The 69,284-nt window shown below is 33.5% G+C and overlaps 10 protein-coding genes across 12 annotated transcripts in view; 4 read left to right on the top strand and 6 right to left on the bottom strand.

The window, feature by feature from the left end:
- The window catches only part of PBS1 (Protein kinase superfamily protein), a 3,903-nt gene extending 2,596 nt beyond the window's left edge, over positions 1-1,307 (bottom strand). The window contains exons 1-3 of one of the 2 annotated variants that reach the window (XM_088113561.1): positions 1,178-1,307; positions 761-1,010; positions 416-633 (exon numbers count right to left, since the gene is read on the bottom strand). In XM_088113561.1, the coding sequence (XP_087969687.1) occupies positions 416-633; positions 761-911 (369 nt within the window). In that variant the 5' untranslated portion in view covers positions 912-1,010; positions 1,178-1,307. Of the gene's footprint in view, positions 1-415; positions 634-760 lie in introns of both variants that reach the window. The other variant, XM_088113560.1, reaches the window with a different exon arrangement.
- A 2,017-nt stretch (positions 1,308-3,324) lies between these two features.
- LOC124838962 (protein SMALL AUXIN UP-REGULATED RNA 51) lies at positions 3,325-4,269 on the top strand. Its single transcript, XM_047314695.2, has one exon. The coding sequence runs from the start codon at positions 3,575-3,577 to the stop codon at positions 4,073-4,075; it is 501 nt and encodes a 166-aa protein (XP_047170651.1). The 5' UTR covers positions 3,325-3,574; the 3' UTR covers positions 4,076-4,269.
- A 5,821-nt stretch (positions 4,270-10,090) lies between these two features.
- LOC124838971 (Pollen Ole e 1 allergen and extensin family protein) lies at positions 10,091-11,234 on the bottom strand. The gene is made up of 2 exons (XM_047314706.2): positions 10,999-11,234; positions 10,091-10,887 (listed from the first exon to the last, which is right to left on the bottom strand). Exons 1-2 carry the CDS (start codon positions 11,168-11,170, stop codon positions 10,289-10,291), a joined length of 771 nt encoding a protein of 256 aa, XP_047170662.1. The 5' UTR covers positions 11,171-11,234; the 3' UTR covers positions 10,091-10,288.
- A 3,338-nt stretch (positions 11,235-14,572) lies between these two features.
- Positions 14,573-23,753, bottom strand: LOC124838981 (signal peptide peptidase-like 5). Its single transcript, XM_047314716.2, has 14 exons — positions 23,487-23,753; positions 23,182-23,340; positions 22,817-22,928; positions 22,310-22,426; positions 20,632-20,789; positions 19,382-19,561; positions 18,981-19,015; positions 18,717-18,873; positions 17,993-18,046; positions 17,814-17,906; positions 16,474-16,616; positions 15,506-15,576; positions 15,096-15,179; positions 14,573-15,006 (listed from the first exon to the last, which is right to left on the bottom strand). The coding sequence occupies exons 1-14, from the start codon at positions 23,652-23,654 to the stop codon at positions 14,909-14,911; spliced, it is 1,629 nt and encodes a 542-aa protein (XP_047170672.2). The 5' UTR covers positions 23,655-23,753; the 3' UTR covers positions 14,573-14,908.
- Positions 23,754-24,174: 421 nt separating this feature from the next.
- Positions 24,175-25,851, top strand: LOC124838998 (ras-related protein RABA5e-like). Its single transcript, XM_088113686.1, has 2 exons — positions 24,175-24,706; positions 25,208-25,851. The coding sequence occupies exons 1-2, from the start codon at positions 24,370-24,372 to the stop codon at positions 25,528-25,530; spliced, it is 660 nt and encodes a 219-aa protein (XP_087969812.1). The 5' UTR covers positions 24,175-24,369; the 3' UTR covers positions 25,531-25,851.
- Positions 25,852-29,067: 3,216 nt separating this feature from the next.
- On the bottom strand, positions 29,068-30,902 carry LOC124839006 (RmlC-like cupins superfamily protein). Its single transcript, XM_047314754.1, has 6 exons — positions 30,609-30,902; positions 30,474-30,523; positions 30,240-30,307; positions 30,089-30,151; positions 29,901-30,001; positions 29,068-29,802 (listed from the first exon to the last, which is right to left on the bottom strand). Exons 1-6 carry the CDS (start codon positions 30,815-30,817, stop codon positions 29,319-29,321), a joined length of 975 nt encoding a protein of 324 aa, XP_047170710.1. The 5' UTR covers positions 30,818-30,902; the 3' UTR covers positions 29,068-29,318.
- A 4,864-nt stretch (positions 30,903-35,766) lies between these two features.
- On the top strand, positions 35,767-38,762 carry LOC124839031 (inositol transporter 1-like). Its single transcript, XM_047314775.2, has 6 exons — positions 35,767-36,097; positions 36,181-36,251; positions 36,340-36,675; positions 36,861-36,968; positions 37,083-37,268; positions 37,990-38,762. Exons 1-6 carry the CDS (start codon positions 35,950-35,952, stop codon positions 38,635-38,637), a joined length of 1,497 nt encoding a protein of 498 aa, XP_047170731.1. The 5' UTR covers positions 35,767-35,949; the 3' UTR covers positions 38,638-38,762.
- A 2,030-nt stretch (positions 38,763-40,792) lies between these two features.
- Positions 40,793-44,241, top strand: LOC124839040 (protein NRT1/ PTR FAMILY 7.1-like). Its single transcript, XM_047314784.2, has 6 exons — positions 40,793-41,082; positions 41,336-41,415; positions 41,633-41,726; positions 41,835-42,052; positions 42,166-42,725; positions 42,847-44,241. Exons 2-6 carry the CDS (start codon positions 41,344-41,346, stop codon positions 43,697-43,699), a joined length of 1,797 nt encoding a protein of 598 aa, XP_047170740.2. The 5' UTR covers positions 40,793-41,082; positions 41,336-41,343; the 3' UTR covers positions 43,700-44,241.
- Positions 44,242-44,382: 141 nt separating this feature from the next.
- LOC124838944 (putative E3 ubiquitin-protein ligase LIN) lies at positions 44,383-50,861 on the bottom strand. The gene is made up of 9 exons (XM_088114147.1): positions 50,473-50,861; positions 48,663-50,339; positions 48,137-48,289; positions 47,987-48,014; positions 47,282-47,897; positions 46,532-46,676; positions 45,479-45,700; positions 44,881-45,187; positions 44,383-44,561 (listed from the first exon to the last, which is right to left on the bottom strand). The coding sequence occupies exons 2-9, from the start codon at positions 50,316-50,318 to the stop codon at positions 44,443-44,445; spliced, it is 3,246 nt and encodes a 1,081-aa protein (XP_087970273.1). The 5' UTR covers positions 50,319-50,339; positions 50,473-50,861; the 3' UTR covers positions 44,383-44,442.
- A 1,314-nt stretch (positions 50,862-52,175) lies between these two features.
- On the bottom strand, positions 52,176-68,983 carry LOC124839051 (callose synthase 3-like). Of its 2 annotated transcripts, XM_047314794.2 has the most exons (42): positions 68,775-68,983; positions 68,579-68,679; positions 67,898-68,022; positions 67,732-67,825; positions 67,498-67,608; positions 67,302-67,418; positions 67,056-67,148; positions 65,866-65,957; positions 65,595-65,721; positions 64,267-64,404; positions 64,060-64,136; positions 63,889-63,982; positions 63,603-63,725; positions 63,375-63,492; positions 61,840-62,177; positions 61,667-61,719; positions 61,509-61,569; positions 60,968-61,049; positions 60,838-60,887; positions 60,673-60,759; positions 60,158-60,292; positions 59,974-60,068; positions 59,771-59,855; positions 59,513-59,673; positions 59,130-59,253; positions 58,920-59,026; positions 58,587-58,725; positions 58,356-58,507; positions 58,159-58,268; positions 57,934-58,062; positions 57,289-57,357; positions 56,947-57,133; positions 56,396-56,546; positions 55,729-55,848; positions 55,537-55,655; positions 55,382-55,465; positions 55,021-55,133; positions 54,709-54,938; positions 53,516-54,316; positions 53,364-53,414; positions 52,971-53,156; positions 52,176-52,678 (listed from the first exon to the last, which is right to left on the bottom strand). In XM_047314794.2, exons 1-42 carry the CDS (start codon positions 68,971-68,973, stop codon positions 52,430-52,432), a joined length of 5,877 nt encoding a protein of 1,958 aa, XP_047170750.1. In that variant the 5' UTR covers positions 68,974-68,983; the 3' UTR covers positions 52,176-52,429. The 2 variants fall into 2 exon arrangements, with proteins under 2 accessions (XP_047170750.1, XP_087968308.1); XM_088112182.1 differs by lacking the exons at positions 67,056-67,148; positions 67,302-67,418; positions 67,498-67,608; ... (2 more) ...; positions 68,579-68,679; positions 68,775-68,983 and adding an exon at positions 66,116-66,185.
- Between the last annotated feature and the right edge of the window lie 301 nt (positions 68,984-69,284).

Here is a 69,284-nt window from a genome sequence, read left to right as displayed (position 1 = left end):
CAATAATAGATATTTCAGACTTAAACACAGATGATTCAACATCTTCAGAACATCTACGGAATTAAGTTCATCCAAATAATCATAAAAACTATCTTTATTTCCCTATTTTATAACCAGGCCTTATCCCCTTGGAATAGATGGTAGTATATGATGATATATATCAATCACCATGGATCTCTGTATAGCATTATCGAGAGTGATAAAAGCATTTTTGTAAAACGATGGACCAAGGAAAATCAAATTCATTGGTCTTGGTGGAAGTGGAACCAAATCAAAGATCATGTCTAAGATAAGAAATAATTTTGATATTCTGACAGTGGACCAGAACCATTGATTCCAAGAAAGCACAGTGATTAGTGATGATTTACTCTGTTTCTTCCCCATGTGTGGAGAGAGTGAAAAGTAGTGACTGTACCTGACCAGTGGTTTCAAGCCTGCCTTTGTAGACCCTTCCAAAACCACCTTCCCCTACAAAGGATTCTGGCCTAAAGTTTTTGGTTGCAGCAGCAAGTTCACGGAAAGTAAAAGTTTGAGCAGCGATTTGGACGGCGGGTCCGTGTCCTTCCTTGGTGTTGGAAGGAGGCAATTCCCTTTTGGAACCTCCATTACTTCTGGACCGTAACTTGTCTGCTCCTGCAATTCCAATTGCAACAGAAAGAATTCATATGAATTGTGTTGTGGATCCCCTAGAATTCAACTAATTAAATAGCTAATTGATTTGATAGCTTGAAATGAGATGAAAAAAAAGTAAGAGACTGACCAGATGGCAACTTGGAAATCTGAGAAGGGAGAGACAGATTGATATTGGGATTGGGATTGGAATTGGAATTGGGTTGTGGGTGGTGGTGAGAACGGAGGTTGTGATTCTCCCTCGAACTTGAACTCGAATCGAAACAGGAAAAGCAACCCATCTAATGTTTATCCCCAAATTCCAATCAATGATCAATCACTCAGTGAAATTCAGAGTTAACAATACACCTGCAACTGCAACTGCAACTCAACGCAATCAACTGCAAGGGAATCAAAACACATAGCAACAGTAAGGGTTAGAGTTTCTATTCTATTCTCTATTAATATTATTTTATTTACAAACAAACAGATTGTAGTGAAAGAATTTGGTGAAGTCCACCAAACTCCACTAATTATGAAACCCAAGACACCCAATCTTCCCAATCACCTTCCACGCTCCATTACTAATTTCTTCATTCATCTTACCAATGCCACTCATCCTTCATATATTATATTATAAACACACTCCATTTTCATATTTTCCAACATCATCTCAGTCTTACTTTTGTTTTTTCTCGTTCTAAGTTTTTACACTGTTCTATTTTGTTTCAGTTTTGAAAACAGTTTTGGTAATAATTGATCTTGAGAATAAGTTTGAAAAGAAAAAAACTTGTTCGATAATTTTAGTTTCAAAATCTAAAAAAAATAATAATTACCCTTGTTGAGTATTTTTGTGCCAAGTTATAATATTTAGGTAAAGCATATACGATTTTAGTTTGATTATGGACAAATTTTATTGATAGTGAATACATTATCTGTTGTTCTTTTATAAATAGACCATGCATTAAATATTAAAATTATTTTGTTTCTCTTTAGTACTCTTTTCATATTTGATTTTTCTTTGACAGTTTATTGTACGAGTTACTTTGTTTAATATTTTAACTTTTTTCTTTTTATATAACATGGCAAAAATATCAATATCAAAGTTTTTTTATGACTATTTCAATATATACTAGCAGAAACATCAAGATTGTATTATTGGGTATTATCACAATTATATTATTATAAGCAAATTTTATTACATCTTATTCCAATAAATAGAAGATTGGTTGATTAGTCCAAGAAATGAGTAAGAAAATGTAAAGTTTACTGAATAATATAAGAATTAAATTCGTATAAGATATAGATATCACCTCTAATCTATTTATGTTAAATGTAGATTAACATCAAATTTTACTAAAACAAAGTTTAAAGTAAAGAAATTACAAAGGCTTTGAAATGTAAGTATCCAAAAAGCTCTATACATTGCAAGAGTTCACTCCCTCAGCAAAATTTTTCTTTCTTATTTATGTTCAGAAATTTAATGTTGGCTTAGTCAGATACTTGTTGAGTAAAAATAACATAATACGTTTTGTTTTTTTTTTTTTTTTTTTGGAAGTTTTCATTTAGTACTATTACTGGATTAATTAAAAGTTAGAATTATCTTTTTATATGTTACTTGTTGGGAGTCAATTATTATTATTATATAAGACTTTTTAGTTAATGACTTCCTTTTTTTCAAGTCGGATCGGACTCTTATTTCTCTATAAAAATATTAAAAAAAATATTAGTAACCTATTTAACTATAACCATAAGTGTTATAATAATAACATAATAATTCACAAAAAAAATATTAGTTATAAATATTAAAAAGATTGGAAAGTAAATAATTTAAGTAATTACCAAACTTATCATCATATATACCTATTAACTCGCACTAAAATTAAATGTTGCTCATTGACATTAGTTTATTTATACTTTGACTTACTCTTATCTCTGTCTATATATTTAGAGTGACAATAAGGGAGAAGAAAAAAGTTTAACAATATTTTTTTTGAAGAAAAGGTTGTAGGCGTAGCAGAATCTCATTGGTAATAATTTTTTTAAAATGTGTCGATATTATTAAAAAAAAAATTGGCATTGACTTAAAATTGTGGAGATTATTATTAAATATTTAATAAATGAAACTAGCTGACAATTAGTTATGCATTGGCATAGAGATTAAAAAAAAAAAAAAGGTATATCTGAAAAGTGGTTAGATAATGATGACAGGAGAAGAATATTAAGAAGTTGTAATTGGAATAAAATAGAATACAATGAGAGATTTAACTGGGGAATAGAGAAATGTATTAGGTTGACGTGTGATACATTACATGTCCTTACACGCTAAGGTAGAAATTGAAGGCAAGAAAAACAAAGTTAATTAATTAACGAGTAAACAAGAAAAACAAGAAATACACTTTTATATTCATTTAAAATACAGATAAAATGATTATAAAAAAGAAGAAGTAAATTTTGGTACTTTTTAATAAAAGAGAATAAAAAATAGAAAAGGTAGTATCAAATGGTAAAAAAATTTAAAAATTTATGTGTTAAAAGTATATTTTTGGTGCATAGAAAGTAAGAATTGTGGAAAAATTGTGGTTGAAAAAATCCAATAAAAAATCTGAAGCGAGAAAGTAGAGGCTTCGTGTGAGTATAAGCAATAATATAATAATGGAAGGAAAGAAATAGTGGCGTTGACAAATGTAGAGCGTTAGTATAAAGGTGATGGCTGCTGCTGCGGCCTCTTCATCTCTTCTCTTCCGATCCTTTCTGATATATATCTTCTTATCATTCTCATGTCTTACCGTCGAATGTTCTTCCGACATTAGTTTTCTATTCTTCATCGTACGCACATGAGCAACACAATGAGGCCGAGGAGTAAGGCCATGTTTAATTTAGTTTACGACAGGGGTTGACTTCAATTCGATTCTTCCCTCATTAATTGCTATATATTTAGTATTTTGTCTGAATCGATTCGGAGATGAGTGATGTGGAAGGGATGGTGAAAAAGAAGGTGGGAAAAGGGCTCATCACCAAAACGTTGGAGCGATGCAAGTGGATAGGACGAGGCAAAAGCAGCATGATGATGATGAGGAGCAGATCCTGGCCCAGCCGCAAGGGAGCAAAGAAGACCGGCAGCAGCAACAGCAACAGCAGTTGTGTGGCACCCGAAGGTTGTTTCTCCGTCTACGTTGGACCACAAATGCAGAGGTTCGTTATCAAGACCGAGTACGCTAATCACCCTTTGTTCAAGATTCTTCTGGAAGAAGCAGAATCGGAGTATGGGTACAGCAGCCAAGGTCCTTTGGCTCTTCCCTGCCAGGTTGATATCTTTTACAAGGTGTTGATGGAAATGGAGTATTCTCGTGAAGAACAAGAGGAGCAACAGAGACTAACTCGTAAAGCTTCTGCTGGCTGTGTCTGTCTGAACCGCTCTCCCTCCGCTTATCGCCTTCTTCGTTCTTCCTCCGTCAAGCCATAAACCTCTTCTCCACAAAATATTACTGTAATCGATCACTCCTTCAATCTCTTCTCTATCTTTTCCTTTCTTCAGATTAAATAAAATCATCTTGTATCTATATATCTATATATCTATATCTATATCTTTATTGTAGTCTCACACTATCACGGTTCTTTAAGAAGATAAGAACTAGCAATATGATGATATTTTATACACATATTACCATGTATCACTATTTTGAAATTAAATGTGTTTATTGTTTTCTTGATTATAAATGGCTATGTTTTTATCTTCTATCTTATATTAATAATTTCTTATACTCATAATGTTTGCATCTATGCAATAACTATAATTCTTTATCTGATTCTAAAGAAAAACTTGAAAAGTGATATTTATCAACTAAAATCATTTTAAAAATTGTAAATTGTTACAGATATATATTATTACCTTCAATATTTTAAGAAAAAAATTGGAAAGTGATTGTTAAAGTTAATTGTGATTAAATTACTCAATATTATAATAAAAAATTTTAGAACCTCTATTTTCATCTTACAAACCTTAATATTTATTTCTTGGCGTTAATATCAACACATTAATTGCTTAAAATATCACGTGTATTGTTGAAATATTTGTTATTTGCATGAGAAATAAGCATTTAATAAATATTCTTATACATTTTTAACAAGAAATTGTAATATAAAGTTATTTTAGAATCACATTATATAAAATTTTGGATAGAAAAATATTTAACTGTACTCATAAGTAATTAAGATTGGGTTATTTTTAATGATATAAATATATATTATATGGGGCTAAGATGGATCTATTTCATGATGCTAGAATTTTGATGGATGCAGTTTAAAGTCAAATCTAAAATTTTCTATTCTCTCTAAAGTAATTTTTATATACCTAAGTTAATTTTAATAATGTTTTTAACACTCATTACTTATTTATTATAAATAAAGATTATAATATACATATACCACAATTAGTGAAAAAGGTTTCTTTAAGATATATTACAATATTTTGAATACTTATAATATACATATACCACAATTAGTGGCCTACGGCTTGCATTGCCTTGCACTGTTATCTTTTGTGCAACCAACATTTTTCAAATTAAGTATAATCAATTATTACTGTTCATCTCCTTTTTTTTCTAAACCTCACTCATTATTGCTGTAAATTTCATTCAACCAGTACTTTTCATGGGTCAACTATAAAGAAATTTAATTCTTTATTTTTATTTTCTTTTTGTCTAACATATCTAATTTTAATTCCTACATCGAAGGTAAAATATTTTTTTTTTATTTTCCTTTTACATTTCTTTTATTATAAATCTGTCTGTAGAGTTATATTCGTTATCCGTAATCAATTTAGTTATCATTTACACTCACTTTCTACCATATCAAGCATAAAAACCACTAAAGATTATTCGAATATATGATGTTAGTGTTGTCAAACAGGAATAAAGTATAATAATACAAGTCGTACTTTACCCTAATATGTAATGAAATGTTAATAAAAATGAAAGAAAAAATAGAAATAAACTAAATTTGAATTGAAATAAAGACAAATAAAAAGAGATATTTTTCAGTGGTATAATATCGTATATAAACGATATAATATGGTTTAATAGTATTTTAAAACTGTATACACTTTTCTTTCGTATGGACTGTGTCTAATACAATTAATTAATGGAGTACATATAGGTTCCATTGGAATATTGTCAATTAGAAAATATTATCACAGTGATGAAATTCAACGTTGAAGTACATTAAGAACTATATTTACTGAAGAATTAAATTCACTATATTAATGTTATTTATTATATAATTTTAGGACTTATAGTGGTCGCATTGATGTTATTACCAAGTACTCGACAAAAAAAATAATTATATTAAATATTAATATTAGCATTTGATGATATTAAAAGAAAACAACCATTGTATTGGGCGGTGGAACGGGGATAAGAAGGTCAAATTCATTTTGTATTTTTCTGAAGCTTACGTATAAATAATAATAATAATATTTAGTTTCGCCCCAATTAATATTTTTTTATTTAATAAGAGGCACAGCACAAAACTTTTGACTTTTTCAGAGCTTAATTGCTATTATGATTATGATTATGACGATAGTGGACTTAATTTGTAAACCATTTCTGATGTTGACAATTGAAAAGTCACATCTGATGATAGTAACAATATTAATATGCAGAATATAAAAATATACGTTAAATATTTATAATCATATAAAAATATGTATAATTTAATTTTAAATAAAAATATATATTACAAGATTAATCACTTTAAAGTATATCTAAAAATAGCTAATATAAAAGAGAAATGATAGTTTTATTTAAGAGTTGTGAATAACATTTAAAGTATAATATGACCAACATGCATTAAAGTTATAGAGACAAATACAATGTTTGACTAGTAATTATTTATTTTACATGACGTATGAGATTTAGGTATGTTTAAAATAAGCGTAGTTGCATAAAGCATATCAGTGAGTATGTTTAGTATTTTAATCATAAGTTTGTACATTTGTGAGTGTGTGTTAAATAATTTAAATTGAGGGAGACGTGATATAGATATATGATATTATGATTAATATTAATATTAAGGATAGTTCTTAATTCTTGTTATTTTATTATTAAGATAAGATTATAAAACGTGCAATCATGTAAATATGTCTACTAATTTATCCTAATCCGCTCGAAAACCATCCCACCTGTACATTAATTGTTTCCATTAATTCCAATTTTTTACCTGTTATTTTCGTCCTCAAATTTTTTAAAAAAATTATACATACTAATTTTATTTCTCTATTTTTTAATTCTTCCATTTTGACTTCTCATATTTTTAAATTATAAAACTTTTATTTGTCCTTTATGTTCACGTCCAACATAGGACACATATTTAGATTTACAATATGTTGTGAAACTGAGGTGTTGACTTGTGATTTTTAAGCTTTATTTGCTTAATTTGAATTTTTATATTTTTTAAATTGTAAGACTTTGATCTCTGTATTAGGTGACATTTAATGTTAATAAAAAATCTAATTGAATTCACGACTCAATTGGGTAGAAAAGCAATAAAATCAACTTTAAAATATGAAAATAAAAAACTATTCATTATATATAGAGTTGTCAAGAGAGTTTTGAGATGCAAATGGTATGGCTCTTTTTGTAAAAACTAAATTTGGATCGATAGCATATATTTAATACTGACTTTTAGATTTTTTTTTTTAATTTAGTGTTACTTGCAAAGAATTTAAGGATTGTTTAGATAAATTGAAAATAAAAATATAGTTCAATACATATATATTTTTTTTCAAACTGATTATCAATGCATTGCGTAGTGAAGCTTTTCAACATTTTGGAAAAACTAAAGAGTTAAAACTTACTGATTATTATTTTAAACTTATCATATAATCACATGTAATGCAACAATTCAAACTCATAATGAATCATCACATAGATTTGTATGTTTGTAAACTTCGGTTAAACCCAACTTATCAAAGTATAAACCGAGTTTAAGGGAAATTTAGATTATATTTCTTAAAAAACAAATAATGAAATATCGAATAATTTAATTAACTAAATTTTATAAAACTAAATTCATCTATTAATAAGTTGAATCACAACTTTTTTTATTCTTTCTTTTAATTTTATTATTAAGTCAATTTTATATCTTCTTATATAACCGAGAGCATTAGATTTGTTTTAATACAAGGGAATGAAATATTGATGCTCATGAATTAACAACTATATTTCTTCTAAACTTCGATAAAATGTGAATTAAATGAACTTATTTGTGTAAGAGTGATTATGGACGGGAGTCAATTCAAACAACTTAGTAGTATAGCTCCAATGATGTGCACCACGAATGTTATCAAAATAATATCAGGAAATAAAAACAATTATAATAAAGTAAAAAAAAATGCAAGAATTTGATTATTTCTTGTGATAAGAATAATTTATGGGATGGTAATTACGATAATAAGGTTAGAAAAGCTTATTCAATTTGTTTTAATTTAATAAATTAAGTCAGTTTAATAATTAGAAAAATAGAGTTTCTTTTAAGATTTGTTTGTGGTATAACTCTAAAGACTTTTTATCAATAAAGATATTTATGTGTATATATAAACTTATATTTATATCTTGTTTTATTTTATGTGGGGATTTCTTTATAATCTAATTCCTTATTTTGATGCCGAGTATAATCATTGATGTATGTTGATGAAAAATTATCTAAGAATCAAGAAGTACTTAATAGGTAATTGAATATAGGTAACTAAATGAACTGAAGTTTAAACATTTCAAAATTAAAAATGTATTTATTTAAGCCATTGATCAGTATATTCCGAAAACTATTTTCAAGGATATTTGAGATTTAATAAAAAAGAAGTATCAAGGAACGCAAGAGGAAAGAGACAACAACTTTATACTTTTCCTGCAGAGTTTGAAACAATTCAACTGAAGAATGGAGAATGAAGACTACTTTGCAATTTTTATGGCAGTTGTCAATAAAATAAGGTTGAAAAAATCATTGTTGTTGAAAAGATACTTTGATCTTGAGTACCAAAGATATTGATGATCTTTCACTTGATGAATGGTAAAGTTCATGATTGGTGCAAGAACCAAAAGCTAGGAAGCAAGCATTGAAAGCTTATAGTAATACAATAATGGTAAAGGACATGGAGATAGAGGCAAAGGACGAGAGAAACAATGTGCTTGGACAACAAAATCTGAAGCCATAATGAGCAAGCTCAAGATAAAAACAAATGAAGAATCATGACAAATATAAGGTAAAATATGTCATAATTTTGGTCATTAAGTTTCTGAATATCATACCAGGTTTCCTAGCCACAAGGAAAAGACAAAGATGTCAAATCTAGCATATACGAAAGAAGAAGAAAAGATGTTGCTCATGATTGTTCAAGACATAAAAATGTCGAATAAGGTTTCGAAAATGTTGGAGGATGACATATGCTTGTATTTTAAAGAGCACTCTTCTCAAATTCCTTTTTATACTTGGGATTACTTATTGGAATAGCTCCCAAGAAGATGGTGACATGGAAAACTATCACATAGAAATTTAATAGGAAACTTAGAATTTGGAACTATAAATTGATATCCTTTGGTGGTAGATTATGTTTGTGAGACTTAGTTTTGTTATTCTTAAAGGATCAAATGAGAGTCTAATTGTAAAGTTCTACATTAGAAATAAGTCTCGATTTATTTTAGAAATAAAAAAATAGTAAGTAAAAACTTATTAATTCATTATTTTAAGATTTTAAATAGAAAATAATATAATTTTTTATATAGTTAAAGTGAGATCTCATTAAATTATATTTTTTTAATTATATTTCTTTAGTAAATCTCCTCAATAAATCTAACATTAAATACTTAATTCTAAACTAAAAGCTATATATAACAGTGACACAATTTTTACATATAATGCAAATATGTGTTTGTATAGTTTCTGGCTCGTAACCTTAACTACCTTAAAAATTCTGTTTTCACATAAATCTGTAGCATGAGATTATCTTAGGTTAGGAGAGGTAACCTAAGACCATCAATATATTCAAATATTATGAGATGCACAATCAATATCGTTAGTTACTCGGCCTGGAAAAAACTCAAACTCCTCCAATTTTGTTTTTCTGTTGTCGAAACGAAAATTTTCAAGAATTAACCATGACATTATATCTTTACATAAATTAATTAAACAAAGCAGGACATAAAGTTGCTACACCAGGAACCAACATGTCTTGATTGAAGTAAAATCCTATGATCCCTTTTTCTGTGATCATCAGTCCACATATTATTCTCGCCGTGACCTGCTTCACTTTTGAGTGAACAGCACAGCATACACGTGAGCCGGACAAGATAACACAGACTATGGTTGCATTACCACCCAATAAAGTTTAAATTAATTACCGAATTCCACTGTAGTTTGTATATCATGTTCTTGTTGACCGCTGAATCACATGTTTCCATACAAATGTAATCAAGACAGGAATAAATAAAGAAAATAAAAAGATAGAAAGTTCTAAGGAGTTTGGCATTTGGGATCCATAGAGATTCACTTGGATATACAATCATCAATAAATAAAATCTCAACCAAAAACCACGTAAAGAATTGATATCATTTTTTATCCAAAACCTTTAATATATAATGTTTTACTTTCATTCTTGGACTCACTTAGATTCTGAAAACCATGTTATGGTACATAAGGAGGAGGTGAAGGAGGAATGTGAGGGATCCAAGTGGAAGGATCCCCTAAATTGAATGCAGGTGGAGAAAATGCAGGAGGGGTTGGAGGATATTGTGGGAAAGGGAAAGGCAGAGATGGGATTGGTGGTGAGGTTGGAAATGGCAATGGAGGAAAAGGAAACGATGGAAAAGGTGGTAGCTGCGGCGGCCAAGGGAAGAAGAAGAACTCAGAGGGGTACAGAGATTTTTCCGAAGACAGTTTCTCATTCTGATGTCCACACAAGGTACTGTTCTTTTGAGGTGGCTTGAAACTGAGACCACTCAAGGTGTACACACACATGTTGTCTTGTTTTGATTTCACTGATATCTCGCGTGTTGTGCTCTTGAGCATGGGAACATTGCAAGTGGAAGTGGAGCTACTTATCAAAGATGCTTGGCAGAGAGACACAATTGCTGAACCATCCATGCAGTTAACTCCATCCACTGATGGTATCTCCAACTTGTAAACTCCATTTTGGTCTGTGGTTCTGTTCACCGAGAAGCTTATCTGCTCGTTAGTTTTTGGTGAGGTCGCTCTAAATCTGCACTGTATGTGAACTTCAACACCTGATTAATCGATTAATTAATTAGAAGAAATCAATGAAACAGTGCATTGCAAAAATTGCAAAATTGGAAAATGAAAACTGATCTACTGATCTGATTGATTAATTTCCTTACCTTGCAAGAAGTAGCTCTGTTTAGAAAAGGTGCTGGTGGAGCAGGTATCACAATAAACAGCGCCTACTACAATGATATGCGAGATAATTGGAGATGGGGTTTGAGCAATGAGCAGGAGGGGGGAAGCGAAGAGAGATGTTAGAAAAAGAAGAAGAATGAGAAAGTGATCCATGGATGAAAAAGAGAAGAGTGAAGAAGAAGAAGGTTCTACGAAATTAAAGCATTTGGAATTGTTTGATGATTGGGATTGGGAAGGGAAGAGGGACAATGTTTTATAGTGAGAAAGTGTGTGGTGTCTGCATAGAAGGAACCCGTGAGTGTGTAGTGGTAGGACCAGGAGCAATAAGAGAGTTGAAAATTTTAATGTGGTCACTACAAACAAAGACATGTGACGATGTTGTTGGCAGAATATGGGTGGCAAAGAAGCTGAGGTTTCGAGAGGTGAGTGTACCAAAAGAGATCGAAACTTTTTTTTATTGTTAGCAACAAATGTTTTACTCCATCCAAACTTTTCTACCACTCACACTCAGACGTCATTGCTAACAACAACTGCTGTATCTTCAAATTATCAGCGAAATGGAATGGGAATTTAAGAACAGTAAGCACCATTTGATCATTAAGAAAACGGATAACTTGTCTTCTTCTAGATTGACCATTTCATCCAAACCAGAAGCAGCTAATTCATTTATAGTTTTGAAATTAATAGAATGCGTGTCAATGAAATCTCATTATTTGTTCATAATTAACCTGTGTGGCATATTTTAATTATGAAATATGAACAGTAAAATTAATGTATAAATTGAAACAAGAATTTCTAAAAAAGAAATAAATTTATGGATAGAATAATGTCTTCAGTATCCATAGCAAATAAATCAATTATTGAGGGATATATGGAAATAAAACCTGTAGTCCTTGGTTTAACCATTTAGGATAGCTTTGTTGATTTTTTTTCCCCCCTCAAAGTAGACCCAATAAGCCGACATGTGATTTTCCACAATCAGAATGTTTAATTTCATTAGTAATAATAGTTTACCATTTTAGTTTTGGAGAATACTCTGCCATATAAATTAAATGGGCAAATGCATGATTTGATTTTGTAGTTTTAATTTAAAATTTCCCGCACTGCCATATATAGGGCTGGGCAAAAATAACTGATCTGTACTGTACTATAGTTAACTGTACTATATTATACTTAAAAAAACTGATCCACTTTTACTAAAAGTTCAGTATACTATTTTATGGTTTAGTTTTTAAAAACTGAACTTATAACAGTTTCAGTTGAGTTAACTGTGAGAACTGTATCTACTCTTTTCTTTCTCTAGTTCCTATTCAATTGCTCCGTCTTGCTAAGAAAACGTTATTTAATAATAAAATATTAATAAAAGAAACCGTTCAAATAAAAAATTAATAATGAATTTTTTAAGACAATTTTTTTTATCACAAATTTTTATATTTTTTCATCAATAAAAATATATTACTTTTTAAATAATATTATTTTAAGTAATAAAAGTAAAATATATTTTTTTAAATTTAATTTTATTAAATGATTGAGTAATATAAATCATAAAAAAAGACTATATAAAAAAAATAATACTTTAAATATATTATATTCTTTAACATATTATTAAATATGTAAAAATATGTTAAAAAAACTTTTAATGATATTAAAATGTGTGTAAGCACACACACTAAAATAACTATTTATTTTAAAAATCAACTTACTTTAAAATAAATATCAATATTATTATTTTTAAATGATAGTATTTTACATATTAAAAATAAAATATATTTTTTAACGTTAAATTTTATTAAATGAATATATAATGAAATATCATAAAAAAAATAGTAATGTAGCAAAAATAACTAATATTATAAAAATATCAAATGACAAAAAAATTAACAAATGTTTATCAAGAGTAATTTTTCTAGCATCATCTTTTATTATATTATAATAATTAATAAATATTTGTTTAATTTTTACATAATAAAATATAAATAATAAATAATTGATTAATAAAACAATTTTATGAGGGAACAAAATAAATATAAATAAAAAATTATTTTAAAATAAAATAAGTAGATAAAAAGATAAAATAAATTATATACACATATAAAACAAAAAAATATAAATAAAAAATAAAAAAAATAAATATAAAAGTAAAATAATATTCATGACAAAATAAATATAAATAAAAAAATAAAAAAAATAAAAAAAAATAGAAAAAGTAAAAAAAATGATAATAAAATAATTTCCATACACATATAATAATAAAAGAAATATAAATAAAATAGAAAATAATAATATCAAATAATTAAAAAATTAATTTGTAAGACACTTATGAATAAAATAAAATAAATATTAAAATAAATTTCAATTAAAAAGAACATGTATTGTTATACTATTCAGTTTAAAAACTAGTACAATTCAGTTTAAAAACTAGTACAATTCAGTTTAAAATTAGCATAATTCAGTTTAAAATTAGTATAGTTAGTAGTTCAGTTTAGTTTATATTGTAGTTTAGTACAATTTAGTATAGTTCAGTTCAGTCCAGTTTGATAAAACAAAAAACAGTTCAGTTCAGTTTGTCTGAACTGTTTTACAGCTCAGTTCAGTTTATACAAATTAGTTTTTAGTTCAGTACAGATTTTAGTAGTACAGTGCAGTTCAGTTCTATTTGCCCACCCCTAGCCATATATATATATATAAGAACAATTTTAGGTTTTATACATTTTTGATAAATTGACATATTTTAACCCTGGTGAAAATGAAATAGTACATACAAACACGGTTTCGTTTGAACTTATTAAACAATAGTTATTTTGAAAAATTAAAAAAATACATATGGTTTTTAATTTTAAATTACTGCTTATATTTATTTTAGTTTACCCATTTTTAAAGTGTAATTTCATTAATTACAAAATTGATCATAATTGAATGTAATTTGAAAAATAAACATAGTATTATTAACTGGATCCAGATCAAATAGGCCAAGGCACACTAGAACGGGTGTGTCGAGTGAATATATATATATTTGAAACCTGAAATAACTTTCAAATATCAAAACAATTTATGATTACAAAATTCCTCTTGTAGACATTTACGATGTAAATAGCTTTTTCTAAGACATACCTTTATAACACAATTGTACAACACAAAAAATACAGTTGCCATATGTTATATAATGTTGAATTGCCGGGGCTTAAAAAGTATAAAGAATACTTCAAAATGTACGTTGTAATATTCATTTGACAGTAATAAATAGTGTCAGTCGTCATCTTTTAATTATGGATCATTTTCAGATTCACTGAAGTGAAATATCACAATCAAATTAGTATAAAAAAAAGTAAATAAAAGAATATTGTTTTTCTATTGCGCCTTAGACGGAACTTGTGTACAGGTCAACAATCCGTGTTGTAACGCCATTCATTTCAATTCGGCTCAAAATTGTAAATGAATAAATTGTTAAAAGAATTTAAAATTACCTTGATAATGTAACCCACCTACCTCGTGAATGCATGCATCAGCTTTTGCCTAGTTTTAGTTTATTGAGGAACTGACAGACAGAACAAGGAATGAGAAATGATGATTAGCATCAGTTCAATTACGTATCACTGCGGCAGTTGGAAAGGTGAAAGTTCAACGGCATCGCCAAGGGCGATATGATGGTTAATTTTATATACCTACTTTTCCATCTGTTTATCATTCCTTTTACAAGTGAACTATGAAGCAGTCATATATAAAAAACACTCAAGCATTAATACAGAAAATAGTTACGAGCCTGTACTGTACACCTGCTGTTTTCCCTAACCTCGGCATTCATTCCATATCATTATTGAGATGCTGAGAACATTTCCGAAGTTGCAGTTCAATTTCTTCAATCCTCAAAAGATTAATTAATTATGTAATCATTTAAACTTCAGAATGCTCTGTTGACAATGATGGGTCAGTGCCATAATTCCAAAGGTTCTTCAACTCACCTCTTATACATCCCAATATGACAGTGACACCTGTTCATTTAATTAGACAACAATAGGAATCAGATAGATTTAACTTAAATGTCGAGCTACGCATCTAATTTCAGCACAAAACTAGTTACCTAGTGTACAAGGAACAAGGTACAGAAGAGCAGGTTGTCCATTTCCGTTCATAAGATATAGCCCCAAATATGTGAAAACGAGGCCTAAAACAGAAAAGGATCATCTGTCATGATATAGTAGCATTGAAACGAGGTTGTAATATGACAAATAAATTTGGATCTTCGGCATTCGTAACTTATTTTATATTCCTTGTGACTGGAAGCATATGCAAGTTATTTCAGGTCTGCTTCAGTTTCAAGCAGTGTATGACAAACCTTAAATTCTGAACTCTAATCACAATACTTAAATCCCAGAAATACTTGGCCTTGAATTGAATGTAGACGAGTAAAACAGAAGCAACGCAGTTTTAACCAGAGTTCTGATATAAATTAACGAGTCTTTCAATATAAACATGAAACAAAGAACTTACCAATGCCATATCCAATTACCAGCCAAAGAAAATATCCATTTGATGCTCCCCTCCCATTATCTTTGTCAAATCTATGACAACCAAAATACAGAATACGTATGTTAAAACAGCATTTGTTTTCTATAAAGTACATAAATAAATAAGTTTTTTATAAAGAAAAGAATTCTCTAAGAGACATCAGATCATCAGGAATATTCATGAAACACGATACAAAGGACAGGAGGCTTTTAAAGTCATGAAATTTAATAGGATTTTACACCTGAGAAATTGTGACATTTTGCGCATGTTTGATATAAGTGAGTATTATTAACCCCAAAAAGCCTAAGTAAGACAAACAAACTGCCCGTTTAACATCATAACAGTATAAAAAAAATCTTTAGTTAATTTCAAGTAATATTAAAATGAACTTTCCGATGTTCTGCAAGCCCAAGAAAGCTACAGCATGCACATAAATTGTGCTAAACTTGTGATAACTGGAATTTGTTCTGTTCCCTTTAAGGACCTTGGTAAAGATGTTTGTACATAGGTCAAAAGTTTGCATGTATTAAGCAATGATAAGACCTTGCTGAATCTTCTTGCATAAAAAGTGGCAGTATTTGCCAATATACTACGTATTTTCATGAAATACAGGATTAGATTTTGATATCCATAACAGGTTGGTTATCACACGGTGTCAGAGGCAGGCAAAGTGCAATCAAATTGCAAATATCAAGTACGTAATTTACTGAGTACAAGTTCAAAAGCCTACGATTCACTTAACCAAACAGTAGCTTCCCCAGTGGAATGCAAATAGGGTGAAGAGAAACTACGGAGCTAAGAAATATCAAAGTTACTCAATAAATAGCCATTATTCTTTGGTTTCTGTTTTCTGTGGGAGCAAAAATAGACAGTATTCATTCAAATGTACATCTTCAATTTTGCAAATCTTGCATTTAGATATGATGTTGACTAAATAAGGAATTGAGTACCTATGAGCAAAGGAAACAAGCAACCCAGGAAAGAGAATATCCCCAAATCCAATCATGTCATAACCTCCCCAGGGATCAAACAGACGAGGAAATCTCAAAAGCATTGGAATTGCCTCTCCACCTGCCTTATCACCTCGAGCAACCTAGAAATTAAGCCCATGTAAGAGTATATAAATCTATAAACAGAACAATTATTGCTTCCTTTTTGATAAAGCAACATTACAGAGAGAAAAATAATACAAGTGTTCATAGGGTAGCTAATTTATTGTTGACTATATGTTATCTGTGTTAGTCAACTCTTGTGTAGCCCCATTTATAGTTAACTTCCACCAGAGGCTGTGTAAATTTGTACTGAAGGCTATATGCAGCCCTCCTTTTTAGTTTTAAATAATACTTAAACATGTGATGATACTTGTGCATTCACAGTGTAACTATCTTCTCCATATCCTCCCTTTCTATACCATAACACAGATAAGTTAACCCTTTTCAGCAGTACACTTCCCTTTTGTTTATTACTTGACATGCTGAATCTTTTTGCAGTGTAACCTTCCTTTTTTCTGCTAGACTGCGAGCACTAGATCTGTACAATCCCAATGTCTGTTGAAGCAGAAGCACACGAGTGCGGCACAAGAACAAAAAATAAATAGAAGAGATGTTACAACTCCAGAATTGCATCCCAAACCAGTTGCAGAACTCACCATCATGTACCAACCATCTACCATTTCCCTCCATTCATGCTCCAGCAAATAAGCATGTATCACCTCTGCAAGGTTTCATCCATCCAAAGAACATCCACACAAATCAATTACTTTCCCAAAAGTACATACTATTTTCTTGCCCACATTGAATCTGAACACTTTAGTGCAAGGTCTAGAATTTCCTAATTTTCTTCCAAAGCTCCACTCCGAAAAGCACCATCATGCCAAATAGAAAAACAATTGAGCATAGAAAAGTTCGGTGAATTTAGTTTTTAACTGAATCACTCCTAAATTCCATGTTCACGGTTACATAATATATATATATATATATATATATATATATATATATATATATATAATATATATATATATATATATATATATAAGAGAGAGAGAGAGAGAGAAAGAGATTAATCAGCTAGTGGTTGTTGAATTTTTCTGTTCAGACTTTTTCTCTTGATATGCTTCAGAAGATGATGTATCCTGTAACTTAATGCCTCTAATTTCTCTTCTTCCTTCTATGAAACTTTTCTTTTTATCTAGTAAAAGAAAATAAGTACTTATATTACTCTACCTTTAAAGATCCTAACGAGGCTAAGACAATAGAAGTTAAAGTACTATAGTAGGAAAGTAAATACTTACTGCAATCATAACACTCTCATGGAATATCACTGGAGATATGAATACCCAAAAAATGTCATAGACAAAGGCACAACATAGGAGTACCGTTGCAACCTATAATACCATGCACAAGAAACTCTTAGAGCTGTTTTAATATACAAGACAAATTGATTGTAGAGATAAAGAATCCATGAAGGTACCTTAATATTAGGTAATCGAGCCAACTGCAAGACTGTTATCATCAAACAGATGCCCTGTGAAGAACAAAGCAAAAATTCAAGTGTATAGCACACAATGAAAGATCACACATTTTATCATCATCATCAAGCTTTTAGATTGACATCTGAAAAAGCACACTATGGAATCAACCAAGATGCCAATTCGGTATTTGACCATTATGTGCAGATTAAACAAATATTGTTAATGATTTGACAAAACCTAATATAAAGATTAGGAGTAGAGGAAATCAAAAAGAAATATTAGTAAAAATATTCATAGTTTATGAACTACCAACCACTAGGGTAGTTAACTATGGTCAAACGGATAGCTGCTTGTTAACATAATAAACTACTTGATAGTCACACCATTCCTAAACTACAGGACTTGTTATACCTATAATATATTTTTGTCATTTCTCTAACATAAATACATATGGATGCGACGGTTTGTGTGTATTTGAGCAGATATATATAAATATTGAGATGAATTCAGTTAAATATATACAAAAAATGAAATAGGAATTGTCCACAAATAAACACTAAAAGACAAAGACTCAAGCCGCAGCAACTTCTACTGCAGTTCTTCATACAACATTCCCCATTTCCAAAGACAGTCAGTATTCATGGACAAGTTTTGGGAAAGAAGGAAATTTCTTATTCTAAAAATAGAAAGACCTGTCCTCCAGGTACTAAAAATGACACTTACAAGAATATCTTGGCCAATCCATGAATATGACTCCTGTCTTGTAGCAGCCCAGAAAACTGCAAATGCCACACAGAATAACAATACTACCAGTGAGAAAATAGAAGTCTCCCCAAATAGAGGTACGCTCACTGTCTTCTGACCACAACTTCGGCCTTTTCTGCTCATTCAAATTAGAATAAAAACATAAATTAATAGAAACCATGGCATGCAAAGGAAACACTGAGCACATTTTCAGGTCAGAAAACAAAGAGACGTTGGTTGTACCTTACAGTCAGGCTTACGATACAATTGTGCATACCCTGAAATTCAAAAAATAAAAAATTAACTTTCAGAGGAACATTAGAGATTTACATTTCACAAGTTGATGGATAGCAATGTTTGTATTAGTGCTCCTAAATTCTTTATCTCTAGAGACTTTCACTCTCTTCCTTTTTTCTCTTACCTATTACTAACTTGTGTATGTAATCAACAAAACAAATGCAGTATAATCTGATTGCTACATGTGTCAAATACTCAAATTGCTAGCTCAAAATTTGAATTTATTTATATACTGCAAATTTAATCATGGAAGATTCAGAACCAATACCTCCTCTTCTATGCACACCATGAAATATGATTTTTTGCACTAAACTACAGGAAAAATCCATGGAAATGAGCTACATTACCTCAATACCACCTATGCAGAAAAGTACAATCAGCACCCAGACAAACCAAGACGACATGAAGAAAAACAATAGCACAAGAAAGGTAGACGCTGCTATGACAAATATGATGGCACCCTTTGAATCAATATGAACAATTTCCTTGTCAAAATCATCTCTGGCTGTTTCAGCAATGGAAGATTCCTAACAAAAGAAATGAAGCATATAGGAACAAATTAATAAACTTGAACATCTGTTAAAAGTAAACGTGAAAAGAAAATGTATCAGTAAACAAAAAGGAAGAAGGTACACTCTTGTACTCCATTGTAAAATTCATAGAAGACTGGTGGTATTATTTATTCCTGGGAATATTATAATGAGGAATATTATCTGGTAAATCAAACTAAATATGTTTGGATAGAGTTTAACATTTATGGAAATGCTTACAGAAACTCAACTGGTACAAGAACAAAACAAAAAATTGAAATTTCTAACATCCCCCGAGGGAGTGAATGTACCCACCTATAGGACTTGAGCACAATAGTAGAGTCCACATCAAGTAGTTTATTCTATTCATCGTGGAACTCCTAACATTGTTACCTTTAAGGGCCTATATGTATGTTCATGATGGGTTTCACTCTATTGACACTAACCCGATGGTAGCGTTTTTTCTTTGATGGATTTACTACCTACTAGTATTCGGTTTGCTTCTTAATCTGACCTATAGGTAGCCCTTTTAGTAGTTCAACTTTCAAGGGAAACACCAACTATTAGAACTTAAGAGGAAGAGTAGAGTCTAAGCCAAAAAACTAGTCCATGTAGTGGGAGAATTTCAAGGCTTAAGTACCATATCAAGTAGTTTATCCTAGTTAATGTGAGAATCAGACATGGAACAAAATCCAAGCAAAATATAAAGATGACACGTTCACTGGAATCAGCCATGTCTCAAAAATAATTTAAAACATATAACAAACCCAGGAATTTTACATTCATAAGTTCATTCCCAGGAATAATTTGCAAAACTTAAAACACACACTCTTAATAAAATTATCAGTGGCCAAACAAAATGAAATAGGAAATGTAGATCAATACACATGCTTAGTTCAAACTGTGATTATACATTTCCCATTTTAGCATTGTTCAAATATTAGTAGATTTTTTCATGACAAAAGCATGTCCTCACATCCAGAAAAGTGTTTTTTTTAAGGAATCACCAAAGTAAATTTATGTATAACAAACTTTATGGATAGTATAGGGTTGCAAGGAAAACAAACCTTGGGACATAATTCATTATAGCGTTCATCAGACTTCTCTGGAGAAGTAAAATCCGACCATAGAGAAGCACATACAATGGTTCCGACAGACATCAACCACAAAAATGCAACTGAGAAGTCAACAAGTGGGCGAGGTGGAGCATATAACAAAATTTCCACTGCAATAGACAACTAAAAATTAACAATCTGTAAGTCAAGTGGAAAATCAACCTGACATCTAGATGAACGAGCTTCTTTATTAACGAAACCAAGTTTTTCTTTTGCATCCTGTTTACTCAAATAACACATTGTGGCACTATTAGTATTAATCAGTACTTTTAAAACTTAAACAATCCATGAACCACAAAATGAGATCAGTTAAGGTTTCAAGGTCAAATGAGTTTAATTGGACATTTGTAACATACTAATAGAATCTACAATGTATGAAATATAACAGGTAAAATCATGAGGAAAAAAATTAATATTTAACATGAATAACTAATTTGATTCATGACATATACAATAAATCAAAACAGAATTAAGTACATTGAATATATCTTAAAATGCACAAATAATTAAAGATAGTTAACTACATTGTCCACTAAATAAATAATTTAAATATAAATCTGAATACGAAAAAATGTCATCATTAAAGAGAAACAAATAGTCCCAACTCGTACAGGCATTCAGCACACAAGATTGAGTGCACTTGAATAGAATATATCTCAGTTCAGTTCCATGATTTGGAGAAAACATACATTCATTTTCCCGAGTTAATATATCAAATTATTGTACAAGAATCATTCAGAACAATTGGCTTAGCAGTGGCATGCCGGATCTGTCACTGGAAAAGCCTAGGTTCAACTCTGTCAAATCATTCAAATGCAATGTATAAAGAAAAAATGAGCTACTAAGAGCATTTCCAATGGTGGTTTCTTAATAAATTTCTTAACTTGAAGAATGAAATCTTCTCCGGGCAAGAGGTGTTCCTTTAAAATAAGATGTGCATCTTATATGAGGAAATGGGTTCTTAACATTAAAAATTGATTATCTAGTATCAACAAACATTAAAAAATACACAATTGTGAGTTGTTAGGAGAAAAATTAGGTATAAGTTACTAAGCAATGGGATACCACAAATCATGCATTTTAATGTATGAAACAACTCATATTACTGGAGATGCTCTCAGAGAATAAAAGCACTAAAACATTTCTATCAATTCTGTGTTAGAAGGGTGAGCCTCCAAGCTGTAAAAGCATCCTTTCTAAGGTCATCCCCTTCTGTTTGTAATCAAACTAGCTTCCATCTGATTATTTTTTTTCAATGAAGCCTCGGAGGGTCTTCTTCTCACATGTCCAAGCCACTTTTAGTCTTCTTCTCCAATTGGATGGAGAATAAAATGAAATAAAAGAGAGGAGAATAAACTATCCTCATATACATGTTACTAGCAAAAACAAACAATTAAGTCATATCCCACTCGGCCCAGTCAGGTCTATAGTCACAGGCAACACCATTGAACTCAAATACACATTTTACAATGGCCAAAAAAGAAGAAAAAACAGAAAAAAAAAAAGAAATATATATATATATATATATTATTTGCATCTGTGAAGTATACAACATCGTTTAATAGATATACAAGGCTAAATATTAAACAACAATTGTACCAATAGATGTTAGAAGAATTGAAGTCCTGACCTTTCCTCCCAGATATTAAAGAGTTGTTGAGACCTTCTCCTGCTGACTTTGTTATCATTACAACTGGGATTGAAATGTTTGCCTCACTGCTATTGGAGCAAACCATCTCAAAGAGATCTGGAAAAAATAATAGTTAGATATTACACTAAATACGATCATATAAAGCTTTATCGACTGGAGCAGAAAAAAGAAAAGTGTGCAACTCATTAATTGCAACCAAAGCAATGATTCAATAAGTAAATTGTACGCTAAAACATTTAGTAGATATTCAAAGATGAGAGCAGTAGTGTGAAAAAGGCCGTGTCACTTTGTCCATGCTTATGTCACTTGTTTTACTACTTAGTACTCATTTCATATTTCCATTATGTATTAAATGCATTCAAGAATTGTCTGCATCTTCATATAAGTGAATATGCTTTAGTATAAAAAATAACATTTGCAACTCACTTTACCAATGATTGAAAATGAGTATCGAAGTCTCATAGTGTGTGAAGCACTAAAACAAACCTTCTGCGTCATTTATTACCAACATGCCAGTAGCACCTCCAGCCTGCGCAAATTCAGCTTTGACTGTAAAGTCACAACCCCCACGTATACAGAGAGCAACTGATCCAGACAACTGTAAAAAGAGGAATGCATAACTCACTGGGTATGTTTCTTGAGAAAAACAATATACCTCATTAACTATCAGCTATTGGAGGATAAAAATAGAATGACAAAAAACAGTTTGAAACACGAAGACAGAACATGGATGAGGTCTCTTATTAGTTAGAGAGTTTATCAAGAATGTTTCTAAAATCGGCACGTAGCAAGGGCATAAATGTATTAGATCGTAGGTGCAGAGAAGCAGGGTGGAAGAGGAAGAAAAGAACCTTTGAACTTGAATTGGAACAGCAGTCTACAGGATTAGAGAAAATTGCAGGAGTTCTGACACTGTTTTCAGGTTTCTCAGGCAAAAGAGAGCCAAATCTGGCAGTGACGCCATTATAAATACGTCCTTCCACACCATCAATCCAATTCTCCACCTTCACCTGCAGGCAGGCAGGCAGCCAGTCAATAAAGAAAATCACATAAAATTGTGATGGATTTTGGAAGCGACTCGCAGGAGTAAAAGAGAAGAAAAAAAAAAGGAGATCGAACGGAAGTAAGAAAAGAATAATTGATGGAAAGAGAATACCAATTGGAAGGGGTTATTGCAGGATTGGGACTTGGGAGCCCTCTGGTCGTCGCGTTTGGCATCGTTATCGGCGGCGGCGGCGGCGGCGGTGGCGGTGGCGGTGGCAATGAAAAACAGCAGTAACAGCAACACAGGGAAGCCAGGAGGCGACATCGTTTTGGTTTGCATTGGCAGCAGACAAAGACTTGTAAGGCAACAAGGCAAGTCACAGAGTCCTCGAGGCTCTCTTCACTGCATCCCTGCAATCCAAAGCCGATTATAACAACTACTGTTCCATTTTTTTCTTGCCTTTTTAATTAATTATTAAATTAAACTAGACGACGCCGTTTCCCAACCGTCACCAAAACTTTGCAATTCCCATCCTACGGCTACCATTTATTTCAGTTTTATTCAATACGGCCAACCACACGCAACTTTCCTACTCCTTCCTTTTATCGTCTCATTTCCCACGTCATCTTCTATCTTAACTTCCCATTGTTTCAAGAATAATAATCATTTATTTTTTTATAAAATTGTTAACAAGATGATTATTCGTTTGAAATGAACCAATTACAACCATAGATGAAGCGAAGATGGATTGAATAGAACAGAGAGAAACAAACGGACATGTTTTAGGTGTCTTAAAAAACTAAAATAATTTTATTAAAGCAATAAATAATAATAATAATTTGAATTTTATATAAAAAAAGGAAAGGAGTGGGACAAGAAGGGCAATGAATGCAGGAGAGTAGAGTAACGGAGCTTGTTGATGCCAGGTTGTGTGGAGTATCATCACAGCGAAGCAGCCAGTCTCAGAAACTAAACCTTTTCTTTTTTCTCTCTCTCTCTCTGAGTTGGAGTTGGAGGAGGGTCGGAGAAGGAGGACTGGGAATAGAGTTTGAAAATGTGGGGTTCAGATGACGAGGGGGGAGAAGAGTACCTCTTCAAGATCGTCATAATCGGAGACTCAGCGGTCGGAAAATCCAACCTCCTTTCCCGCTATGCTCGCAACGAGTTCAATATGCACTCCAAGGCCACCATAGGCGTCGAGTTCCAGACTCAGTGCTTGGAGATCGACTCCAAGGAAGTCAAGGCTCAGATTTGGGACACCGCCGGCCAAGAGCGATTCCGCGCCGTTACCTCCGCCTACTACCGCGGCGCTGTCGGCGCTCTCATTGTCTACGACATCTCCCGCCGAACCACCTTCGACAGCGTGGGGCGCTGGCTCGACGAGCTTAAAAGTACTTTCTCTCTCTCTCTTTCTCTCCCTTCTATTGCCAGATCTGATCTTCTTCCCCTTCGCCGATCCGATTCTCTTCTTGTGCACTCCTACGCTATTTTATTTATACGTGTCTTCTGCTGTCTACTTTTCTCTGTAATCACCTTTTTCACAGGCTAACCTAGAACCACCTTTCAATTTATCGATTCTCTCGTGCCTGCTGGTTGCAACTTCTCTTGTAGTTTCGTCTCACTCTCTCTACTTCTTCATAAAGATTCAAAGAGATCGATCATAAAAGTAAAAAGTCCTAATTAGAGAATAGATGTGGCATCTTCGCAAGTACAGCTATTTAGTTAGATAAATACAAACATTCATAGAGAGAGAGAGAGAGAGAGAGAGAGAGAGAGAGAGAGAGCAAATGAGTAATTTAGTTTAGTGTAAAAAAATAAGTTGTGTTTTGTAAGGAAAGGCCATTCATGGATGCTAACGAAGCTGTGTTATTGTATGGTGTAATCTGATGCAGCTCATTGCGATACGACGGTGGCCATGATGCTGGTGGGAAACAAATGTGATTTGGAGAATATAAGGGCGGTGAGCGTTGAGGAAGGGAAAAGCCTTGCGGAAGCGGAAGGATTGTTTTTCATGGAAACGTCTGCGTTGGACTCTACCAACGTGAAGACGGCATTCGAGATGGTTATTCGAGAGATATACAACAACGTCAGCAGGAAGGTCCTCAACTCCGATACATACAAGGCAGAGTTGTCGGTGAACAGGGTCAGCCTCGTCAACAATGGCCCTGCTGCATCCAAGCAAAATCAGACCTATTTTTCTTGCTGTTCCAGATGATCTGCAATGCACCACATACAACTCAGCTTTGTCACTTCACCTCAATTTCTTTTGGTTGCTTTATTAATTAAATGGGTTGGTTGGATTGGGTTGCATTTTTCCTTGGTCGCTAGCTATGATTTCAAAGCTTGTTCATCTGTTACAACTATAAGACAGTCAGACAGACAGAAATATAGTAGCCAAAATGTTGTCTTCAATTTTAAGAAAACCAAAACGGGTATAATTGTATAATCGGGGGTAAAAGTAAAAGAGCTTGTAATTTGATTTGCAGCAAATGAAAGCGGACATCCATTTATTTGTCGTCTGCGTGATTATTGGTAATGGTTTCCTTCTCCCTTTTCTTTTGTCTTTTTGAGTCCTCGTGTTATCTGATCTAACGATTCTTGCTCCCGGGGAATCGTTCACCTGTTTCCTTATGCATTTGGGTCACAGGTTGTTCTTCCCGCCGGTTAGCTGAGCTGAACTGGGAGTCGTTAGTTTTCGTTTAAATCGGTATGATTTACGACTGCTTTGTCTTTCTTATTTGACTGGTGTTTAGCACTTGGGTTAGTTTAGAACACCAGAGCTTCCCTTTTCAGCTGATTTGTCTGGTGAATGGCAAATTGGCAATAAAAGCAAGCAACTTGTAAAGGTAATCTTAAATTCATACCATTCTGCGTAGACATGTTTTGTCTCTTAAGTTAAATGAATCACGCATGTATTGGGAGGTTGGATTTAGTCAAGTGATGTACCTGGAAGTTTGTTTCCTTCAGTTCATCAGTTTCTTCTGAATTGACGAATATAATCTATGACTAGTGATTTATATGCCCATAAAAAGAGAATGCATCTATATGGACTCAACCACACGTTTAAAGCTTATGCCTGCAGCTTAATTCGTTATACTTTGATGTAAAAAAGATGGTTCATCCATCTCTTGACTTGACATATTGAAAATTATATCAACTAGTAATGTTGTATATTCGATTCAAGAGTAGTCGTCGTCCTTTGAAATTTATAATTTATAATTATTTAATACATGTACGTTTATAATTTATATTTGTTTAATACATGTACGTTTAGATAATTAGGTTTGAGAGTCAACTGCATAGCTAATCTCACCGGAATTGATGAATTATTATTGACTAAATGGTCAAATTTGATTACCAATTTTTCTGCTAATGATTAAAATCTTATTTTATTATATATTCTCCCAAAATATTTGAAGGCTCTAGAGAACTAAAGTAAAGATATTCATTCGGTTCACTTTTTTAAACAAATAGTTTTATTTTAGAAGAAAAAGATTCATGAATTATCATTTGAGATAGTAAAACTAGCACACATACAAGCGGTTTAACCCGTGTTAATGAGAACTTTAAGAGTGGTGATACATTCTCTTTAATCAAAATCCCAATACCACCAATACATGTGCGCTTTGTTTATTATTGTTTAGTTTTTTTTTTCTTTTTCGTTAGGCTTAATATTTAATCAAAGTGGTTTTCGATTTTTTCTAGTGCGCAAAATTATTTCAATTTTTGTTATTTTTGTTCGATTTTGTGACAACGGCTAAATCATTGGTATTTGAATGTGGTCATATCATCATCTTCAACATCTCATTATCCAAAATCCTAGGCACCATCAGAACAATCTTCAACCTCGCAAATCAATAAGCAGCCACTAGAACTTGTTTGTCTTCATCGAACAATTACATGTAACCTACATCTGAAAACTCAAACCTAGGTTTGTTCGAACCTTTTGCACCAGAGAATGTGAAATTATGTTAACCACCGTGACAACCATCGTAGTAGTTCGATAACACCACGAAATCCCAAATTGCGAATCTTAAATCACGATATCTCTCCACCTATTCGAACCTTCCATCTTCCTCAACCACCACATAAAACCTACAAAGAAACCTAGACTAGAAACCAACAATCATCTCAAAGCATAAAACCCAAATCATGAAACTCTCGTGTTCATCATACACCACGCAAACCTGTAGAGGAAAAAAAAGAATCAGTCCAAATCATAGAGCCATTTTCGTCCCAAAATCGCAAAACATTGCACCATTGCGATGAACCACGAGTTCATTCAAGCACCTTTTGCGTCTCCATCTTCGAACAACAACCTTCACCATAGCAAAATCCTAATTTTGGGTGGAATATGAAACTGCCACGTGACAGTCCCTCATTGGAAAAACTAATGACTCATGTGCACACTTGGTCCTTAACGATTTAGACGTCATCATACAAAAGGACTAAATTAAACAAAAATTACAAAAATTGATATCACTTTGAACGCTTGAAAAAGTTATAGACCACTTTAAATAAAACTGACAAAAATAGGAATCAAAATAAGTATTAAACCTTTTAATTACTTGTGGAATCACTAGATTTTCATTTGTTTTTTTAGTTACACGGAGTATTTCAAATTTAACCACCTTACTATGACAATATTAAGTGAGAAGTCAACTAATCCATCTCAAATTTTTATCAAAATATATCTCATTAATTAGATATGTATATGACAAGAATAACGTAATAAGTTATGATATTTTTTTCAACAAGCATAGTCACAATTAAAGTTTCAATAGAGGGATGACGAACTTTTACCAAGTTGAGAAGCAAATATTAGAAATAGAAAATCAAAGTTTCAATAAAGACAATTAAAGTTTCAATAGAGGGATGTCGAACTTTTACCAAGTTGAGAAGCAAATATTAGAAATAGAAAATCAAAGTTTCAATAAAGACGTGACGAAATTTTATTAAGTTGAAGAACAAATATTAAAAATAGAAAAGTATATATAGAACCAAAATTAAACAAAATATGAGTATCTCAAGAATAAATAGTTGTATATTTGTTATCATTAAATTGAATGATTATATTTATCTATTTTTTAAATTTGGAAACTAAAGTATATCATAAAGTATAACAAAGTTTAGTATAGAAAAGATTTTAATTCTAAAATTTTACATTCAAAATTACAAACTACGTATTTAAATTTTTATAAAAATATATCTAATACCACAATTTTGTAAATTTTGATATAAGTGGTAAACTTTAATGGTTGGTTCGAAGTCGCATTTATTTATTTTTCAAATGTAATTTTTATAGACCATACATGAAAAGTTGCCACTCAACAATGTGGCCTCGACAGCATGCCACAGTTGGGATGAAGTGAGGATGAATCTAATTAGAAAATCCTAAAATTGGGAGATGGTGGAGTGGAGAGGACCTTAACACAATCGTCAACCCAATAAGCAATACCACCCCACCCATCTCTGTCACACTCCCCAACCATTACCTAAACCTTTTTCATCCCTCAAATTCTCAAGCAAAACCTTTTCAAAAGTCATATTTTATTAATCATACCTCTTGCTTTGAAATCCAATTTTGGTAAATCAATGAAAACTCCACAGCACTTCATTATTTTATAAGAGATGAACCTAAAAGGATAGATGTTGTAAAATCTCAACTACCACAAATATTGATAGATATCAAGAAAGAAAGTCATACAGTGAAAAGGAGGGGGGGGAAAGGAAGATAAGCTGATAACCATCATGACTTCAACAGCACTTTTAATGTTCTAGAATGTTTTGGTACATAGAAATGAAAAAAAGATAGAATAAGCAATATTTGTTTGCATTCAGCTCCTACTACTTTGATAGCTACGGCTGTGAGTGACACATGAAATGAAAAGGATAGGGAAGGAAAACAGACTGCCTTCTTTATTTGATCTATATAAATACACATCACTTTGATTTCACTATCAGATTGAGACTGACACTGATAGATTTTTCTGAATATCAGTACTATTGAGACCTCCAATACTTCCTCATCTCAAAACCATTCCTCCCATATTGGTAGTCTTCAAGGGTTTTCTCAATCTCAGACTGTGTGTTCATCACAAAAGGCCCATACTGAGCCACTGGCTCGTTCAGTGGTTGTCCTCCTATCACAACAAACCTCAGAGGCTTTGAAGAGTTGTTCCATACGCTAAGGCCATCACCTAGACTAAGAACAAGCACATGGTGTGCCACACATGGGGATGAACTCGTACCCCCGAAAACCCCTTCTCCTTCAATCACATAAACAAAGCAATTCCATGACTCTGGAATGCTCTGATGCCACTCACTTCCTGGCATCATGGAGAAAACAAGAAACATGGTTGGAGTTCGTGTGTACACGGGGGATTGCACTCCCATTGATTCTCCTGCTATCACTCTCACTTCAACCCCATCTCTTTCTGCTGTTGGAATGCTCTCACTCGGAAGTTCTTGGTAGTTGGGCTCGATCCTGAATCAAAATCAAACGTCAGAGAGGTTAAAAATGGTTCAAAACTTGGTAAAATTAATTGATTTAACCAGTTATATCATAGGGCAGGGATACGTTACATTTTGTCTCTGGAGGATAAATTGATCCATAATTGCAATCCCTTGTTGTTTGCTTCTGCGGGCATTTCGGAGTGAATTATTCCCCTACCTGCAGTCATCCACTGCACACACAAGCAAATATACATAATTTGTAATTTCTAACAAACCAAATAATCATCTCCTTTCAGTAACACCATCATTAACCATACCTGAACATCACCAGCTCTGATTGTACCCTTGTGGCCAGCAAAATCTTGGTGAGTAATACCTCCCTGAAATCCAAAAACAAAAAGCATGTTACATAGGCTTTGGCCAAAACTCGAATTTAATTCAAGGATAAATAAATGCAACTAACTATACCTCTAACATGTAGGTGACAGTTTCAAAACCTCTGTGTGGGTGATCGGGAAATCCAGCCGGAGGTGAGACTGCAAAGTCAAAGACGTAAGGTGATGTTAAAATTGTAGTAATGTAATGCAATGTAATGTTGGGTAACATTGACAACAGATAGAGGACAAAGGGAGGTCAACCAAAGCAAGCTTCATCGAAAAAGGTTTCACACGAAGCCAGATAAAATAACTGTATTGTATGTACCTGAGAAATGATCCAACATGAGGAAGGGATCCAAGTTCTTCAACTCGGTCCTGATAGAAAAAAAAATAGAAAATGAAAAAGGAGTTTTGGAATAGAAGAAAGGTGATTGATGAAACGCCGAAGAGAATATTATACCTTCCGATGCCTCTTCTAACAACAGCTCCGTCACCTTCGTGTTGAGATTTGGCGAGAACCTTCTTGAGGACCAATCTGGGTGTGTTGAAAGCGGAGGAATGGAGAGAGTGTGACATGGCGGAAGCAATCGAGAAGCGAAAGGTGGCGAAGAAGGGAAGAGCGTGTGAGAATTGTGAACATGGTTTTGATATATTTATATATATAGACATTGGATTGGATTGAGGGAGGAATGAAGAATGTGGAAAGAGAAGAGAAGTCGTTGGCGCAGAAAAGAGAAAGATGGCTTAGTTGGGTGTGACCGACTGACATTTGGGAAATAGAGGGTGGGATCCACCTTCCAGCAATCATAACATAGACATAAACAAAAACATAAACAAAAAAACATGACATCAATCCCTTGTCATCGTGATGATTGTCTCCTTCTCACCTCCTATGTACTACTATGTAATGTAATTTCTTCTCTCATACATTATATTATACCACCTTTATTTTACCAACCTCGTCAATCTACTCATGTATTATTTCTTAATCACAAAAATTACACAAAGTTGTCATTTTTAAAAATAATAAATTGAAAGTAAAAGTGACTAAAATCACTATTAGAAAAGAGGAAATTCAGTTGCTGTATGTTAATTTCTAGGGCAATAAATCAACTTCTCACAAAGTTAAGAATCGAATTGCTGTTTACAGTGCACTTTCTGCTTTGCTTTACAAATTCATGCTATTAGTCTTCGAAGAACTTTTTTAGAGTCTCCTAATTTACAAAAATGAAGCAAATTTTGTCTCGGGGTAGAAAATTCATGGCTTTCCCTGGATTGGGAGAAGATTTTCCAAATATAAAAGATAAGAGAGAGTAAATTCATGTGTGAATGGGAAAACTCTTAAAGAAAAATCACAATTATATATAAACAATTATAATAAAATATTATTGTCTTGTAGTAAAGTTATTCTTTATATTAGATTTACTTTAATAACTGAAACCAGAACAAATTGAATCGATTCGCTCAATTTCATTCATGTATTAGTTCTAATCATCTTTTTTAGATCATTGATTATAAGGTGTATCCACATGTAAAATTTATAAATGTTATATATAATACTAAATCACACCAATGATATAAATATTTTGTAAATCTTTAATTAACTAATTAACATGTCTAATTAAATAAATTAGAATAATTATTACATATATATATATATATATATATATATATATTAAATTAATTTATTATAATTAATAATTAAAAGTTAAATTATAAATATTAATTATTTTAAAAATGTAATATTCTATATATTTAAAATTCTTTAAATAATAAAAATAAAAAAAATAATTTTATTTTAATTATTAATTAAAAGACAACGACCAGACTGACTAGCATATTGAAAATATGAACTCTTTCCATCAAAATTAATAGCATAGCAGCCTGGCGAAATCGACCACTTTCAGAGTCGAATACATAAAATATAATAAAACTATCATTTGACTTTTGTTTTTTCATCACATGCCTATGGGAAATAAAGAAATCTGAATTATGTTGTTCTTGCTGAAGAATTAACAAAAAGAACAACTTCAAATGGTATTTATTTGTGAGGATAACATGACGTTGTGTTGTCGAAACGACGTCGAGCCAAAAAAGAGAGAGTATATTTTGAAGTGTACCGTTATTGACCCAGCAATTCTTCATAAATTGCGTACCGTCCACCGTAGCAGTGCATGACAACTAGCTGACAACCACTGTGATGTATTATAAATTGGAGTTATTTTCGGCTCTCCTAGTTGGGCTTTCTATCTTTTCAAGTGTTTTTCTTCCTACACCTCCAAAATCGCTATCTGCAATTCTATAACTTCTAAGTTACCCATTTCATCCTTAGCATTGTATTTGAAAGCTGCTCCTTCTTTCACAGTTTTTCTCTATCGTGTTCACCGATAATTTTCCCTGTGAGGTTCAAAATTTTGCCGTTGTTGTGGCAATGCTGCGGAGGCAGGGTGGCGTTGGGTGCAGTGGCGGACAGCGGCATTTACTCTGGGTGCAGATAGCAATTATGGGGTGAATGAAGCAAAACCCTCCAAGTAAGCATATACAATTCATTACTGGGCTTTTCTACTCTTTTCAAGTTTTCAGCAACTTCACATCCTTCTTTTCCAAAATCAAATTGTTTTGACAAACCTGTCCTTGATCCAAAACGTGTTTCAATCTCCCTATACCTCTAAAGTTTTCTTCTTGCACCTCCAATTTTCTTCAAAATGTCAAAACTTTTCTGCCGTAAAACTTTTTATTTCGAAAATTAGATTTTGAAAATCACTTCGGCCTTCCTCAAATTTCAAAATTCAATTTTATCTTTGTCGAATTTTAAAACTGATTTAAATGAAATTAGATTTTGAAGTTTGATGAAAACAAAATTTGTTTCCAAAATTCGATAAAAATAAAATTAGTTTTCAAAATTTGACGAAAATATTAATTTTTGAAATTTAATAAAAGTTTTAATAGATTTCAAAATTTAATTAAATTTTTAACGAATTTCATTCAATTATATTTTTCATCAAATTTAAAATTTGATAAAAATCCAATCGAATTTCAAAATCTTTTAAGTGTTTTTTCGCAACCATAATTATTTATCGACTTCAATGAATGAAGATATTTCCGGTTAGGATAATGATATTTTGAGAAAAAAAATTGATAACATTTTAACATTATCTACGTATTATTTTGTGATTGGTCCAAAATTACTCTATAGTCAATAATAATAATCATAAACACAATATGAACCAATCATAGAATGACATGTAAATTGTGTTAAATGTTATCAAAAAATATTGTTAAAGTATCATTATCCATTCAATTACTTAAAATGCAAAGAAAAAGCTTGGATATAGGGAGAAAAGGGGGATGCATCAAATTATTTATTGGCCTTGTGACATAAAATGTTGCAGTTCATGCATGATTTTTGCATTAAATGAATAATAACATAAATTTATCACTGTGGAGGTTTGGCCCATGGTTCCTTATTTTTCTCTTTACCACACGTCTCAGGCAGAGATAATTATGAAGATCAATGAATTTGTTACGTTTAAAACCTATTATTTATACAGACGTTACTGTCACTGTATTTATGTGCACCTATGATTTTGGTCTTTTGATAAATATATTGTTTCTTATATATTCAAAGAAACTTCAATTTTTCCAAACTAACACTATCGTAAATATACAGTAACAAAATAAGGAACAATAATGAAAAATAATAATACTCACACTTGAAAGCGAATGAACCTGTGTCTGTTCATGAATTAGATTGCTTCTTTAACTCTCTTTCTTTTTTTGTTGCAATGGACTACATTAACTGTCCCTCTCAAATTTTTTATATTAAATTTATGAATGACATTATCTCATACTTTTCTTCCTTCCATAGATTGGATAAGGATAATCACTCGTTTAGATAACTAAATACTTGAGATTAAAAAAGCTAAATACTTCACAGAAAAACAAATGTATTGTAAGATGTACCTGTAAAATTAAATGTTATCTATATTATTATATCGTAATAATAATAAAGTGTTTGATAACAATAATGATTATTTAAAATAATATAAACTTTTGGTAGTTTGTGAAAGTGTGAGACAAAATAAATAAAATTATATCTGAAATCAAATTTTGTACGATATTTTTAAAGATAATAATACATTTCACAACATTCTTTTTTACAAAAATTTAATATAATATGTGTGATTGATTCAAAATTAATTCATAATCTATAATAATAATTATAAATACTAACCGAATCAATCACGTAATGATTCGTTGTAAGAGTTATAAATTATGATAATTTATTAATATATTTTTATTTAAATATACTAGAATTCTATCTGAAAATATGTATGACATCCTTTTTAGCATGTGAAATGTTACCACATTTAGAAAACATTTCTTTAAGAGTTCGTCTTCATTTGTTAAAACATTTCTTAATTAATTTCAGTTTTTTCAGAATTGAAAATAGTATTATCAAAATTCATATACTCACTTTATTCAGATTTATTAAAATTTTATTTTCAATTATGTTATTATATATATATATATATATATATATATATATATATATATATATATATATATATATACTAATCAAGTATGTTTTGAATTCCTGATCTACACTGTGAAGTAATTGAGATTATAATTAATTAATTTAAGTTTAATTACTTTAGAGTTAAGATCGGGATAAATTAAATAATCAAAATTAATTAAGATAAGTTTTAATGTTGTTTGTACTTTTGTAGAATTCAAATTTAATTGTATATACCAGTCAGCACCTGTTCTACTTTTCATCTTATAGCAACTATTCTGGAACATTCGACAACTTTTATTTTTGGACTTTATCTCCTTAATTTTATTTTATATCTAATTATTTTGGTTCACTTTTTATGGTTTTATTTTTTTTTCTTTTTACTTCTTTATCTTTTACTATTTAAAACCTAAAATAAGACATAAACATTTTTTTATACACAACTACTGTGCTAATATTTCACTTAAATTAAAACTTCGTTTTATAATCTTAAATGTAATCAGTAGTTGCTTATTTTAATGTGACAGAAAACAGTTATGGATCAACAGAAAAAGAGAAAAGCAGTTTGATTTAAAAATAAATACATTATTATACTATTATAAATAACAATAAGCAAAGTTATTTATTGTGTATTTTTATTTTATGAATTTATTTTGCAAAAATGAAGCACGGGAATAAGAGTAAAGGGTGGTAGGAGGAGCGACTGATGGCATGCCCGTGAGCAAAACACAAGAAACACCTGAAATCAAATAAAAACAAATACGCAACAGAACACACACGTGGCCTATTTTTAACCACAGTTTCATTTCCCATAGGGGATTCATAATTTTCAAAGTTCTTATAAGAAATGAAGTGAATATATTTATTATAAGTGTAAAGAAAAAAAAAAGGTGAAAATAATAATAATATGGGTAAGGACGAAGAGTTTGGATGGGACCATGTTTGCGAACGACGTGGTGGGACGGTTTTACACACGCATGTTCTCTTTCTTTGCTTCCATTCATCCCATTCATCCCAACCGTACACCTGTCCCAATAATACTTTGATCACTAACGCATGCCAATAATCTCATTCAATTATCAACAAAACAATTACTAGGGTTTTCTTTTTTGTCTGTTGGAAAATTAGAGTAATAAAATATCGCCAGCTGGAGCAGTGTGAGTTGGCGGGTGATGAAGAATTGGATGAAGGAGTGAATCGCGGAAGCGGAAGAAGAAGAAGAAGAAGAAGAAGAAAGAAGAAGAAGAAGAAGAAGTTGAAGAAACGCAGCAGAGTTGAAGCTGAGATGACGATAACCATGCAGTCGACGCCTGGGAGCTCTGGATATTTGGATTTGTATCCAGAGCGGAAAATGTCCTTCTTCAAAAATCCTTACATTCTCGGCCTCGCTGCCGTCGCCGGCATCGGTGGCCTTCTCTTCGGCTACGACACTGGTTTCCTTCACTTCCTCTTCTCTCCGCCGCATTTCCCCCATTTCTTCTTCCTTTTCATCTCATCTTCACTCTTTTTCTTCCAGGTGTTATATCGGGAGCACTTTTGTACATTAAAGATGATTTTCAGGAAGTTAGAGACAGTTATTTTCTCCAGGTAACTTCTCTTCTCAACTTCAATCTCTTTTCTATACGGATTTCATCTCAACCGAGCTTCTGTCAACCTTTGTGTTGGATCATCCCAGGAAACAATTGTTAGCATGGCGATTGCTGGAGCAATTGTTGGAGCAGCAGCGGGTGGTTGGGTTAATGATGCTTATGGACGGAAGAAGGCCACCCTCTTTGCTGATGTTATTTTTGCCTTAGGAGCAATTCTCATGGCTGCTGCCCCAGATCCTTACGTTCTCATAGTGGGACGTCTTCTTGTTGGTTTGGGTGTTGGTACAGCTTCTGTCACTGCTCCGGTATATATTGCAGAGGCATCACCGTCCGAAATAAGGGGATCGTTAGTAAGCACAAATGTGCTCATGATTACCGGTGGACAATTTCTTTCCTATCTAGTAAACCTTGCTTTTACAGGGGTCAGTATTCTTTTCTCTGCTGTTGCTACTATATCTTCTTCTTCTGCTGCTACTATTAATATTGAAAGATATAGTTCTTCATCTTCGCTTGTTGTCCCAAAAGTGTTCTGAAAACGTCCTTCGATCTATCCACATCCTTGCTTTTGGGTATTATTTCACTAACCGCCTTATCGCATTATGAGCAGGTTCCTGGGACATGGCGATGGATGCTTGGTGTGTCAGGTGTGCCAGCTGTTATTCAGTTTGTTCTCATGCTCTTCCTTCCTGAATCCCCAAGATGGCTATTTATTAAGGTAAATTTTTGTGTGATTGATTGCTCTTGTCTAGAATTATACCTAACATGTCACCTTACCTTCAAAAGCTACTAGTTTATAATGCCAGCGTACAATTCTATCTTCCATGTACAGAATAGAAAAAATGAAGCCGTTGACGTGCTTTCTAAGATCTATGATGTTGCTCGGTTAGAAGACGAAGTCGATTTCCTAACTGCTCAGTCAGAGCAAGAGCGTCAAAGGAGGAGCAATATCAAATTCTGGGATGTTTTTAAATCAAAAGAAATCAGAGCAGCATTCCTTGTTGGTGGCGGACTTCTGGTAATAAAATGTTTACAAAGAGACTTTTCATGCAAACTTCCTAAAGGACACAAATGCTCTTTTCTGCCAGCTAGAACAATTCTGCTTTGCTAAACATATTTACAAATAATTTAGAATTGGAGTGTCTTGCTCAAAACTTTCAAGTTATATGAGCATGTCTTGCTCACATTAATGTAGAGATTGCATATGCAACGATCCATGTGAAACTTCAGTTAGCATCAAAGTACTTTGTGTTCTACATTTGATTGAAAATTTAGTACTGAATTTGAAATGTTTAGCTCTATAGTTCAGAATCATAAGGTTTGAAGCTTTTGAAGAGTTGAATTTGTATTGACGAAAACTACTTTCATTTCATGGTTAAGATAATAATGCACTCATTGATCTCTATCATGCTGACTCTTTTCACTACTTTCCGTAATTTAACTTTAGAAAATAAACATAATTAAATTAAGTTTCAGTTTAATATTTTCTTATTTCAACTTTGAATTAGGTTTTCACACTGGTGCTTGTTTTTTTGTTTCCAATTACTGTGTGGTCTTGATTTGGCTTGATTTTCTGGTTTTACGATTAATAAAAGAAACCCCCCATCTCGCCTTGTACTTTGTTTTTAGTGGTGACTAAGTGCATTTTGGAATTGGGTTTTTTGTTTGAAATTGAGTATAAATAACATTAGTTTATATACGTGTAAAATGTGTTCTTATGGCATCCAATGGTTGTGCAGGCTTTTCAGCAGTTCACAGGTATAAACACAGTCATGTATTACAGCCCTACAATTGTCCAAATGGCTGGGTTCCAGGCCAATCAACTGGCTCTTCTCCTATCCCTGATAGTTGCAGGCATGAACGCCGCCGGAACTGTTCTTGGCATTTACCTTATCGACTATGCAGGGCGAAAAAAATTAGCTCTTTGTAGCCTGGCAGGAGTGGCTGTATCATTGCTAGTCTTGGCCTTTGCATTTTATAAGCAATCAACATCTTCGAATGGGTTGTATGGATGGCTTGCAGTTGTAGGCTTAGCCTTGTATATCGGCTTTTTCTCGCCAGGAATGGGGCCTGTGCCGTGGACTCTGAGTTCAGAGATATATCCGGAAGAATATCGAGGCATCTGTGGTGGCATGTCAGCTACTGTGTGTTGGGTTTCAAATTTGATTGTCTCAGAGACATTTCTTTCAATTGCGGACGGTATAGGGATTGGCCCTACCTTCCTGATCATATGTGGAATAACTGTGGCTGCTTTTGTATTTGTGGTTTTGTATGTTCCCGAGACCAAAGGATTGACATTTGATGAAGTGGAAGTAATATGGAGGGAGAGAGCTTGGGGAAAGAACCCCAACACACACAGCCTTCTTGAGCAGGGAAGTCAATCCTAAGGTTAAGGTGTGCTTATGAGACAGCTTATTGGTCTGAATACATGATGTATCATGAAGCATTTTGAGTACAGTTCATATAAACAAATTATGTCTTTTCATATTATGTTATATTATTTATGTGTGTATTCATGTGTCTATTCTTCCCATGCCTTGCCTGGACGGAATATCATATCATCGTTTTCTAGAGTTTCACTTTTATTCGATAAAAGTGAGTTAATTTCATGAATATGGTGGCGGACCTTATTCTGTCGTAAAATAAGATTGCAGCCTTGTCCTTATCTGCTTATCCCCTGGCTTACAGGATATTATTTGGTGATAGGTGTGAGAAGATCAATTACCTTTACATGGTTGCCATCAATCTTAATGTGTTATGTACTTATGTTAATCCCAGTTCTTTAATATTTTCTCTGTTTCAGCATTTTAGAGATATAATAATAACTCTTTTCTTCCATCATGTCTTTGTCGAAATTATGGTGATTTATTTTCACAGGCACAATAGTAGCTAACTTGAATGAATGGGTAATGTACTTGAAACTGTAACCTTAGCCGGCACAGATAATTGTCATACCAGATCCGTACCACAAGATCTCTGTTACCGACCCTTTACATTTATTTGTGTGATCAAGTTAGATATTACAAGGATAAATATATTATAGAACTATTTCTGCAATTTACATGAAAATCGAGTAGAATCATAGACATAGATACATACCTGGACTGTAGAATTATTGATCGTGGCAGAAATTAGAATTATGCGACGACGATTCATTCATTGCACTGCGACGGGTGGTAGGGAAGGTGGCAACCATGGACAAAAGCTTCTGCAAATGTGGAATATAAATATTACAGTAATCATCACTTTAAACTCTGGAGATAAACTTCATTCTCAACAACAAACTAACTTTAATTCCGAACACCTTTCAAAAATTCCTTAGAAATGAAACCTACTTAATTTTTTTTCTGGAAAAATCATTTTCAACTCAACCACAACAATTACAAGACCGGTTCTTAAGTGAAAAACATAATCACTCTTGTTATTGAGATGTTGTCGTGTTATAATTTATTGAAACTAAGACATTGTCTTATTATTGAACATTTCTGTGTTTATTCCTTTCAACATATTTTAGGATACTACAATATAAATTATATAAGATGTATCTAAAGTATTTATTATGTTTTTATTTAATTCACTAAAAAGAGTTCATTTATTACAAAGTTAAGCTAGATAAAATAAACATTTATTGTAGATTGTAGATATTAGACAACATGTTAGAATAATGTGGGTTTGAAGGGAGAAGTTGCCAGGAAGTGGATGTAGTCAATGAATGAATGGGTGTGTTTACTATAAAAAAGAAGTGGAGAAAAAGTCTATAAAAAGAATAGCACTAAGTTTTCAGTTACAACAACAAATATAACTTATTTTATGTGTTATGGTTTTATTTCTTCTATTTCTTCATCTTTTATTATTTAAAACCTAAATTAAGATATAAACATTTCTTTATACACAACTACTCTGCTAATATCAGGGTTTAACACTTAAATTAAAAACTTATTTCACTGAGTGCGAATTTGGGATATTGGCAAAAGTTAGTAAAGTACTTTTTGATAACAAAAAAGAATCATCAAATTACATGAAAGATATAAATTTGAATTTAAAATCTTAAAAGTAACCAGTACGTAGTTGATTATTTCAATGTGAGAAAAAGACTATCTGGATAAAGAAAACAGAAAACCAACCTGATTTAAAAATAAATACATTAATAATTATTGTGTATTTTAATTTTATGAAATCTATTTAATGAAAACGAAACACGAGAAGAAGGGTGAAAGTTTGGCTGTGAGCAAAGCATAATCCGAAATCAAATGAAATCAAATCTTAACAAACTTCACAGCAATTACAAGACCGGTTCGTAAGTTTAAACTGTTATCACTTGTCATTAGTCAAAGAGATAAACATCAAATTTTTCCTACATTATAGTGATTTAGTTACAACAACAAATTCACCATTTTTTACATCTTAAACCTTCATCACACTCTTTCATTCCTTAGACACACACACACACACACATATATATATATATATATATATATATATATATATATATATATATATATGTAGATAGCATTACAAAGAACAAGGTAGTGCAGTGCTCATTCCACCTCTTGGTCACTGCATTGCAGTATTGATAATCACTGTTAGGGAGCATTTGATTGTGAGATTTAAAGGAAAAAAAAGATTGTATTAATCTATGCATGAGAGTTTAGATATAGAGCAAGAAGTAGTGACATCCTTGATTCTGAACCATAAATGACAAAAAGTTTGAACCTGGCAGACTTTCCGGGAACATTTGACTTTGTAGCTTCTACTTACTGCTCTTCCCCTTCACCGGAATTTGACACTATTCCTGAACAGTTCGTTCTTTCTGTCACCAAGTTCCGCAAAAGGTTACACTACTGTAGCAGAAATTATCATCCATGATACGTTTTTCTTATTATTATCATTATGTTATTTTGTTGATAAGTACTATTCTGATTGATCAGCTCAGTAAGTTGAGCGAGAAATTTGTGGCAGTGTCTCGTATATGTAGAACTTAAGGATTTTGTTACCTGTTTCCATCTTCTTCTAGCTTGAATCATTATGTTTTCTCTACCTCCGTCATTGTCCATGCCAATAATGGTGCTAACTTGTTTTAAACAGAGTTTATCATGGCGCAGACGGAACCGGAAATCGCCGATTCACACACTGCCAACTCCCCCTGCAATATTGACGCAACCGTGGTCAGTTATTCATGGTCGATCAGGTTTAGTTTCGGTTTAATAATAATAATAAAAAAAAGGTGAATGGGTTCTCTGTATGAATATTTGATTTTCACAACTGAAATTGTGAAATAATACACATACCAATCAGAATTCTTTTGTTGAATGGAAAAAGAGTTGTAAGCTAAATTTGTTGTTTTATTTATGTATAATGTGACTTCTTTCTTTTAAAAAAAAGCATGTGGCAGGAGAAAATGGTGGCAACAGAGAGCAGTCACCCACAAATGGTAGGGAGTCTAAAGGAGGGTGGAAACCTGCATTTATCTTGCTAGGTACTGAAAAATGATTAGTTAATTCGTAATATTCCACTTTGTACTTTTGAAAAATCAGAAATGAATGGCAACACAAGATGTTTTGATTTGACATTGTACTGAATGCAGCGAATCAAGCATTGGCCACACTTGCTTTCTTTGGAGTTGGAGTAAACTTGGTTTTGTTTCTGACTCGAGTCCTTCGCCAAGACGTTGCTGATGCTGCTAACAATGTGAGCAAGTGGACCGGAACCGTTTACATATTCTCCCTCATTGGAGCTTTTCTCAGTGATTCTTACTGGGGCCGATATTTAACCTGCTCAATCTTTCAGATCATTTTCATTGTGGTACTGCATTGTATTGAATTCATCTTCCATCTTACTATTATAACACTTTTTTGCCATTACCAACAAATGAATAATACTATAAAATTCTGAATATGCGTGTTGAACATGAACAGGGATTGGGGATGTTGTCCCTGACTTCTTGGCGATTTTTAATCAAACCAGCTGGTTGTGGCAGTGAAATAACAAAATGCAGGGAACCATCACCAGTGGGTGTTGGCGTATTCTACTTATCCATATATCTTGTGGCATTTGGATATGGAGGGCACCAGCCCACCTTGGCAACCTTTGGCGCAGATCAATTCGATGAGAAGATGAAAAACCAAAAGCAAAATAGAGATGCTTACTTCGGTTATTTTTACTTTGCCCTCAACGTTGGATGTTTGTTCTCCAACACTGTATTAGTATACTTTGAGGATTCAGGGATGTGGACACTAGGTTTCTTGGTATCATTGGGTTCAGCTATTATTGCTTTTCTTTTATACTTGGCAGGATTTAAAAAATATAGATATGTGAAGGCATACGGGAATCCGGTGATAAGGGTAGTTCAGGTGTTTGTGTCTGCTTTTAAAAAGTGTAAGGTTCAAGCAGGCAATGAAGAGCAACTTTATGAGGTTGATGGTCCAGAATCTGCCATAAAAGGCAGTAGAAAGATTATGCACAGCAACGATTTCAGGTAACAGCAGAAATATGTGATCGAGTAAAACAATCGACTATTTTTATTGTATTCATTTCAGAACTTGGTTGTGTGGAATTGAAACTTACATCCTTGACTCATGTTCGTTGATGCTGAGCAGATTCATGGACAAGGCAGCAACGATAACGGAGAAAGATAGAAATGATCTGAAGAATCACTGGCGGCTTTGTACTATAACTCAAGTTGAAGAAGCCAAGTGTGTAATGAGAATGCTACCAGTTTGGCTATGTACTATAATTTATTCGGTTGTGTTTACACAAATGGCTTCTCTTTTTGTGGAGCAAGGGGATGTGATGAACAACAAGGTTGGAAAATTTCACTTGCCAGCAGCCACCATGTCAGTGTTTGATATCTGCAGTGTCCTTTTATGCACTGGACTTTACCGCTATATCTTAATTCCTCTGGTTGCAAAACTCTGTGGCTTTCCTAGGGGAATAACTGAACTTCAAAGAATGGGAGTTGGTCTAATTATAGGAATGCTGTCTATGGTTGCAGCTGGTGTGACAGAGTTTGCAAGGCTCAAGCAAGTTATACCTGGGGAAAAGGCTAGTTCTTTGAGTATACTCTGGCAAATCCCACAGTATGTTCTAGTTGGTGCTTCAGAAGTCTTCATGTATGTGGGTCAGTTGGAGTTTTTCAACGGGCAAGCCCCAGATGGCATAAAAAGCTTTGGGAGCTCACTTTGCATGGCATCAATTTCCCTTGGAAACTATGTGAGTAGCATGCTGGTGTACATGGTCATGGCAGTCACTGAAAGAGGTGAGAACCCAGGATGGATTCCCAATGACTTGAACGTGGGGCACATGGATAGGTTTTTCTTCCTCCTTGCAATACTAGCTGCTCTTGACTTTGTGCTGTATTTACTCTGTGCTCGCTGGTACAAGAACATCCAGATTGAAGAAGAAGGTGACAAGAAAAACCTAGAGGACCGGGAAAATATTAGCATAGTTTGATTAAGTTCTTCGTTTTCATTTTTTTTTTCTAGGCATTTGTTTATCTAGATAATTTTAATAAGGCTTTTCAAGGATGATCCTTAGAGTGACACAAAGCATGACCATCTCGATTTGGGAGAGAATTCACAAAATATAGGTGGAATGAGTGCTTTCTTGATAACATTACAGCTTTGGTTTGGAAAGTTGATATTTGGCATTTATATTTGAGCTACAATATGAACCACTGAAAATGTTTCATAGAATATAAATCAACATGGTAAGCATTCTTTGTTTCTATGTAATGGTTCTGAACTTTGAAGCCAGTCCAAATGTGAGAGAGGATCAAACTATAAATTCCCAAGTCATTTTTCAACTCCTCTTAACAGTGCATCATTCTTACACCATTCTTTATGGTGTGAAGAATGTCACATTCACAACTTGTCGAAAATTTGTATCACTCCACAACCGACACAAATCATGTGGTTATCCAGTCGGATATAACATAAAGAAGCTAATGAGATGCATTTACATTTTTTTCTAGATAAAAGCAAACCATGTTGAGGCATTTTCTTTTTGAAAGAGTCTGCCAAAGGCTTGTGTGTGTGTGTATGTGTGTGTATATATATATATATATATATATATATATATATATATATATATATATATATATATATATATGCAGCATAAATTTTCTAACAAGAAAACTGGACTGCATCCAAATTTGAACTCCAGAAAGGAGGAGACGAGTATATGTTTCTTGAATACTACAAATTCTCTCTAGAAACAGTGGCATGCAGTTGTTTTGCAGTGCATGCTGCCTCAGCAAGTCCGTGAAAAAGGGGGGCAACATCTTCTGCCATAGTCTTCAAAAGCGTTTTGCATTCTGTTAAAACAATTTACAATGTATTAAACAGCATACCATAAATTTGCACGCCAATGCAGTTGAATTTGTTATCTAACGAAAATCAACACAACAAAGAATTATTTCATGAGAAATTCGGAAAATGGACTAAAATGGACTAAACTTGCTTGATTTGAACTTGCCAGATGATTCTCAAACAATTAGTTATGCAAATACTTACTAATTTAACATTTATTATTACATCCCATGCCTAGTATCATCTCTTTTCCATCACATTTTAACATCTTAAACGTTACTGTCTTCAATAATTAAACAAAAAAAGGTGCAGAAAATGGCAAACCTGATATTTTACTGAAATTAAGCAAAGACAAAGAAGCCAGAGCCTTGAGGTCAAGTTCTCCATTTTCCAAGATTCCTTTCAACTGAGAGATGATGGATGAGAAGGTGGGAAGAGGAAATCCAGCACCAAATAGTGTAGATAGTGAAGAACTCAACCATGTCACAGTTATTAGACACGCCCTCACCAAATCTAGGTGCTTACAATCTAAACATCTCGATAAGTTCTTCAAAAATGGGCCTTCTCCATCACCAATCAATGACTCTAACAGCTTCTTTAGCAACTCTTCAACCCTTTTGTCTTCATCTTCCTATGATTTTCATTTCTTTTTATCAGCCAAGATACATTCAGTAATTCATTCAAGCTACAAAAAGTTCATCAACGCACTGAACTGGGGACTAACTAGTGTAAAGTGTAACATCTTGCATTTTCTATGTTCTTGAGTGTCAATAGAATTTTTTAGGGAAAATGACAAGGCATACTAATTGTGTACTAATTGGAAAATAACTATTTTACCTTCTTCTCTAACTATGTGTATCATTAAGCAAATGCTAAGAGATTGAATCCGGTATACACAGGAATAAACAATGTTTTGTCTTACCAATGAAATGGTTACTTCTATGCCATCATGATTATAACCTGCTTGTTTTAAGGTGCTAGTCTTGGTTGGTATCTTTCCGGTAGAAGAAAAATGGCCACACAAGATTAAAAGTGCTCTGCAACACTTTTCTCGGGCCTTCTCATCTTTTAAGCTACTATCAAGTGCCTCTGCAATGGCATTCACAGCCACCTCTCTGTATGCGCTAAACTTTTGCGGCTCAACCTGCAATGCAAATTTTCTCTAGGCTATAAGTGTGCAAGGCAGAAGCTGATTTTCATTTATCACTTAATTTAAGAAAATATTATGTACAAAAGAGTTCAGAAGAGGGCTAAATATTGGAGGGAACTTTGAAGGCATTTGGTCTGTCAATACTGTACAGATAATTCCAGAGAAACAAAGGTTGATAGTGAAGCAAAATGCATGATTTAGGGTTAGGTTAGGATTGCACATTCCAAGTGATGGTAAGCACATTGTTCTATTACCAACATCTGACTTTATTTTCATCTTTCCTACAGAAGATCTAGAGATGTTCAAATGCAGCAGCATCCCTTAAATGCATCAAAACACAAGGATGAATTGGAAAGTTTCCAGACAAAAATGATACGTTACAAGTGATTATAGGTAATCATTTTATATGTAAATGCACAATTTACAGCATGTCATTATCAACTACAATTATATATGTCAAGATTTAGAGGCAGGAGGAGACTACATACTAAAACTGAAACTGTTCATTACTTTTCCTAATCTAATTTCTAAAATGAGTTCAACACATTGAAATAAGGGGAATTTTGACAAGTAGAGGGTGCACTTTAGAGGGTAAAGTTCATAGAGTTACAAACCTTTGATTGGAAATTCAGCTGTTAAGATTTAGTCATCGTGATAAAATGCACGTAAAATTTAAGAAAATAAATTTAAATCATTGATTTTTCAGTGGGGTACTGTTCATGTTAAACCAGCTGAGATCTTTTCTAATGATTATACAAGAAAATAGACATGAAAGGATTAAACTAGAAACACTGGGGTAACTTTTTCAACTTTACTTGAGCATACCAGCAGATCAAAGTGTAACAAAAGGACTGCAATTAGGGGCTTTTCAAATGGAGAAGAATTCTCGAGATACATGAGCAGAATATGCATTATATAAAATACTTTTTCACCCGCCAAGCCACTTATGAATGAAGTAACATCCTTTCTCCTACAAAAAAGTAACCGAGTAATTAAAATTTCAAGGATAGTATGTCCTTAAACATTTTTTCTGGAAATTTACAACATCTGGAATATGCAGATAAATAACCAGCCAAAATGATCCTATTAGTTGTCAAAACCATAATAGAATCCTTTTGTTAACTATTATTCTTATTCTTATTAAAGTGGTTTAAATTATTCATCCTAGTTTTCTTCAGTCTTTTGAACCACTTCTAGCATAAAATATTGCTTACCTTTAGCACAATTTTGTTCTAAGTTTGTCATCAGTTAACTTCTCAAGACAAATGATATTAGGTGTTATAAATCCAATTTTAGACCTTCGTTCAACAACTTAAACACCTTTAACGTATTCTCTCTTTTTTCAAATGAGGTTATATCCACTTCTCAAATAAACAAGTCCATAAGTTTTAACACTCAACGCTCATTTCCTCTTAGTTAATATCTCAACCAACTTTGGGCATTTAAGATTGCTGCAAACTATTTTTGCTGTAATTAAGATAAGTTTAGACAAAAGGAATGGAAGTTTTTATCACCGAAATGGTAGACAATTACATCAAAATATGTAATTGAATATACAAAATTGATAAGGTTCACCTCTTCATTGATAAAAGTTCAGTAAGGAATAGTATTGCATTTGTTGTTGGGGTAACCTCCTTGCTGTGAAGAAGCTCGAGAAGACACTTTCTGTTAACATTCCTTGCTATCTTATATATGCAACCAGAGTCTACTTGAATACAATTTAGCAAAAGTGACACCACTTGTGATTTTTCTTCCACATTTCCCTGTTCAAACCTTCTAAAAAGAAATGGAAGAAATCCTAAAGACATGAGATGCTTAACATAAGTTGATTTCTCCTCTTCTTTCAGAGAGGAGAAAAGACTCTCTAACTTGAAAACAGCAGCCTCGTCTCCTTCTTTCAACTTGAGATCCTCTGAATTCTCCACTCTTTTGGAAGCAAGACCAAGAAGGCAATCAAAACGATCTGACCGCCAATTATCAATCAAACGCTTCAAAATAAGGTTGGTAAATGGAATGGCCACGCATTCCAAGGCAATTCCTGTTACCGGGCATGTTCTATTTCCCTTTTCAAACCATGCTTTGATGGCCTCTCTTTCAAAGGTTTGACCTGTCTCTAGGGTGACCGGTTCCTCAAAGAGATTTCCAGTTAGAGAACAAATAAACTCCGGTGGAGTGCTTGGAAAATCTAATCCTGCACCAATATTTTCATGTACAATCCAATATTTAATAGAATATGCTATCTGAAGGAAGGTACATCAGTAAAACATGTGATTTTCTCACCTTGAAGAACATAACTTTTCTTATTTGGCTGCACGTGAAAGATTAAAAATTTAGAAGATCAGATGTATGAAGTCACAAACACTACATAGACAGTGAAACAGTAGTAAGACTGAAAGAATATGCTTCACATTTCTAAAACAAATGTTTCACCTTTTTAAGACCAAGTTCATTTGCTTTTTGGTATGGTAGGGCATCAACAGTGTGCTTGGTTAAATTAGTTTGCATAGAGAAAGAGTTACTAATTTCATCACTGACATTCCTTTTCCGCACTTCTTCTGCAGCTTCCATTGAATTTCCTTTGTGCTGTCACATGTCAATGATAATATAACGTAAGTGAGATGTAAAGCAAAAATAGAAACACGTATGTTAATGTCATTCAAAGCATAAAACAGTTTTTGTAAATTATATGAATCAAAATCTACAAAGTACGGTTTCAAACAAAAGGACCAATGATACAATTTCAGATTTTGCATATCAGATACTGAAGAGGACTCAATGTGGTAAAAGAGTAATCTACTACAGTGATACAGATCAAAGGATGAGATGAAAATAGGAGAGGGAGAACTACCTAAAAGAATTTATGGTAAAATTGTATTCAGTTAAGGGACAACAAATGAATCAACTGGTTAACCATGTTCAAAGAATAAATAATATACGGAAAACATAAATATCTTACAGGCTTGATTGTATCAATAGCTACACCTTGAGAGAAACCTTCAATATCTTGATCTGTAAATTTAACAGTTTCAGACTCATATGTTAATGTCTGTTCAACAAATGTTGAACCATAAGAGCCTTTCATGCAGTTGTCTTGGTTACCATCATCCTTAACATCTTTGACTTGGTAAACTCCTGGTCTTCTAAAGCTACCAAACATAGAATCATACAGTTTCTTGCTGACCATTGGCTGTGGTGAGAATGGGTCAATGGAGCTAGCAGACTCAAAAGAGTGACCAAGTGAACTTCCCTCTTGACTTCTTGAGACAGAAACTGATGGAATGCCAATTGAAGGAACTGTTGGAGATTCCACTCCTTCAGTAAGCCAATCTTTGTAATATACAGAAAATATATGAGTTCCAGAATCCAAATGCTCATTATACACCTCTTGAAGAAGTTTTAGTCTTCTTGTTTTGTTTGGTGTGTCTACTAGAACTCCTTCTTCCTTCTTGTACCATGCCTTCAAATGAGAAAGTTGTGGAGAAAATAGATGCTTCCACAGTTCAGGCAACAACATAGTCCGTGCCTGAAAGGGCGAATCACAAAACACTTGCAAGAGATGCTTTGCTGACACCTTATTTTTTTTCTGCATCATGTAGACCACACTGAGGTAAAGATGAGCACATGCTGACAACTTATAATTCGGAATCCCACACGTACAATCGTATTTCAAATCATTTAAACCCAAACCTGTGATAATACTAAGCTGCATCGTTGTTCTTTTCAGATACATGGCAGATACAGGTTCCTCCACGGATTGTTCAATGGCCTCAATTGCTTGCTCAAGACTTCTTATGACTTTGTTCTGATTAATTTTCTCTTCTTTCAATTCAAGAAAATTCAAGGAGGAGAAACATCTGTGATGCAATGTAGACCGAAAATCCTCATCCTTTGGAAAACGATTTATATACCCATTTAGAATGGAAACTACGGCTTGAACAGCTACTTCATCAAGAGCAAGACTAGAAGCTACTTGCACGGCAAGATTTCTACTTTTGTTCCTGCTGCTGTATTCAAAGCTCTTCTGGGGATTTATTTTCTTTCCAGTTTCGCTCAAATGTCTACGCATGTGCATGCTGGAACTTCTGCTTTGCACCTTTGCATCCTTGGCAGGCTTTTCCGCCCATTTTTTGTCCTCCACGAGTTCATAGATATTCTTTTCTTTGCCTCCTTTTGCAGACACTTCTTTTGAATAAGTATCTTCAAATCTGCTAGCTTCTGGTTCCATCACCTCAGTGATTTCATCCCTTGGCATGTATTCTGACGATTTGGTATGAACTTCTTCACCTGAATCAGTATCTCGAGAAGAGTTCTTCTGGGCTTCAACCTCCAACCGTTCATCCATTTCTCCTCTGAAAATAACATTATCCCTTGATCTTCGGTTCTTTGCAGTATGAGTGTCGGTTTTCTGCTGCCCACTTGTAATCTGATATCTTGAGGCATCGGACTTTTGTCTCTGCGGTCGAATTCTTTCACTTGATACACAAAGTCTACCTTCCATAGAGTAAAGAGGTTCACTTGAAGCACCATAGTGGAAGGATGATCTAGACCTTGGCACTCTTCTGATTCCTTTGAACCCGTCTTCTGCAAGAAGCTCTTCCAAAGATGAAGCCATTTATGTATGCCCTCTCCGCCACTATCAGAGGTAAGAATCAGAAACATTCAAAGTGAAGCGTACTTATCAACTAGAAAACCAGAAGGAACTGAAAAAGAATAATCAGAACAACCATCAAACATTTAAATATGCATGTAAAGCAATAGCAGGTTACCTGAGTTTTCTCTCTTTCCAGTGATTTGCCTTCGTTGATTTTGGTTTTAAACAGCTTAAGAATCAGACTTTTTCAACAAGCATCACCAACTGAACGAATGAGCCTAACACCACTGGTTCTTGTCATATTAAAACCGGCTATGCATACAAAGTTCAAAAGAATAGACAAATATGAACGAATACAAACAAATTAAGGAGAATGACGGAGATGTTGACTGGTGAAAGGCCATGAATATGAAACATATATATACATGGACATTAAGAGTTCAAACAAGTTGATTTATTAAAAACAACGTAAGAAAGAACAACATTTGGCAACACGAGTCCAGTGGACAAGTGAAAGGCGACAAATGAGAGAATGAGAAGAGTTTTGAGTATCTGACATTTGAATGTTTCAATTCAAGAACGGTAGACATTGTCTTTCCTTTTACCAATGCTGGCCTTTTTCTTGCCTTGGAATCCCATCATCATATTCTATCATAATATTAACAAATAACTTGAGAACAATCTCCAATTGGACTGCTACATTTTTCCGGTCCCACCAAACTGCTTTTATCTTTCCAATGGGAAACATCAGTCTCACAAGAAACATGATACACCAACAAAGTACGGCTCAGTCGTCTCCCAACAATTGTCTTCTACTATCTAAAGACAAAATCCTTAGTGTTCATGAAAAGAGGAAAATCATTGTGTTAACAAAGTATTTCAAATACACACCATATAGGAAATAATCTTTCTGAAATGATTATATTTTAGTATGTTTTGGTTCTGGCATGAGCTTCTCTAAGTTCACTGGACAAGAGACTTATTCCAGCTGCAATAATGTGACGGTCGTAGCTTACTTGAAAAATGTCTATACTTTGTTTTTTTGTAATGGTTTAAATTATATTGGCATCTTGTATTTTGTAATTTTATGAAATCTTAGTGTAACTTAATTTTTTAAATATTTGTCTCTCTTTTCATTGGATAAAATAACCTTTTAATCGCTGGTATATTTTCATTTTATATAGACAAATAAGGGTATTTTTTTTATATGCATATGTATACTTAAATATTAAAAGAAAAGGTTTATATGCATAAATCTTGAAATTGAGCATGGCTATATATGTTACAGAATTTTTTTACTGAAAGTAATTTCAACTCTTCCTTTATTATATCATACTCGAATGCTAAATTAATCAGAGGAATAAGAATCACGCATTCTCTTACCAATTTATTTTAACATAATTTACCGATTAAAATACATTATAAAGTTTTATTTACGATTTTGTAATTTTAAAATGGCAACAAATCCCCGAAATCTGTGGTCTTCAGTGTGAAACATGAAAGTGAAATTGATGTCAAGTACATTAACAAGAATGCATTTAGTTTATGTTTTTACATTGGATCCAAATAATGAGTAATCCGTTACTCTTAATTTAGTTGCTAAGGGACAAAAGGATGAGTTAAGGGGTGAAGGTTAGTTTTAATGATTTTTAAAAAGCCTACAAAATTACTCTTCTTGTCGATAACGGAGGTTAAGATTTGCAAAGAAGCAGAACACTTGTTCTTCGATTTCTCAGGTTGACACTTTCAACGCGTCAGGAAGGATTCAAAGACAACGGCATTAACCATTTTCATCACTTGAACATACATATCCCACTTCTATAGTATTTTCAATTACAAAATGCTGATGATTAGACTAACGCATATTGTACAGAAGAATTGAAATTAATAAATCATATCTCCTCTCCTATTCCTTCTCCTTCTCGTTATCACACAAGGAAGTTCGATCGATGTTTTCGATTTTGTAGGTGAAAGACTTGATAACTTGAATAATTGATCACGATAATTTAACGTTGTAATGAAAGCGAAGAGAATCTGTATGATTCATAGTTACAACTAATTACAATTGATACAGAATATCATGGTGCAGATAGTAGCGCGACCAAGAAGTTGGGGCTCCGAATATTAGAGAACTATTCCTTGTTGCGAGAAGAGCGCTCCTTTCTTTGCCCACCAAGAATACGAGAAATTTGCAAACCTCTGCTGAATGCTTGGTTGAACAGCATACGGGTTTGAAATTCTGAAACAAAAGGAAACCAAGCCAGAAAAGCAACAGGAGTGAACAAAAGCAAACCCATCACAATCTCATAACCTCGAGCAAGAGTTTTCACTGATCCCCAAAACCCAGCCCGCCGTACTAAAGGTTTTAACGCTTGAGCAATCTGCAAAATAAAACAACAGCCACAGAAAAATAAAAACCACAAACAAGTTGAAGGCAACATATATAATGCAACTGAAGCATACACCAACATTTCCTTAATTCTTCATCTATCACTTTCAAAATCGAATTTCAACGAGTTCATGTAAAAAAATTATACATTAGGCCCACGTTCAGAAAGTTTCCAAATATAGATAATGTGATCCGGGATGTGAGGGTCTTAAACCCCTCCTGGTAGGGCTGGTAGTTCCACAGGAATTTTCATTTAGTAGGTTAGCAGTGGAAAGAGAAATCACCTGCAGCATTCCCCAACCAGTTGGCATGAAAGCAAGAATGCAAACAACAATGTCCTGCATTGTCATATGCGGAAGGGCAATCAAAATGACTAGAATCGAGACAAAAGTGAGGAATATCAGTCCCTTGATTAGTCGGAAGACGAGTTGAAAATTTGCACTGAATTTACGCCTCCCAACAGACACCGTCTGCGACGACAAGAAAAATAGAATACCAAAATGTGTCAGACCATAGAAATTGCATTTTCTTTTCAGGAAAAAGAGAACAAGGGCATTAGTAAGATTCAATATTGTTTGTCAATTTAATGAGCAAAGGCTCCGGTTAGACAACAGAATGTAAGCATAGAAATACATTAAACATGCCCATACAAGATACTCCCATAGCTTGTTACTAACCTTCATTACAAACAATATTACAAATATCACCAACCACGAAATGCCATAGACCTGTATGCCAAGGAAAGGTATCGGTAACTCCAAAAGCTTACCAAATTATAATTACTGAGATAAAAATGCAGGAAAAGATAACAGCGTAGGTTAAGAATTACCAGAAAACTTTTTTGGCCTTTCTTCGTAATATTCAAGTGATATACCAGACCATACTGGTAGATAAAAAATCGCAATGATAACAGTATCTCTACTATGATTCCCCGAATTCCTGAATATTGGAGATGCTCCTGTTCCTCTTCCCACCAAGATTCCCAACTTTTTTCAGGTAGAACACCTATACCTCCTCGATTACTAATCCATTTATTCCAATCAGTCCAATCATCGACAATCTTTTGCCATTCAAACCCAGAAGGATTGAACAAGAAAGGAGCAAACAGCCAGGTACCCACCATAAACCACATTGATGCAGTAATCAAGATATATGCAACAGCACTTCTGTAAGAATGACCAAAAATTTGATACACAATAAGCAGTACCATGAGCTCAATACCCTTGACGAAGTGGCTACGAGAGTAAAGTCTGTAGTTGTCAGCAAATTTAGCATGGAAAACCACAAATCCTCGACCAGTTGGTCTATATTTAGCACCTCCATGCAGCAATGTTCTTCCAAAATAATGAGTTTTTGTCCCAAGAGAAAATGTAAAGAATACTGGGGCCAGCTGCAGTTGCATTAATATGAACTCGCTGAGAGCAGTTCGGAAGCCCCTCTCCAAACCGATTTCCATCAACATGGGCAGGGCCATCAAAACCCCAATCTGAACAAATGACTGAGAAGCAAGAGCCACTTGAAGAGGCTTATTGTCTCGAATGGCTTTTTGAGTGCTTAGACCTTCTTCAAGCCCGCTAAGAACAAGATAAAGGCGACCATAGAGGAATATATACACAGTGAGAACAGTTATCTGCATAAAAATGAAGAGGGGAAAATTTTCAAAATTCCATGGCATAAAAACTTCAAAAATTTGACCATTTAGCTCATTTAATAAAAAATGTACCCCTCCTCCCCAAGCCTAAATCAGGGGGCACAAGTTGGGTAGACAGTTCAACCCCCCCAATTGCAAGTTGAAACAATAATAATAATTTTTAAGTCTAACGTGAGATTTACACTCACTTATATACTAAATTTGGTCATATTTTAGTTGGTATAGAATCTCCAATACCCTCTCCCGCACAGAAGACATCTTAAGTGAACTTTAAATCAAACTCATCTTTACATACTAGTCAATGTGGGATTTTCAACAATAATAATAATCAACATAATATGCAAGTGAAAGGTAATTTGGTGTTGACGTACAAGGGTGCTGAAATAAAATCCAACTGTGGTGAAGTAACAAGACAACATTCTGAAGAAGTCAAAACGGTGCCCAAGTCTATATACATCTCGACTTAGTGTTTGCTCGCCATTGCCATTAGCTATTTTTGCTTCAAACATAGAAATCTGATTGAGACCCACATCTCTTCCCTTCCCTACTTGTATGTACTCATGGTGAGTGACATTTCCTTCACGTAGTGTAGAGTTGAAGCCTAATAGTAACAGAAAAAGTCCAATAAAAAAAAGCATTCAATCAAACAAAAGTAAACAATGAGCAATTGGAAGACACAATACCAGCAAAAATATCTTCACTTAGATTGATAACCTTGGAGGCTTTACTCACACCCCCTCTTGTGAGGTGAAAAAGTCTATCAAAGACATCAGGGTGACCATAATGGAAACGAACCCTACATAAGTAGAGAGAAAATCAGTTTAGACACTTCTATTTATTTTTAAGTACTCCCAAGAGAGTAATAGCTTAACTTCCTGCATAAATCCAATTTATTAATTAGTAGACCAAAAGCAGTCAAGAGCCTTAAACCAAAATGAGAGTGATTTGTTACTCTCCACCCTATTGACAAAGAACAAATGACAATTATCTAATAAAATCTATCTACTAATTTCATACATTTAACAGTAGAACAGAACAACTTACTTCAAAGGATTAGCCAACAATCTCTGACCAATTGTCACAAAACTTGTCTCCTGATTTGACATGAACCATGCGAGGGAAGAAACACTGGAGCCAGAGCCAGACACTAGTTAGAAACACAAAATTGTGTAGTTGCAAATAGACCAATACAGATTTACCTTCCAGTAAAAATATGCTCCCTAAGTCCAAGGATACTAGGAAACCGAACACCATCATGCTTTTTAAGGAACTCTTGCAGCAAATTTCTCATTTTCAAAGCTTCTTCCATGTAGTTATCCTATAAAACGTGCAACTCAATCACATGGCCTTAAGAGACCTCACGATGATGAGCACATATATGATCATCATACCTGATTCATATCTATTGTTTGCAAGCCCTCTCCACGTGTGAAAATTATGGCATGATTCTGATTTTCAGGCTTGCCCTCACCCAAAATTGCCGGTCCAGGAAGCTTTATTTTATATATAATCTGATTGAAACAATCAAACAAAGTATATTACTAAAAAGGTGAATGATAGTTTAGAAAATAGTCAAGGTTAATAATTGCATTTAGTTATATAGAAATGGCTCGCCATTTTTTCTTAAAATTAAATAAAACAATAATTGCCTATTTATGTAAGGGCGTATTCAATTTTATTCCACTGTTTGTGTATATCAGAAGAAAAAGGGGCCACCATTGTTTCTTCCTGTCCTGAATAATCTAAACAGAAACATGTCATCCTTTTCCTTCTTCAACCAACACGTGTAATGGCATAAAAAGATTATCAATACTCTTTCGTAATTTGCTCAAAACCAAAGATTTTATGTTTGACATACAGAAGAATTGTGCAACATTGCTACAACCCTAGTTTTTACATTCACTTTCTGTATGAATATTTCCTCATACTAGAGGAACTCCTGCCGCCGCCCATCTAGTTGAAATTTCCAAAAATGTCTTCTAGTAGAATTTCTCCAATCAAAACAAAAACATCACTAGCAGGGAAAAATAAGCAACACATTCATCAAAATCCAAATACCTGGTCCAGATTCAGCTCAGGCTCTGAAGCACTATTTGATTTTGGCATAGCCTTAACCAAGCATGAGTAATAAACCTTGTTGATCTTTTTCTTACTGTCTTTGACAGGTTCCTCTACCTCATCAATATAGGCAACTCGAAGAGACGGATATCTGCCAAATGTAAACATATCAACTAAACACCCTTCTTGTTTACTTTATATTTCTCTCCTCAGCCAAAAGGATCATTAATGAGGAAGCTCTTTTAGCCCATGCATTGCACTGATTCTTGCACCAGTTTTAAATATTAAAAATTACTATATAGCTAAAACTGAAGTTAATATTTCAGTAATTTTATGAATGTTTAGGTTTTAAGCTACTACTAACTTAAAGGTTCTTGGCTAGTATGTTCATGGGGATTGATCTTGGGGAAATGCATTAAAAGAAGGAAAAGCTCCAAAAACTAACACCTAGAGAGGCTTTTTTGTTCTCTTATATACTTCAGAACTTTTGTACAGAGTTTCTACTTTTAAGTAAGAAAGAAACTTAAAATTACTGAAGCTCCATTTTTTACCTTGTCATAAGCCTTAATATGCCCTGTGCAAGGGGAGAACCAGACCGCTTGTCAATGCCATATTGTTGACATGATACCACGTATGTGAATTTCATATCAGCTACTGCTTGACATTGTGTCCACAACGACCTTTCCCCCCTTGAATTGTCATCTGAGTTTTCTATGGCTTTATAACCTTCCATCAAATCTGCCCATTGGTAACAATTCAGCCACACAAATCAAAACAAAAAGAAAAAAAAACCTTAAAGTTGTATATTTGAATAACTAATTAACTGAGTGGCAACCACGGTACATATAAATAAAGAAATTTCACTTAATCATTCCCAAAGGAAGGAGCATTACCTTCATCTTTCGCCATATCAAGAAAAGCCTGCAGTTCCAGAGCCTTTCTGTAATACATCATACCTCTTACTGCATTAATTAGAATTTTATATAAGTCAATTGCAATGATATATTACATTCTTCAAGGAGGATATTACGTAACTGCACATAAGTAAATAGAAAATATGCTAGTATTAGAGATTTGTATCTCTTAAGTGTTAATCTTCCACTGATTTATTCAGTACATAGGTTTCAATATAATAACGAGACATGAATTAGCCATAGTGTATGTGAAAGGGTAGGTCCCCCTCTCTTCACTTTATAAATAATGTCTTTCGGACAGACAAAAGAGAGAGACAAAAAAGACTTGAGTAGGAACATCTTATCTTATAATTGAAAGATACACAATCACAGACCATTCCAAGGTGAATAATTGTAAACAGTATAGAACAAGACTCAAAGGCAACTTGAAGATCGATGGCTTCAAGAAGTTTGTACCATGAATATTGTCTCATTAATTTGGTGTCGTAATTTTGCAACTGTGATCCTATTTAATCATCCATGAAGAGAACTAGGTATTCATGATGAATGAAAATTATTTAACACTAAGCACTTGAAATCATGAGTGCATGCACAGGGGAGGGATGAAAGAGAGAGAGAGGGAACCGGTTCTGGTCAATGTTTGCCCTCTATATGATGCCCAAAGCCGAAGTTCTTCTACTAACTCATCAGATTCACTCCCTTTAATATCCTCCTCAGTAGACTTCACACGCTCAAGAAAATTGTTCCACTCATCTGCATTGATAACCAAAAAGGTATAAAAAATACATTGGATATACTCAGAAATTTTTATATTTATGGAACAAAAGATATATGGGAGTATTGGCAAACCAGGAAAAATCTTTTGTAAGTAGAACAGTATTGAAACACCATCCTCATTTGGTGAATCCAAATCTTGTAAGGAAAATAGAACTTCTTCTGTATAGTATGGTGTCAAAACCCTATAACCAAAATCCACAATAACTAAATTAACAATAAATTACAACAATAAAGCATTGCAAAGGATTTGGGACTAAAAGATTCCTTACGAGAATGAAAGCATGTTGCGAACTTTTGGTGCCATAGGCATATCCATAAACAATGAATTTGAGAAGAAAGAAATACGCCTTCTTGCTTCTAAGTTAGATGGTACATCCATGGCAGATTCTTTTGTCGTAAGCAGCAAGTTAAGTCGTTTAATCTACCCAAAATGGGTAAACATGTCATTAAGCAAGCACTTCATTTAAACTTTTAGCAGAATAATTTAATTAGTAACAAACCTTCTCTGTCCAAGCTGCAGTAACTGGTTCAATTGGAAACTTGATAGCTCCTACAGATGCAAACAATTGGTGATGGGGCTCAGGCTCAAGGTGAAGCATCCCCTCATGTCCTGTACCACCATGGGTTGAATCCACCAAACTGAAACAATATGGTTATTATCATAATCAGGGGAGGGAAAAGGGTGCAACTAAAAGATATGGCATGTGTTTGGTTGAGTTTGAAAGCCAACATGTGCATCAAATACATGAAAATTAAAAGCTTGAAATGTGTACATTTTCTAAATGAACAATGAGAAACAAGATAGATGAAACAACAATCTATGTGTACATTACCTGAATATTTGATCCTGCTCCTCCATCATTATATCTCGCGTCACAACCTCCAGCATGTCCTGGAATAGAATCACAACTTGGTCCCTATCTTTTGGATCATTATCCAGCTGCAATAATTCAAATAACTTGGTAAGATTTTGACAAACATACTAAATTGTCGTAAAGAAACAAAATGTATAAAATCTGTATAAAATAGTTCTGAAATATTACCAAATAGTTTATTAGCTGAACAAACTGTTTATAGAGGTTAGGAAGTGCACTCATTCTGAATTCAACAATCAGTGTATCTGATTCTATATGTTTATCCACTTCATTGAACATGTACTCTATAACCCTGAAATGACCAACACCAAGTTATAAACAAAAAATAGATGGACACCACCTTTCAGAAGTAAGGTTGAATTTGAAAAAATACATCCACAAAGTTATAAAGCTCAAAAATAGATAGACAAAGAACCTTTCAGATTTCAGTTAAGAATTCAAAAATATACATCAAAAGAGGTGATAAAGCTGACTATTTCTTAGAAATAAATAAATTTGGAGCTAAGTGGGAATTTTAAATAGACCATCATTCACAAAGTACAACTACTTACGCTGTCTCCCGTTCCCCTTGAACCAATAGCTTAATAATGCTCTTAAATGAAGCATAGCACTCACGGACAGCACAAGACATGTAGTTGTCAGCCCCAATTCTTTTCTTTAGCTCTCTATCCTTTCCATTGCTGTCCTTAGCCATATCGAGTGCAATTGGGATCTGAAAGGCACATGGCCACAAACGCAATTACTGAATGATTGGACATGGAAATGATAGTAGCAAAGTCTATCAAAGTGAAAAAAAAAAACAAACAAACCTTGCTAGCAAGTAGAAAGGGGGGCCATTGTATAAGATCCAACTGAGTATCAGCCCAATATGGTACAAGCAAAAGGTTCATTTCCCTAAAAAAACATAACCACATTAACACGTATCCTTTTGAAAAAATACAGCACTTCATTGATTGATCAAGGGATAAATTAGATCAAGAACCACAAACATATTAAGTATCCCTCACATTACCTATCACTAATAAGATCTTCTTCCCTGAAACTAGTAATTATTTGGTTCCAAAGTTGTGCAAACCTTGCAGCCTCCTTCCCCTTGTTAGATGAGATCTGCGTCAATCAATCAAGTATTTTAATGCAAAGTTATGTCATTTAACCTGAAAGCTAAATTAAGTGATGAAAAAAGTAAAACAACTGACATTGGGAAATCTGCGGGACAAAGTGGCCTTTAATCCTTTTTTCTTTGGCTCACTTGTTTCTTCCGGAATCAAACTGGCATTGAAGGCACCAGGCAATGATTCAAAACGAGACCTTAGCATTCCTAGTGTCCGTATCTGATATCAGGATACAGGATAAGCAGTAATGCACAAAAATTATTACTGAAGAGAAATAGATATTATATTCAAGAACTAGTGCTCAGTGCATAAAAAGCCTACAGGATAGTCGTAGCTCTGTAATTAATCAAAAAGAAAAAGGTTCAATCCCATAATTAAGAGTTTAGAGTCAATGGACTCAATTAGGAGCAACTAAAAGTTAGTTGGTAGTCATTCAGATCCAGCCGTTTCCAGATATAAGTAATGGACCAACAATACCTTCAAGATAGATCTCCCACCCAAGTATATCAAAAAAGAGAGCAATGAATTAACATGAAAAATTAATTATCCAAAACAACCCACAATCTAAGTGACAATAGCAGTTTAAACAATATACTAACCTCCCCAAGCCTACGGAAGGCACCATAAATACCACCAAATAATGTTGAGAATATGGCATACCAAATTTGGGTATCCATGAAGTATACCTGACAAAAAAGAAATTATACAACTATACTACTGATATTTAAAATAGAATATAAATGAAGTACATCATAAACCCATACCAGGATAATTGGAGACCAAAGAGCAATTACAACACCAATATTGTTCCTTGCTGAAAAAATACAAATAACTTAAAAAATTTCTCTAAAAAAATGAACTACAATGAAAGTACAAACATTAAAGCTTACTAACCATGAGGAAAGAATTCATGCCACTGGAAAGTTGAGATTTTTACACTCATTATAGCTTTTGTAGGTCCCACGAGAGGTTTTATCTATGGAAGGAAACATGGAAGAAGGTTAAAACATGTAAAAACAATTCACAAAAGAAGTCCATTATGAGGAAAGATGGAAGAAAGTTAAAACATGTAAAAACAATTGACAAAAGAAGAAGTCCATTATGAAGAAAAGTCAAAGATCTGAAGCTGGAGGATAAGAGAACCTCCTAAACAAGAAAAGAAAAGAAATGCAGCACAGGGTAAGAACAAGTAAAATTCATTGATTATTACAGAAGATGCAGCTAAAATCCCAACTAAACATCGTACACAAAAAATACAAAATTAGAATTCAATAATTGTTGTAACATGAGACCAAAAACCCGGAAAAGAATTGACTATATTTTCTAACCATCATTTTGTGAAATTTTGAAGCTAAATATGCAAATTCAAATGACTTACAACGACAACTAAAAGACACGATAGCTTATACTAAGATAAAAGATGAAAATGAATAACCTCAATATAGTAACTGAAAGCCAACTTTGTAATTATGAGAAGCACCCAAAACATTGTGTACCTGACATAAAAAACGTTGATAAATTAATATCATATGCTAGGCATATTGAATTGTACCATTCACATATAACAGAAGCTATTCAACTTAAACTTCTTACTTGAAAAGCGAAAAGGCGCTCTCGTGCATTCCCCTACCAACATACAAACGAGGCTGGCAATTATAAAGCATGAGAAACACCAAGTTATTACAAAACTAATATCCCAGAAGCAATGACACGATAGTACTTAGAAACAGAAAAAATATAGTGAAAAAAAATGGATTATGGCCTACCTGTGACCACCATAACATTAGCATCACAACCCTATAGTTTGATCTCTCAAGATGACGACGAATAAAAGGGAGCAGAAAGAATATTGCAGCAAGCATATTCGGTGACAGGTAAACAACAACAGCCAAAATAAACAATGAAGGAGCACTTGAACCACCACTTCCAAACCAACTTTTAATGGTCTGAGCAAACCCAGGAGGATTATCCCAAGTATATGCATAAGTAACTGACAGAACAATCACCCATGCTGCAGCTGAAACAACTTTAAGAACGTATCTTAACTTCACATACAGCGACATACTCCACTGTGCTTTCCAACTCAGGATCACATCAAGAACAGCTGCCATAGTGGGGGAGAAAAGATTAACATGAGTAACAACACTTTATGAAATAACAAAGCATTCCTACTCACTCCGTTGATACATTCTCAGCAAGAGAAAAAAAACATTGACATAGATATTGACCTCCCCCAACTCGTTTTCATTTTCAAGACAAACCCAATCTTAATATTTTATATAAATTGCTTAGCCAAGGAAACAAGGTATGCTAATAGCTCCCCACAATGAATTTTGGTGAGGCATCTTGAACACTACCTTCAATTCGCCAAAGAACTTACACAAGTAGGTCCTTTATTTAACAAAGAAATGTTGAAACTACAACTTAAGTAAATGAATATTCCAAAACCCTCGAGTAGTTATACAGGAACAGGATATTATCGAGTGATAAAGATCAAAGGGAATGATGGACCATTTCAAAGTCACAGCGCCCATTTGGCTACCACATAAAAGCAGTTCCTCTTACAGCAGCACAACCAATATACAATCAATAATTGAGAATAACTTGGGCACAGCTAAACTACGTTCAAGTGCTCAGCAGTTCAAAATTAATTCTATCGAAATCTAGCCAACTTAAATAAGATGGTTTTCAACATACAACCAAAGAAGCCCACAATGGTTTTCAAGCTGAATTGTCTCAACTTGCTAGGAAAACTATATGTGACGAGATATGCAAGGCATCGGATCCTGTCACAGCTTGATATACAAGACTATACAACAAAACTGCCTCAGGTTAAATATAAGTAACTCCTGCAGTGCACTTCATGTGACATTTGCTCAAGAGAAGTCTTCCAACCTCTCAGTAAATCAAAGAAAATCCTCCAAACAACCATTTTCGCACCATAGGCCTTCTCATCTCTCTGTTGTAATTGTAATGCACTTAAATAAGATGCTTGGATAAAGTTTTAGCTGACAGATGCTAGATTTTGACTACCTTGCATCAATCTAAAAACTTTTGAGAAGGGACTACTAATCCACTACGTAGTAAACAAAAAACTATAGACTTTCACTTATTCAATCTTGCTATGGAAGTTACTGCTTTGACACATGTAAATAATGAACAAAGCAAAATGAAGAAGGCTAAAGTAACAAAATAGATTACAAATTCACACAGAAACAATTAAGCTAAATGCAGAAAACATAAGCTATCAGTACCATAATTGGAAATTGAATGTAAATGCAACTAATTGACTTTTGCCTACCTTGCCCAAACTTCAATATAGCTGCTGTTATAAACACACTCAACACCTTCTTGAACACGTCACCTCTAAAGATCACACTTGGATTACCAGATCCATTCCAAGCAACAATAATCATAGCCTAATAAAAAATTATCCATTTTCAGAGATAGACTCTATTCTGCAAAGCATTGAAGGGAAAAAATAACTGACAAGGATGGAGAGCAACAAAATGCAAAGAATATTTAAAACCTGTAAACACAGAATGAAAAAAATCCACATGCGGTCGAAACTCCTGAAAATATGCCAAAATGATCTTATCTCAACAAAATTCACTTTCCCAACCCATCTGTCTCTGCTAGGTGGTTTGTCATCCTGTACATACAAGTTACAGCAAGACTTAAGATACAGCAGTAAATATAACATATAGATACAAACATTCAAAATAGAGCAAATGCATAATTTCATTTATTGCGTATATAGAAGCATCAGAAGAACCTTATATAATCAGGACAGAGTCTAAAGTTACAATGCTTACATTAGATTTATCAAAAAACAACTTTTCAGAAGGCAGGCAAAAGAAATCAGCATCAGCACGCATTGGCCAACCTAACCGAAAACAATCAGCAGACCTACAAGTATGTTGTTAAAAATTAAATCATTGACAGGTATGACAGTCAATACAGAGAAAAAGTAACATTAACCTTACCAAAAATATTCATTTAAATCATCATAGTTCCTCCACTGTGAATGCTTTGACCTTCCCTTTTTGCTGCGTGCAGCTTCCTTTTGACCAAGGAAATATCAATTTATTCATCAATGTGAAAAATGAATGAAGATAAGTTTATATGGATCTGACAGCCACAAACAGAAAATGAAAGAAGGACAAGCACACTGCAACCAATGCAAGACAAACCTTAGCAATCACATCGTAGATAGGAGTGACTACTTTCCTTAAAAAAGCTTCTTCTTCACCTCCATAAGCTGGCTTCACATTCTCTCCAGTCATTGGACTGACATTACCAGCAAGCATACCATACAATTCAAAAGCCATCTACAGGAACCATATTGAAAAGAACCAATTCATGTCAATATTCACAAAAAGTAGCAAATTACCATCAAAGTCTCATTCATCGACAACAAACAAGGCAAAGCAAAGGTGACAACGTAAGTAAATCCCAACACCATAGGGGAGAATATAGACACATGCACATGGCCTCCTAAACAGTAATTAAAATAAGATTATGCAACATCAGGGTAAAAAATAACAAAATCACAAGATGACAAAAGCACTACATATTATAACTACATGTTTCAATGCAAACAGTCACAGACAGACATTACATATAATGAACAAACAACAATTAAAGATACAAACCATCAGCTCTCCCAAAAACTGATTCCATATACATGTGCATAATTACATATTCATCTAAAACAGCATCACATCCAAAGGTTGAATCTCTTCACCAATAGTTCTTACAAGTTCACTTTGTGTTTCTTCTATTTCTTACAATAACTATCCTTTACAAATTTAATATAATTTTCTTAGAGAAGAAATAAACAAATCCGAGAATACAGAACCCAAACATAGCCAGACATCAAACACTACTAGGTTAACACGTGTAACTCAAAAAACTTGTTCATGGACTTCATACAACTTAAATCTTTAATTTAAGATTAGACATGGATATGCAACCATGACAATTTAATGTAGTAAAAATCAAACAAGTAGCCCTATAGATCATTATCATTTGACTATGGTTTACAGAGTGTCATTCCCATTGGGCTACTATAATTTGAACTACATATCGTGTAAAAAACATATGATACCAAGTTATCTTAGACAACAGCACAAGGCAGACAACCCCCAAAAATACTATACTAATAGTGACCTCTAAAGATTATGATGAATGATGTGACAGTAAACAGAATAGAGACCAAATCAACCAGTTAGGCTATGATACATAAACACAATATCAGCAAGTGACCAGAAACAAAGCACAAGTCAGCAGAATGTATTTGTTATTTTTGTTCGTAAGTAAAATCTACATAAACACGAACAGGCACACACAGATATATGTAGGGATCAATATGCTTGATAATGAATTCACACATCATTGTATATACAAATTAGCTTTTCATTGCAAATTCATCAAAACATCCCTAAAAATACAAAAACAACCTAAACATGCTGGGAAAAATAGATAATCATCACAAATCTATTCAAGTTACAGTGCATACATGGTGATATATATAACAAAGGCATTCTGGCATGAATCGTAGGTTGGCTGCTTCACCCCATATTAGAAGATACAGTCCCATATATAGTAGTTTACGTTGCTGTACTTCTTGCTGTATAGTAGGTAACCTGCCAAATGCATCCACAAGATATGTTACAAGGAGAACTAAAAAATTTTACATTTTCATTGTAGATAAGCAAAGTTAAGAGCTGCTAGTCAGCAATACACGGTATAATATTTATCATCACTCAACATAAAGCAAAAACACTCACCAAAGGCTACTTTTCCGACCCAAATACTTGCACCATTTTTTGTAATTCTTGAAAAGTTTCTTCATCACTTCTGTGAGGGCACGTTCATCCAACTAATCAAACAAAGCAAACTAGTCACAAGTGGATAGAATACAAATTACAGTATTATATTTATACTGATGATAAGTAGGTAAAAAAAATTAAATGGTGTTTGTTTTATTTTCTTCAATTTTTCTAGATGTGTTTTCACTAACAATTAACAAAATATCACCTTATCTTCACTTTGTTGCCTCTTATCAAGGATTTCCAAAGGGGGGAGTGAAAGCAACAAAATTTAGGGCCTGTTTCCTGTTTTCACAAATAATTACAAAAATGTTACCTTGTTTTCACCTTGTTTCCTGATTTCAAAAAGTTGTACTAAGATGTGGAGGAAACAAGATCAAATAAATAGGGAGCATGTTTTTCATCATTTAAAGTACAAATCTTCAAAAGCAAGAACCCAAAGTAAAATAAGGTTCCTTTTTGTATTTAAGTAGTAAATAGTACGTGAAACGAAATAGTGTTCTAATTTCTCAAACTCAACAGCTCCCTAGTTTTCACCATTTCCTTCCCGGTATCATAGAAACAATGAAAACAAGGATGAGTTTTCCTTTAATTCTAACAGAAAAAAGAAAAAACAAGTCAAATGCTGCCTATTTTTTTTTGTTCATAATTCACAGATGAAGATAGATTGCCAACAGATATTCTGAACGGAATGTTTATGAAATCTGCAGGACCTTTGACTTCTGATAAAAGAAATATAGTAAAAAGGCAGAGGATTTGTAGCATGAAGAAAGAAACAATAAGTTGCACAGTACCATCAACAAAAGAAATCACCATGCCCACTTACACTAAAACTAGAAAACATTAAATATACCATGCCTCCCCTACTCTCTAAACATACAAGTTCAAAGAGCATTCAAATTTTATGTATTAAACTGAGCACAACAGAAGCAGCCTTCCAAGATATAAAGGGAAGTAAAATAGCAAAATGCTTGGATGATATTGCAGAAGAAAGGACATATGCGGGATAGTTTCTTTCCCTCACGATCAACAAACAAAACATGTGTTTTTTTTCTGTTAGACTTTTCTTCTTATATTAAATAAATATAAACTGGGTTTTCTACGTAAATGAAAACTGAAACTATCCATAAGTTTAATTTAAAACTGACCTTTGGTTGCTGATCAGGCTTTGGAAATTGTCTTATGTGAACATTAGCAAGCAGTAAGATCAAATGCTCTCTCTGATTCGCAACATTGTGTTTCTGCAGTATGTATAAAACTATTTATTAAAACCAAGAGGAGGCAAAGAAGTTCAATTCAATTACATAGTAATGAAGATGTCAACATTTTGTTTAAAAAATAAAAAGTACAACATTAAAATAGATAAATAACCTCAGTTTCTGATTGAGTTATACCTGAAATCCAAACATTGACCCAAGCCAATCCAAAATGTCTTCATCCTTTTTTTTCTTGTAGTCCTTGGGCCATGGAAGACCCCTAGTGTTGCGAAGAGCATACACAGCAGCTTGGATCTATAAAGAGTAATAAATAAGTATGTTTCATTCTAAGTGAAATGATCGGAATTATAACATACGGAACTGAATTTCATGCCTCAGGAAATCTCATTATAGCCTGGTTAGCACTGTCGGGATCAAGAGGAAGAATATTGTAAGGAACTAAGATCTCAGTTTTCTCAGCAACTTTATCTTGGGTCTCCAAAATCTGTAACAATGGCAATAGCAATGCAAATCAATCATGCGTACTAGTGATGTACCATCCTGTAAAATCCTAGGAAGAAGGGGGACCCAATAGGGAAATGACATCTAAGGAGCCAGAGAAAATAACCTCACGATCAACTTCCATAGATTGTGTCATGTTAACAGCCTTCAAAACCTCAAAAAGAACATTAGCCGTGTTATATGCCTTGGTGAGCTGCGCACTGAAAGAGACAAACTATTAGTCACACAATAGCAGAATAACATGTCAATAGAAAATCATCTAGAGAATCTACCGGTCAACTTTATCGGCAGCATTTTGCAAAGCTTGGATATATTTTTTGTAGTAATGCTGATAAAAACTTTGCATCTCTCGAGCATCGCTTTTCTTAACCCTTCCTTTCAGAGTTGGATCATTTTCCTAACAATTATGGAACAAAATACCAAAATAAAACATAGAAAGACTCAAAATGAAATCATTTAAACTAACACAAAGGATCATAAAATTTCATACTAAGCAACAACTAGTTCTACTCATACATAATTCTGCTGGAGACTTTAACAGCTTGGATTTGTACTGCTGTCATCTTTTAAGCGGATAGAAAGCATTAAAACTTAAACATATATAACGTAAGAGTAAAACACCGCAACCTAAACATGGCAGAGTCAATACAGAACTTTCAACTAGTGCTGATAAACTTGATTCTACGGTCCCACAGATAACAGAGAACTGAGCACCATCAATGATGGCGGAATTCCACTCTGAGTTAAACAATTTCCACAGTTCATAGATTATTTCCACACTTTATTAAGAAAACAGCAAATGACAGACACACACAAGCACAATGCATTTGTACGAGATACATTTCTTCAGGTTAGCCAAAATATTTAAGTAGGGTGGAGGGTATATTGGAGGAGATCAAGGGGGGAAGAGTGTATGCAGCAGAAAGAAAGGAAATAAGAGAATGGTTAGGTACTCTTTCAAGGCGTTGAAGAAGTGCGGTCTTGAATTGGCGAACACCACGACCGCTTGAGTTGGGATCCAGCCTATGAGCTTTCTCAAAAGCGTAAAAGCGGCCTGCAATGCAAGATCAGCATGAAATTGATGCAGAAATAGAAGGAAGGATGATGAGAGTGAGAAGTGGTAAGTGGATAGTGAAGAAAGAAACATACATAGATAAGCAACCCTGGGATGAGTCTTTTCAACTTCATTAGCAACACGAAGAATGGGCGCAATTTCGACGAGAGAGGAAGGCACGACCTCACTGTCAATGACCGACTCTCCCAAGGTCCCGGCTGTCTGCGTCCGTATAATCCGCCTTTGTGGCGGCGCCTCGGACGACGGCCCCGCCCCTCCTCTGGAAGCCGACATTCCGACCACACTGTGTAGACAAAGAAGAAAATGGTTATAATGAGTAAAGATGCAGAAGCATAAAGGCGAACGATAGAAGAGAAAAGTACCAAGAAGAGAGAAAGGAAAGTTGAGATTCGGATTCTGATTAGAAATGGGAGAACGAAACCCTAACACTGAGAGGAGAGTGAGTGTGGAAGCCAAGGTGCTTCGAAGCTAAGGAAAAGGTGAGTGAGAGTGAGAGTTAGAGTGAGTGAGAAATGAAATTTGTATGAAAAAGAGAAAGAAGTTACTATTGCTAGTTGCGGACATATGCTTCGCTGTGCTGCACT

Source organism: Vigna umbellata, chromosome 4 (assembly GCF_029865625.1).
Source record: "Vigna umbellata cultivar VRB3 chromosome 4, Vumbellata_1.0, whole genome shotgun sequence".
In the NCBI taxonomy this organism is placed as follows: domain Eukaryota; kingdom Viridiplantae; phylum Streptophyta; class Magnoliopsida; order Fabales; family Fabaceae; genus Vigna; species Vigna umbellata.
This window is presented reverse-complemented; position numbering and strand designations above follow the sequence as displayed.

Coding starts and splice junctions, on each gene's coding strand:
- LOC124839006 (XM_047314754.1), bottom strand. CDS start 30,817: ATGTCTATATATATAAATATATCAAAACCATGTTCACAATTCTCACAC. Junction 30,152..30,239: donor CTGTCACCTACATGTTAGAG/GTATAGTTAGTT, acceptor TTTGGATTTCAG/GGAGGTATTACTCACCAAGA. Junction 29,803..29,900: donor TTATCCTCCAGAGACAAAAT/GTAACGTATCCC, acceptor ATTTTGATTCAG/GATCGAGCCCAACTACCAAG.
- LOC124838971 (XM_047314706.2), bottom strand. CDS start 11,170: ATGGATCACTTTCTCATTCTTCTTCTTTTTCTAACATCTCTCTTCGCT. Junction 10,888..10,998: donor ACAGAGCTACTTCTTGCAAG/GTAAGGAAATTA, acceptor TCGATTAATCAG/GTGTTGAAGTTCACATACAG.
- LOC124838962 (XM_047314695.2), top strand. CDS start 3,575: ATGAGTGATGTGGAAGGGATGGTGAAAAAGAAGGTGGGAAAAGGGCTC.
- LOC124838981 (XM_047314716.2), bottom strand. CDS start 23,654: ATGCAAACCAAAACGATGTCGCCTCCTGGCTTCCCTGTGTTGCTGTTA. Junction 19,562..20,631: donor ATAATGAATTATGTCCCAAG/GTTTGTTTTCCT, acceptor TTCTTTTGTTAG/GAATCTTCCATTGCTGAAAC. Junction 18,047..18,716: donor GGATTGGCCAAGATATTCTT/GTAAGTGTCATT, acceptor TGTTCTTCACAG/GGCATCTGTTTGATGATAAC.
- LOC124838944 (XM_088114147.1), bottom strand. CDS start 50,318: ATGGCTTCATCTTTGGAAGAGCTTCTTGCAGAAGACGGGTTCAAAGGA. Junction 45,701..46,531: donor TGTTACACTTTGATCTGCTG/GTATGCTCAAGT, acceptor TTTGCATTGCAG/GTTGAGCCGCAAAAGTTTAG. Junction 45,188..45,478: donor TAGAAGTAACCATTTCATTG/GTAAGACAAAAC, acceptor TGAAAATCATAG/GAAGATGAAGACAAAAGGGT.
- LOC124839031 (XM_047314775.2), top strand. CDS start 35,950: ATGACGATAACCATGCAGTCGACGCCTGGGAGCTCTGGATATTTGGAT. Junction 36,676..36,860: donor TAAACCTTGCTTTTACAGGG/GTCAGTATTCTT, acceptor CATTATGAGCAG/GTTCCTGGGACATGGCGATG. Junction 36,969..37,082: donor CAAGATGGCTATTTATTAAG/GTAAATTTTTGT, acceptor TTCCATGTACAG/AATAGAAAAAATGAAGCCGT.
- LOC124839040 (XM_047314784.2), top strand. CDS start 41,344: ATGGCGCAGACGGAACCGGAAATCGCCGATTCACACACTGCCAACTCC. Junction 41,416..41,632: donor GCAATATTGACGCAACCGTG/GTCAGTTATTCA, acceptor TTTAAAAAAAAG/CATGTGGCAGGAGAAAATGG. Junction 42,053..42,165: donor TTCAGATCATTTTCATTGTG/GTACTGCATTGT, acceptor GAACATGAACAG/GGATTGGGGATGTTGTCCCT.
- LOC124839051 (XM_047314794.2), bottom strand. CDS start 68,973: ATGTCGGCTTCCAGAGGAGGGGCGGGGCCGTCGTCCGAGGCGCCGCCA. Junction 67,609..67,731: donor CTATGGAAGTTGATCGTGAG/GTTATTTTCTCT, acceptor CCATTGTTACAG/ATTTTGGAGACCCAAGATAA. Junction 55,656..55,728: donor AAACAATAGATATGAATCAG/GTATGATGATCA, acceptor CACGTTTTATAG/GATAACTACATGGAAGAAGC.
- LOC124838998 (XM_088113686.1), top strand. CDS start 24,370: ATGTGGGGTTCAGATGACGAGGGGGGAGAAGAGTACCTCTTCAAGATC. Junction 24,707..25,207: donor CTGGCTCGACGAGCTTAAAA/GTACTTTCTCTC, acceptor AATCTGATGCAG/CTCATTGCGATACGACGGTG.